This window comes from Diplotaxodon limnothrissa, linkage group LG3 (genome assembly GCF_057381915.1).
Source record: "Diplotaxodon limnothrissa isolate DT_005_m linkage group LG3, D_limnothrissa_male_GT1.1, whole genome shotgun sequence".
Classification (NCBI taxonomy): Eukaryota; Metazoa; Chordata; class Actinopteri; order Cichliformes; family Cichlidae; genus Diplotaxodon; species Diplotaxodon limnothrissa.
The window spans coordinates 18,252,098-18,314,311 of record NC_140598.1 but is presented as its reverse complement, the minus strand read 5'-3'; the positions used below and the strand labels follow the sequence as shown (position 1 = coordinate 18,314,311).

At 43.9% G+C, this 62,214-nt stretch overlaps 2 protein-coding genes across 2 annotated transcripts in view; one reads left to right on the top strand and one right to left on the bottom strand.

Annotated features, from left to right (window-relative positions):
* The first annotated feature begins 9,072 nt into the window (after nt 1-9,072).
* On the top strand, nt 9,073-24,945 carry LOC146634769 (uncharacterized). Its single transcript, XM_085349956.1, has 8 exons — nt 9,073-9,103; nt 12,299-12,340; nt 12,524-12,793; nt 12,913-13,160; nt 13,226-13,418; nt 23,780-24,121; nt 24,196-24,531; nt 24,857-24,945. The coding sequence occupies exons 1-8, from the start codon at nt 9,073-9,075 to the stop codon at nt 24,943-24,945; spliced, it is 1,551 nt and encodes a 516-aa protein (XP_085206082.1).
* Nucleotides 24,946-46,635: 21,690 nt separating this feature from the next.
* Nucleotides 46,636-62,214, bottom strand: part of LOC146634768 (uncharacterized) — a 16,047-nt gene continuing 468 nt past the window's right edge. The window contains exons 2-14 of the mRNA XM_085349954.1: nt 61,443-62,214; nt 57,094-57,351; nt 56,409-56,843; nt 53,725-54,150; nt 52,850-53,308; nt 52,511-52,774; nt 52,148-52,402; nt 51,816-52,064; nt 51,427-51,684; nt 47,518-47,820; nt 47,155-47,424; nt 46,950-47,033; nt 46,636-46,827 (exon numbers count right to left, since the gene is read on the bottom strand). The exon at nt 61,443-62,214 is cut by the window's right edge and continues 110 nt beyond it. Of these exons, the coding sequence (XP_085206080.1) occupies nt 46,761-46,827; nt 46,950-47,033; nt 47,155-47,424; nt 47,518-47,820; nt 51,427-51,684; nt 51,816-52,064; nt 52,148-52,402; nt 52,511-52,774; nt 52,850-53,308; nt 53,725-54,150; nt 56,409-56,843; nt 57,094-57,351; nt 61,443-62,214 (4,100 nt within the window). The 3' untranslated portion in view covers nt 46,636-46,760. The remainder of the gene's footprint in view (nt 46,828-46,949; nt 47,034-47,154; nt 47,425-47,517; nt 47,821-51,426; nt 51,685-51,815; nt 52,065-52,147; nt 52,403-52,510; nt 52,775-52,849; nt 53,309-53,724; nt 54,151-56,408; nt 56,844-57,093; nt 57,352-61,442) is intronic.

Below are 62,214 nucleotides of genomic sequence, written 5' to 3'. Positions count from 1 at the left end.
GGGTAAAATCTTGGGTGCCAGGAGGGGGCAGCGTTCACCATCAATGAGATATCTTCCAATCACTCAGTTGTAAGGGCAGCTTTTATTGTGGAAGGTAGTGATGGTAAATTTGATTCTTTTTCCTGAATCGAGTTTGAACGAGTCAATCACCAAAGTGAATCGGGTTTTTTGAGTCACTGAGGCTACGTCCACACGTACACGGGCCAAAGCAACAGGTGGCGATATACTCCTAACAGTGTAGAAATGTTGGCCAATCAGAAGTCCTGAAATTCTCCCGGAGTCACCATTCTCCTGAATTTCTCCAGATTTTCCACCCGGACAACAAAATTGAAAAACCATATCGCAGAATTCATAGCGTGGCCGAGCCAATTCCAGTTTCCAGATACTTAGTTTTAATATTACTCTTATTTCTCTTTCTGGGTCGCAAAATTTTTTTTTACCATGTCTTCAGGTGAGAATGTAGCTGTGTAAACTTCAAATATCTGAGCCGACCGACACATCGTCTTCAAACCCCCGCGGTCTTTCGCTACTTGGGTTAAACATGATATATAAGTCACTTTGATAACTTAAAAATGTTATTGTTTGGCTTTTTCAGTGTTTTATTTGTTCGTGAGTAAATCGGTTTGGCTGAGATTAAAGTTATTAGATTAGATTAAATTAAACTTTATTAATCCCTCAGGAGGGTTACTCCGGGGTTTTCACACAGCTCAATAAACGTCAAACAGGAAATGATTAAACAGAAGAGTGAGACGGTTGAGAGTTTACATCAGAATCAGAATCAGAATCAGAATCAGAATCAGAATGGGTTTATTGCCAGATGTTGAGGTTTACAACATTAGGAATTTGCTGCGGTGCTTCAGTGCAAACAATAAGAATTAAAGTGCTATGTAGAAAGAAAGATATGTGCATGAGATATATACATGAGAATAAGAATTAAGAGTGCTACGTAGAAAGATATATACATGAGTGCAGGTGGTGATCAGTGCCAGACATGAAATGATGCAGTGACACAGCGTAGGGTCATGTGTTAGTGGCGGGGACAGTCATGTGGTTATTGTTCATGTGTCCAACAGCAGAGGGGAAGAAACTGTTCTTGTGGCGAGAGGTTCTGGTGCGAATGGACCGGAGCCTCCTGCCTGAGGGGAGCAGGTCAAACAGACTGTGTCCAGGGTGAGAAGGGTCAGCTGAGATCCGGGCTGCACGCCGCAGTGTCCTGGAGGTGTACAGGTCCTGCAGAGATGGGAGTCTGCAGCCAATCACCTTCTCAGCAGAGCGCACAACACGCTGCAGTCTCTGTTTGTCCCTGATAGTGGCTCCAGCGTACCACACGGTGATGGAGGAGGTGAGGATGGACTCGATGATTGCAGTGTAGAACTGCATCATCGTCCGTGTTGGCAGGTTGAATTTCTTCAGCTGCCTCAGGAAGTACATCCTCTGCTGGGCTTTCTTGATGACGGAGGTGATGGTGGGCTCCCACTTCAGGTCCTGGGTGATGGTGGTACCCAGGAAGCGGAATGAGTCCACAGAGGTGATGGGGGTGTCAGTCAGGATGATGGGGGGGAGTGGGGCTGTGTGCTTCCTGAAGTCCACAATAATCTCCACTGTCTTCTGGGCATTCAGCACCAGGTTGTTGTGGCTGCACCAGGACACCAGACGTTCAACCTCCCTCCTGTAGGCAGACTCATCCCCGTCAGAGATGAGCCCAATGACGGTGGTGTCATCTGCGAACGTGCCCGGTTATATTTTAGAGAGCAAGGAGCAGACGGCAGAGTTTCACTCCACTGACGGAGCTCGTGACGTACTACCTGGCTTTCTTTAGACCACGAAGGCCGGGTCCTCAGGTGGAAGCAGCCTCTGAATTTGGACACCCCCGCTGTTTCCGTGTCGGCCATTGAAAACGGTGACATTTAACGTATTTTATCCGATAAATAAACACTGTAAAATGTATTTACCCCCCAACAGCCCTTTTGAATGTCTCCCTAGTATGGCCACAACACCTCACTCTTGGAGCACTTTTTCCCACATGTATCCCAAACCACGTCTGTGGAGGTAAAATACACTGACTCACATGACAATTTTCCGCACATGACTCCGATTACGCTCAGCCATTGTTGTGAGTGCGCACGCCAAAGCGCTGCGAGACATTTATACAGCCGTATTTCACACATGACTATGAAAGGCGAAAGAGGAAGTAGTTCCTTTGAATGTAGACAATCCGAATGTTATAGTTTCTTTCCACTGTGTTCCTGTTAATGATAAACTACAAATTTACTCAAAATTACTAAAATATCGATATTTTAATGTGAGAATCGATTCTAGAACATAAATGATTGGTATCGGAGGAATCGATATTTCAGGATCGATCTGCACATCACTACCTCGGTGGGAAATAGTAAACAAAGCTGGGGCATAGAAGCAGAACTGAGTCGTATGTGTGGAGGGACAGTAACTGTGTGTATATGTAAGCATTTAAACACTGCAGAGAGTACAAGTAACAGTAACAGTATTGTAGAAATTCATTTCACCGAAACAATAACGTAACAATAACAATAATGTAACAATAACAGTGTGACGTCAAAAAAGGCGCCCACCTTTGACGCTGCGTTTTCTTCGTTTTCCTCATGCAAAAACGAGTTGCGAGTTTTCGAAAATATCCACCCTGTCATGGTCCTGAGTCTGAGGACTCAGTGTTTTGTGTTTCCTTATGCTTTTGTTCATTCCGAGTGTGTATTCTGTTGTGATTTTGCCATTTGTTAGGCTTCTGTTCTTTGCCTGCCTGCTCCCACTTCTCTGTCTGTCCACGGTGTTATTGTGTCTGCTCATGAGTCTGCCTGTCAAGTTCAGTGTCCTGTCTGGTTCTCTGTGTCTGTTAGTTTCCTGTTTTATTCTGAAAGTTCATGTCTCATGTCAGTGTTCAGTTTTACCTCTCCCCTATCTCGTTAGCCTAATTGTTCCCAGCTGTGTCTCCCTCCTGTGGCCCACTCCCTGATTACTCCCCGTGTATTTAAGCCCTGTGTTTTCCTGTGCTCTCTGTCGCGTCCTCTGTTAGGTGGAGGGGAGGATCCAAGTGCAGGACTCGAACACAGAATTGTGAATCAAAACCACAGCTTTATTGCTGACATGAGAAATGAACGTGAAGTGCCATGAAAACAGAAACCAATAACACACAGGCATAAACTGAGGGTGAACAGACATTAACGACACGACACTGACATAAAGACACACTGGGCTTAAATACACTGAGGGAGTCATCAAGGAATTAGAGACAGAAGGGGGACACAGCTGGGAGGAATAAGACCTAACGAGACAGGGAGAGCGAAGCCGGAACACTGACATCAGACAGGAACAAGAACCTTCAAAGTAAAACAGGAAACAAAACACACTTTACTAAGACACAGACTAGACAGAAACAGACCTGACACTGACCAAAGTCTACTAAATGATAATCATAATCACAACAGTATCAGATCATAAATCATAATATAGAAAAACATCAAGATAACTAAAACACCAAAAGAAAATCCATGATGCAAAAGTACCAAAACATAATGAACTCAAAATACTGGGTCCAACGGACCCAGAACCGTGACATTAACTCCATGTCTGTCTGCATCATTCTGTGTAACCCGGTGTTCAGTCTGCGTCTCTCCGCCATCTTTCATTGTGTATTTTGTTCCTCCTCCCGTGCGTGTTTGGCTTAAGTTGAGTTCTTTAGTTTTCCCCAGTTTAGTTTGGTTTTCTCCCCGCTCTGCTCTTCCTGTTTTTGTCACCTTATCACCTCTGTAAATAAACATTCACTCGCACCCCAGTCAGTGCCTGCATCTTGGATCCTTTTCTCAATTCACCACATGACTGCTGTGCAGCCGTGACACACCCTGGCAGGCATTTTTAGAAATCTCCGTTTTCAGTGACCGAAAAGGCCGTTTACGTGTGGACGAAAGGTGCAAACGCATAGAAAAATCTGCGTTTTCAAAAATACCCGGGTACGTGTGGACGTAGCCTAAGTCAGTTGACCAGAGAGTGCAAAAAATTTACTTTTTTCACTCAAACTTAATTTGTTTCTTTTTAATGTATATCCTACTACTAAGATGAGTGATTGAAAAAGAAAAACAACTATTTTTAGTGAGCAAAAAATTTTCTAAAAGGAACATTTATTTTATTTCTTTTTATTTGTATTTTATTAGTATTTTCCTCAAATGTGTCAAATATATATTTTCTCATCTAAATGTCCACTGAGCTGTGAGCCAGGGGGCGGTAAAGCGCCTTAACATTGGTTGCCAACCAAGAAAAAGAAGAAGAAGCTGTGAGCCAGGAGGGAGGGGATTGGTGAGTCCTGAGTGATTCATTCGTGCTGTGATTAGTAGCTCAAATGTGCTGTTAGCATGTTAGCTGAGCGATGCTACTGTGAACCGAGGAGCTATTGTCTTGATGTGAGCTTCTACTCAAGGTTTTTTCTTCCAGTTCAGAGCAGAAATGTTTTTGTTCAGAAACTGTTTTTTTTCTTCCCACAATTTTAATTATAAGCAAGATATATTTCTACTAATGAAATTAGTTTGCTAATAGAAATAGGGATGAGTCAGTGAGTCAGTTGGGCTTGTGAATCATGATTCACGAGTCAGTAAAGTGATTCTCGAGTATTAAACGATTCGTTCATGATTTGCGCATCACTAGGGCCTCCTGTCAGAGAGGTGCAACTTCCTGTTGAGTTTCCTGGGAGGAGGGTGAGGTCAGCAGCAGTGAGGAGCTCTAAAACGGGAATGTGAGGATGAAGATGGGACTGCTGTCTGTGATCCTCCTGCACAGGAAGAAGAGCTTCCTGTCTGTGATCGTCACACACTGAGGATGCAGATCTAAGGCTTTAAGTGGGATTGTTGCTTTGGGGTTCTAACCGAGATCAGAGTGTGTGTGTGCATAGACTTCAACATACTATACGTTTCCAGCCTCTAAAGTCTGTTAGAGTGCTACAAACTGTCCACTATAAAAAAAAGGGCTGTGGTGAAGCAAACCATAAAGCTCCTAACACACGTCCCCCAAACCCTGCAACAGGCAAGCAGCGATCAGTGATCAGCATATTTGAATTTTATTTTTCAGCTATCAGACTGCTTTAGGTCAAAGTTGTAGGTAGACAAAGGCTCAAAATGAAAAATAAGCACACATTTAACACAATTACCTTCAGTTATTATGACAGTGCAATCTTTCAGAGTTTACTTCTTTTCCGATTACACCATTTGTGGATATTTCTGGCAATATGGGACAGCTGGTCATATTTGCTCAGTCCAGCACACAACTAAAACTTGCAGGATACCGGCCGGAGTTCAACACCTGTGGTGTAGATGGACCATTACTCAAAAACCCACATTTTGAAAAGCTTTCAATATATGAAGGAAAAATATCCCAGCATGTTTCAAAACTTTGGATCGTGAAACTTAAAAAACAATGCTGTGGTCACCAAGTCTGACAAAAAGCAAACGGACGATGCAGCTCGGTCTGTTTGACCAGTGGTTCCCAAACTTTCTTTGCTGGACCCCCCTTTGTTTTACAAGAAAAATGTTTGTGCCCCCCCCACGCACGAACACATCCTCCAACCACACACACCCATATTTTGCTCAATTGCGGTTTATTTCACACCTCAAACATTTAGTAAACAATTAAGTAAATACAAGTAACCTGCAATAAATTACAGGTAGTAAGAAAATAAACTACTAACTCTTTTATGCTACGTCCGCACCTACACGGGTATTTTTGAAAACGCTGCTGTTTCGTCCACACGTAAACGGCGTTTCAAATCACCGAAAACTGAGATTTTTTAAAACTGAGATTTTTTAAAATTCCTTTTTTCCGTTTACGTGTGGACGAGGAATACAGAGTTCGTCACGCAACGTCAAAGATATGAGTCCTTTTTTTCACGTCACGCTGTGCGCCACGTTATTGTTTACGTGAGATGAATTGCTGAATGGCAGATAAACAGTATTTTGTCTCTATCTTCAGAAGTGTTGGGACTAATGCGTTATTAAGTAACGCGTTACAGTAACTACGTTATTATTGTGGTAACGAGCACGGTAACTAATTATTATACCAAAATCAGGAACGCGTTAGTCGTTACTGGGATTTAGATAGGATCGTTACTCGTTACTTCGTGTGGTGGCTATCGCGGAGCTTCCACAGATTCAGTAACATTAGCAAGTGGTGGAGGCAGCAGGTGGATGAAGGAAAAGGGAGGCAGGAGGAGAGACCCGAAGCGGCCGCCGGTCCAAGTGTGAACTGAACTTCAGGTAAGAAGTTATGACCTGCAGTCCATCTGGGTCAGATATAAACCAAGTTTAGGTGGAGTTTATTTTCGTTATGCTGACTTTTTCGTACTGCGTGCTAGCTAGCATGACGGAGTGTCTATACAGCTGGGTGGGTGCTATGTTACTGATGTTGAACTTTATTTTGTTCATAAGGTTAGTTAGTAGAGTTGCCAACCGTCCCGTAAAAAACGGAATCGTCTCGTATTCAGAGAAAATATTACGCGTTTCTTATTGAGGTGAAAAGGAACAGTTTGTCCCGAACTTCAGCTACAATGAAAAAGACACAAAGCTGGAGTTATTCTGTCTTTCCTGCACAGCTGCCTCTTCTTCTCTCATTCTCTCACCCTCCCTCTCCTGTTTCTACTTCAATCATGAAACTGATCAATGATCAGCTGATCTGCTTTTCTCTCTTGTTTGTTTATCGCCCACTTTGCGCCAGAAAGAGGAAACCAGCAGATGTCACGTTAAACAACAGCAGCACGTTTGATCAGCTGTTGTTAGAATTTATTTAATATTAATTTCTAGTATCAGCTGATGTTTGCTGGAGCCACAGCTGTAAAGCTGCTGGTCATGATGTCGGTTTGGATATGTGGTGAGAGGGAAACATGAAGATGAAACCAGGAGATGTCCTTACTGAATCATCAGAGCTGAACAGGTGATAGAGAAACAGGTTTACCTTTTAGGTGACATGAATGAGTTGAAGGGAAGTTATGAACTGTTTCTGAGAGACAAATAACACCAGGATCCTTTTTTAGGTAGCTGACAGCTGGTAACTGTGCAGGGGCGGATCTAGCAAAGTGTTGCCAGGGGGCCAGGAAGGGCTCTATTCAAATTCCCCAGGACGATTTTTTTGTCCCAGTCCAGCCCTGTATGCAGCTCATCTGCAGTCTGGTGTTACCAACATCTTCCTACTCAGAATATGTTTGAAAACATATTCAGCGATGCTTCATCTCCTGCTTTGCATTTGTGTAGGCAGCCGTGCTAGCAGTGTCCAAGCGTTTGTTTATTGGTTTTGTTTTTTCCCCCCTTTGGGAAGGTCTGGTCTAGCACAACCCCTCACTGGAATGAGACAATTCTACAACAACAGGAAAAGCAAGACGCAAGTCACCAGAGCTCTTTTTGTTACTTGTGCACGAGGGAGAGAACTCTGTGTGTCCTCCAGTGTCTCTGTCTGTCAGTCCAAACCTTCAGCAGGTCTTCAGAGGATCTTCTTCAGTGTCTCTGAGTTGTGTTGATGATGGACAGACAGCTGATGGATGGACAGTGAAGAGGACCAGAGGAGGACTCACTGAGGACTGTGGAGCAGCTGCAGGCTTTGGGAGGGTTCATGGTTCCTCCTGTGTTCTGGATCGCTCCGTCTCCTCTGGGGGAAGTTACTTCTGTGAGAACTCATCTGGACAGCAGAGCGATGAAGTGTCCATCAGTGTTTCAGGTACAGACAGTCAGCTGTTCCAGCTGTGTCTCCGTTATCATTAACTCTGTCTCTGCATCACTGTTTCAGTGTCTGTTCCTCAGATAAAGGGCTGGTCCAGGAGATCCCTGCAGTGAGGACAGGCGATGATGTGGTTCTGCCTTGCAGACGGGTGCATGGGGACATCATCACAGCTCATTTCTTCATTAATGGAAGTCATGCCGATGGACGACCTCGTCCTTAATTCTTCTTCATTCTGTCTTTTTTTTTCAGACATGACAGATGTGACCGTGTATGTATTACACAGTTTCTCTGCTTTAGTGATAAAATGGTAAAATGGTAAATGGCCTGTATTTATATAGCGCTTTACTAGTCCCTAAGGACCCCAAAGCGCTTTACATATCCAGTCATCCACCCATTCACACACACATTCACTATTAACTATTAAAGTTTCTCACCACAAACATTCCTGTCTGAGTCTTTGTCCAAATGAACTCTGCCTGCTAAGAGTTTCCATCCATAATTCCATAATTGTCTTTGTAAGTTGTAAGCTGTTCCCTGTTAATGAGTTTCATTGAGGTTTATTTGTTATTTTGGGGAAAATGATGTCTGAAATCACATTTAAAAAATTACACTTAGCACCTAGCATCAATCAATATTACAGTAGATAAGATATCTATTAACACTCACTGTATGAACCTTTCTATTTCACGCTACCCTTTCAACATCACGGCTCACACCTCCAAAAGCGCTTAATCATGGCTTGTTTTTGTTGTGTTTGGTGGTTGTAGATAATGGTTTCTATGAGCTTTTAGCTGAGATTCAGAGGTTTCTGTGGAACTTTTATTTCTGACCTGTGTTATAACTGATTAAACGTGATCTCCCCCTTTTGCCCCCGGTACCAGGGGTGTGGAGCTTAACAGGATTCAATAATTCATCCCTGAAGTTAAACTCTTACACGTCAAACACAAAGCTGATGTCACGATCGAGACAGTGAATCCGTTTAATTGTCAAGGAACTCAAAGCATTAGCACCATCTTGCATAACAATGTAAATGACCTAATTAAGCCTAATGACACAATGACATTAAATAAATGGCATCATAAGGTTATGTGAGGCAGCAAAATTTTACCCCAACCCACACAAACATATTAAAAATAGATAATAAAGGGAAACAGTGTAGCTGCACTTTGTGTTAAATCTCTTACAGAAACTCAAACGACATCTCAGCTGCTTTAAAGCATACATGACTTTAAACATCTGTCACAGCAGCAGGTTTGGTCAGTGACGCTGGAGGTGTGAACAGGGAAGTGTCAGCTGTCGCTGAAGTCCTTGTTCTGTCGCACTTCAGTCGGTCGTCATCCAGACAGCATGAAGACTGCATGTGTCTGTCTGCTCCTCGGTGAGTCCATCACACACTTCCTACTCTCAGCTCTAACCAGTGTTGGGAAGGTTACTTTTAAAATGTATTCCACTACAGATTACAGAATACATGCCCAAAAATGTATTTTGTAATGTATTCAGAAAACATTACTCAATTCAGAATACTCTGGATAACTTAATATATTATCATGCTTCCTAAAACTACATGAATGTACTATTGCTGTGTGATATATTACTATTACTGAAGGCTACTCGCCATATCAATACAAACTAGATTTTTAAATCTTAATATACATGAGTAACAGTAGGTGGACATTAGGTAAGGCTGCACTTTTTGCAGCGATCTTGTATAGAAAACTATTCAGCGGCAGGTCCGCGGCTCGAGCCGTATTAAAGGGACCTCTGGTTAATACGTCGGGTTCGTGTCAGGCTCGTAGCTGAAAACTAGCTTTACTTTGTTGTCTGGGTCAACTTTGCAAGCGAGAGACAGAGAGGTAGAGTCTTAATAGTTCAATTACAACTGGGGTCGTCAGGCACTCTTTGGTTATTATTATATTTACATGCTTCATACATGATATACCTGTAACACTCTCTCAATTGCCTCCATATAATTTTTTGAATAATAATTTTTACAAATATTTCTTCACATCATTTATGCGGGCCGCAAGTAGAGGTGACATGGACCGTGAGATTGAGACACAGACATTTGAGCCTCTTAATGCATGTTTTGTTTGAGTTTCCACCGGCGTGAAATAACCACAAATAGAGAGGGGACAGCCTAACATATGAAACAGGAAAAGAACGATGTGTAGTCCATTTATTTCAACAAAGTAACTGTATTCTGAAAACCACCTTTTTAAACGATAACTGTAACAGAATACAGTTACTCACATTTCCCAGTAACTAATTACTGATTACTTCCCCCCAAAAGTAATCCCGTTACTTTACTGATTACTTATTTTCAAAAGTAATTAATTACTTAGTTACTTTTTAAAAACACGATTTACAACCTGAATAGGTGATAAAGTGATACATCTTTCAGCCCAATTCTACTTTTTCTGTATAATCCATCATACAAAATGTAATCAAATGGAAAAGTCTCTTTTTTTTAACTTGTTTTATCAGTTATATGCAACATTCTCTGCCTGGAAGAAATTTATTTAACATTTAAACCTATTTTCTGCACATTCCAGCACATAAAATAAAATAGGTTTTTGTGTTTACACTCACTCTTTCAAATACATGCAAGTGAAACACAGCAGAAAATAAATAAAAATTAAAGACTCAGCGGTCCTGTTGCTCTATTTTCACCTGTAAAGCAGGAGTGGGGTAGGCGGAGGTTTACCCTGGTGCAGGTGTGCCGCGGCGGTCAGTGGAAGAATCCACGAGATTCTCTGTGAATTGGTAGCGCACTCCCGGTGCTTGCTTGGAGGTTTAGGAGGGCGGGGGGGGGGGGTTTGCTGTAAAAAGAAGTTTTCTTCCCACGCACAACGGACACTAACGTTTTTGTCACTTTTTATGGAATCAAACTCAAAGTAAGGTCAGTACTTCCACATAGGGATGGGTATCATTTAGGTTTTATCCTATACCAGTACAAAACCGTTCCTTTTCAAATGGTGCCGGTGCTTAAACGGTACTCAAACCGGTGCTTAAAGAATGGAGAACACAAACTTTGTCCAAAAACCTCTCATGTTCAGCTGTTTTTTTTCGTAAAAAGATAACAATGTTAGCCTTTTCTGCAGCTATAGGGTATATATGGTATCACTCTTGGCTGGAAGCAGTGATTAAACAATGGAAAAAACACAAACTTTGTCCAAAAACCTCTCATGTTCAGCTGTTTTTCACTTTTTCTTTGGTCATTTTAGCCTTTTTGGCCAAGGTGAAGGGAGTATCTGCCATCATCATCTGCCATGGGTTTTTCTCTGTACCTATGAAGCGCCTTGAGGCAACTTTTGTTGTGATTTGGCGCTATATAAAAAATTAAAAGTGAATTGAATTGAAAATTGAATTTAGGCCCACAATACTTTATAGTTTTGCTTCATCTCATTGAGGTTTGCATCATTCATTCTAAGGAGCTTGGAAAGAAAAGCATCTAGACTTCTTTAAGTTTCTTGAAGAGGTTTCATCCGAGAAGCTTCTTCTGTTTTAGGGTCAAATGGTGGAGAGTCCCAGATTTAAGCCCCGAGGGAGTGTCCCCCCTCAACGGGGACAATTGATCCCTGTTGATCCTCTACCTAATCACATGAGCCAAGGTGTGAAAATGGGTGTAGGTCACAATCAGCCAAGATTTCACGTGAATTCATTGTCAAACCTGGCTCCACCCTATCATGTGATTTCCTGAGGTCAGATGGCTCAGATGGCCCAGGATGTGAGTGGGCGTTAAGGATTCTGGGAAAGGATCTCAACACTGGATTATAGATAGCAGACAGTTGCTGTGGCTTTTTTCACTCCTCTTTAAAACCATCTATCTTCTCTGTCCAAAATGTGAACTTTGGCATCCACACACAGTGACCTTTGCCCCTTAGATGCAGCTAGACCGCCGAGTCTTGTCCCATCTATGTTGTGCCATGAATCTGAATCTGCCCAAATAGCAAAATTGGTATGGCCCCGTACTGGCCCACACAATGTGCTTACACATGGCCCACATACTGCAAAGAATGACGGCCCTTCAATGGCCCAGATCTGGTTTGCCAGAGGTGGCCCACACATGGGCCAGCACAAAGCCAGTTGATTCTGGCCCCAGATGTCAGCCTAATTTGTATCTTAATCACCTTAATGTGCCAGAACATTATAATGCAAAAGAAACACGACAAAACTCTGTTCAGACAGTGAATGGACTGATTCCTATATAGCACTTTTCTACTCTCCCAGATTACTCAAAGTGCTCTATACAATAGCAGACCCCCCAAAATCACTACCTTTATAGTTCTCTGTGTCCATAAGGCACCAAAAGACTGGTGCCTGCTCTGAGGTGGAGGTGATTTTGCAACGTTAGGCGTTCAGTCTCTCTTTCCAGCAGTAATGTATCAGTTTTGCATCCAGTTTTATTTAGTAGCTTCTAACAACTTTCAGACGGTTAGTGAATGGAGCAGTTTCACTATTATACGTTTTTGATGTTAGTTCACAGTATTTGATGAGGCTATATTCTCAGGAATTATAGTAATTCCCACACAGTGACCTCTGACCTTTACTGACCTTTGTCCTCCTGTTACAGGTGTGTGTGTGCTGCTGCTGTCTGCACCGACTGTTTCTGCAGGTGAGTTGATGAAATGAAAACAATCAGTGAGACTCCAACAAGAACACAAATACATTTACTCTGTGTGTGTGTGTGTGCGCGTGTGTGCGTGTGTGTGCGTGTGTGTGTGTGTGTGTGTGTGTGTGCGCGTGTGTGTGTGTGTGTGTGTGTGTGTGTGTGTGTGTGTGTGTGTGTGTCCTCCAGTGTCTCTGTCTGTCAGTCCAAACCTTCAGCAGGTCTTCAGAGGATCTTCTTCAGTGTCTCTGAGTTGTGTTGATGATGGACAGACAGCTGATGGATGGACAGTGAAGAGGACCAGAGGAGGACCCACTGAGGACTGTAGAGCAGCTGGAGGCTTTGGGAGGGTTCATGGTTCCTCCTGTGTTCTGGATCGCTCCGTCTCCTCTGGGGGAAGTTACTTCTGTGAGAACTCATCTGGACAGCAGAGCGATGAAGTGTCCATCAGTGTTTCAGGTACAGACAGTCAGCTGTTCCAGCTGTGTCTCTGTGCAGATGTTTCCAGAGGTTGGATGTAAAATTCCTGTTTTTCCAAAGACGTTGTGTCATGCTCTGTTTGTGTTTCTGTTGGTTAGATAAACATGTGATCCTGGAGATTCCTGCACTTCCTGTGAGGACAGGAAGTAACATGACCTTGCGTTGCAGACAGAGGAATGGTGGCACAGTCAGAGCTTATTTCTTCATTAATGGAAGTCATGTTGGGTCTGAATCTAAATCGGAGCTCATCATCACAAATGTCCAGCAGTCTGATGAAGGTCTCTACTCATGTTCTACTGACACATTTGGAGAATCTCATCAGAGCTTTCTGCGGGTCAGAGGTCAGAACACTGACATCACTTTTGTTTTAATGACCTGCTGACCTGACAATGAACTGACTGAACCATCTTCATCCTCACCACAGCCTGCACCTCTCCTGTTAACTCTCCCGATACTTCTGCATGTCCGTGTACTGGCACAGCATCGCCTCCTCTCTCCTCCTCCTCCTCCTCCTCCATCGTTGCCATGATAGCCGGTCTGGTTTCTGTGATTCTTCTGGTTCTAGTTCTGCTTGGAGCTCTGCTCCTCTATAGGAAATTAAAAGGTATAAAGTCTTTTAGATTTAACAGTTTGCAGTCAGATCAGTGTGGATCATATAAGAGTCTACAAGAGTGCAGCAGTGTCACATTCCTAAACCGTCCTCTGAAAGGCAGTGGGAAACCATTTTAACAGTGCTTCAGATGCTTTGCGATAATAATAATAACAACAACAACAACAACAACAATAATAATAATAATAATAATAATAATAATAATAACAATAATAAAAATAAAAATGATGTGAGAGCTGTTTCTCCTCTACCGTCATGATCAGTGCCCGGGCCTATAAAAGGGTTCACTCTGTTAAGTTGTTAGAGTTTAAACCAGTGCAGGACCAGAGTACTGTTTAGTTTACTTGCTCTTGTACTTTAAGAATTAAGTGATTATTTAATTAATCTTTAGCTGAGTGTTAATGTCCACTCTGGGCTCTACAATATATTTTGCATTAGAGTTTAAACAAGTAAGACCTGTGTGGTTTCATCTGCTTCTGACATACTTTATAATGTGAAAGTTTATGAGCTCTCATCTCTGTCAACAGGAAGCAGCCCATGTGTAAACTTCATATCCTGTGGTCTACATACCTTATATGTACCTGTGTCTGTGACAGGATGTGGTGTTTATGCTGCTACTCTTTGTGTTTGATGCTTGGTCAGCTCAGCATGAAAGCATTAAATTAAACATAACCTCATCCAACCAACACATTTTACAGGCATGTGTTACTGACTGACCTCCCAATAAAAAATAATCATAATAATCATTTTCATCATTATCATCATCATCATAATTAACAGGATGAAACCTTGAGCAGAACCTGGAGCCCAGATCTGCTGTATAACTGCAGTATAACTAAGGAAGGATTTGAAGTGCTCTAATAGGGTCATATGGTACTATAAGGTCACAAAGGACTTCAAACGAACAGTTTATTCACTAGAATATGTTTTTGTTTCCTGCTTCATTTATCAGGACTCATCTCCTCTTTCAGATGTCACTTATGCTGATGTCTCCTTCACACAGGACAGGTGTGTGTCACCAAAACACCAAACAACACCAACACCAAAACAACCCACCCACACACCATCCTTTATAGTTTCAGTCAACACACAATTTCTCACTGTGTGTGTGTGTGTGTGTGTGTGTGTGTGTGTGTGTGTGTGTGTGTGTGTGTGTGTGTGTCCAGACAAACATCCTGCTGATCCATTGAATGCCCACTTGGACGTAAGGTCTTACCCTTCAGGTAAACTTGAGCAAAAACTGATGATGATGGTGGTGATTCAGTGTTCACCTTCACATCTACCTGATATTATTCCCTCATATTTCTGTCCCCAGGGTGTGCTCAGGTCAGTTATAGTCAGGTGGTCTTTAAAAAAAAGAAGAAATCTGATGGGTTGACAGGTAACCTTGACAACAACTCCTGAAATAAAACGCCATCAGCAAACTCAAAATAACCACCTCAACCTGACATTACATGTTCTGTTTGAGCTTGTAGGGGGAGGTAGAGACAGCTTCTGTGCTCACTGACATTAAACACAAAATGTTAGTTCTGCTGGATCAGTTCAATTTATTTTATTTTAGCTGTGAACATTAACCATCTGAGCTTACAAGTGTAAGGGCAAGTGGAAATGTGGTCCCAAATCTTAAATTGCACAAAGTCAGTGCAAATCCAAAAAAGGAAGCAGGAAGCGAGGGCGACCCAAAAGTTGGACATCTCAAAGGATGAGGAGAGGAAGATCAGAGATGCACAGCTCCCACCGCCAATCAGGATCTCGCCTGGACAACAACATATGACAACTCCATCACCCCCAACCGGGTGGACCTGAGTCTGGTTCTGCTTAAAAGCTCTTCCTGTTAAATGGGAGTTTTTCCTTCCCACTGTCACCAAAGCCCTTGCTGATAGCGGGTCGTAAGATTCTCTGTATGTAATATTGTAGGTTCTACCTCACCTGGAGGTGACTGTTGTTGTGATTTGGTGCTGTATAAATAAAACTGAATTGAACAGGAGAGGATCAGGGTTCCTGAGTGCACAGGAACACTCAGCTGATCTGTGCGTCACGTATGTTTTACAGCACCGGCCTCCAAACGTTTGGTACCAGGCCACGAGAGTTGAGGCTCGGGTGGGAAATTTATGGTTTTCAGGGCCTTTATCGTTACATTTTTAAATGTTTTTATCATTAACTCGGTTTCCCTGGGTCCGCGTGTTATGAATAAGTCCTCTTTTTTTGTCACTGGTTTTATTTTGTTGTATTTATCCACAACACCTAGAGGCCTGTTACCTAAGGTGACCATGAGTGGTAACAGGATGCAGAGAGAGAGCAGACATTGTGGGCTGGAGAAACATGATGGAATAAAACACAAGCAGGGAAACAAGGCACCAGAACTCACACAGCTATATAAACACAGACACAAAGACAGAGGGCAACAACGCGGGGAAATCTAATAAACAAATCTAAACAGAGTAATCTAGGTTATCTAGAATTAGCTCCACACTGACAAAGTGGACCTAAAACATAAGTAATAATACAAAATGACACAAGAAAATTCAAAACACTCAAATGACCCAGGAACGTGACAGCTTCCTGTTACAACAGAAGTTACTAGTAGATGTTGAGCACAAGTCTGAATCAGTCTTAACAGCAGTTTTTCTTTTTTCTTTTAGTGAATTAATTAGAAAATTACACTTTTACTTCACATTTTCTGGTCGAGGTTTATTCATTAGTACCCTGAGATGAAGTTTATTTCTACAGCACCTTTGGAGACAAGCATCAAGTTCATCGCAATAAACTACGATTACAGAGCTCAGTGGCGGTCCTAGTCTGTTTGGTGCCCCGGGCGAACACTCCCTCTACACACACATTAACCAGGTAAAATACATATTTAGGCAGAATTTTGAAAATATCTTTTTTCATTTTTTAGCAGAATAGTGCATTTTTTCCAATTCTGTTTTAAAAGTCAGGTCAAGGCTCCAAAAGCCCAAAGGCGATATAAGGGTGGCAGCTCACAACAGTTTTTGTTTGCTGGATCATTGTAGTTCAGCTGGGTGTCTTTCCTTTTGTTATATTTCTTTAAGAGTTCAAAATGTGTTAATTACATAAATTAAATGAAATTTTCGCTGTAGCACTTCATGGATTTCATAAGCAGCACACCTTAGTTGTTCACACAAAGCATAAAAGTAAAAAAAAATAATATATAGTGTTATCTTCATTTTAGATGTCAAAAAGTATTTGCGGCTCCCAGTGTTTTCTTTTGCGTGGAAACCGGCTCCAAACGGCTCTTTCTGTGTTAAAGGTTGCAGACCCCTGTTCCACACCTTAGTTCACAGATTCACTTTGTCTTGGGTTTATTTCTGGGATTTCACACAACCCAGGATTCAGATCATGAATACATAATGGGCTTGGATTTACAGCATTATGAATAAAATGTGGTCTAATTGGAAGAAGCAGGGCCCCCCTCCCCTTTCCACGGGTTGTGTGTGAGACTTTAAATCATCAGACTGTAAATTATAAATTTTAAATTGTTATTGATCCCTTTACCCCGAGTCCTAAAGTGTATATTTATTTTCTTACTTGTGCAAATTCCCTGCTGACTCGGCCTCAGGATGTCTAGAGGGAAGAATCAAGCGCACCCAAATGAGCGCATCAGTGATCATGTGCGCATCACGCAGAAGGAGAGTGAGAGACGAAAAGCAGCAGCAGAGGATGGCAGTGGTGTCGCAGTTTGTGTGATTCCGTGTGCATTAGTGAGAATCCCCCGCCGCCCCGCCCTCTCCTCCCTGTGCCGCAAGCAGCAGGCGCACCTCGCAAACGGAGGGCGCCCTTACTCCCAGCAAATGGGCGATAGAAAACCGATCGGTGCCTGTGCCATTCCCAATATGGCTGGCTGATGTCGGGGCAGCATGAATACGAGCATTTTTTTTATTTTTCATTTTTTTGCCGAGGCCCGTGATGCCGCCCCCCACCACGATGCCGCCCCGGGCAACCGCCCGTGTCGCCCGTATCAAAAACCGCTACTGACAGAGCTTTACAAACTACAAACACTTTACATTACAATTGTGATACACAATGTAACTGTAATGTAATTTACAATGTAATTGTAAAATACAATGTAACAATTGCAAACTACGACACAGAGCGATTTAAAAAAAAGAATAATAGAGAGAATAAAAATAGAGCTTTTACTGAGCTCCTGCTGTCACTGACTGCAGCACTTTTCCCTCGGATGGAATAAGGAAGTCTCTGAATACGTCTCTATGAGCTTTGTCTTTGAAGGTTGAAACCGAAAGTAAAACTTTCTTGTACAGCTGGAAAGTTAGAGGTTTTGGGTGTCGGGTGGAGCAGAGTTGGTTTTCGTCTCTGCCAGGAGGATGAAGAGCCTCGTGTCCTTCCTGCTGCTCGTGCACAGTAAGAACTTTGAACCCGTGTATAGTTGGGCTGCCGTCAGCCACAGGGGGATGTTTTCAGTATTTACCGGTCCCTGCTTCAAATAAGTGAATAACAGAATGCTGGATGAGCCACACTCAGTCACAGCTCAGTCTGGACACCGGAAACAAAGCTCCCCACAGGAGTTTCCGCACCGGAAGTAGCATATGCTAACGTGCAAATAGTCTATAGGCAGAATGCTACCAGTATAGCTCTAAAGAATGTAGCATCATAGGCAGTGTAGTCCGTGCTGCAGGGAGAATGGACTGTCATACTCGTTATGTGTCTGTGAGCGAGGGAGGGAGAAAAAGGAAAAGTACGAGTTGTCATCGAGCAGAAACGGGAGCTGGAAGCATGTAAATATAATAACAACCACTGCAGCCAAGAAGAGTGCCTGACGAGCCCAGCTGTAAGTAAGCTATTAAGACTCGTAGGGCTGCTCAATTAATCGAATTTTAATCACGATTACGATCTGGGCTTTCAACGATCATTAAAAATGACTGAGCCAATTATTAGCCCCTCCCTCGTGCTTTACTCTCGCGCTGCTCCATGTGGCAAATCGAGCGCACCTCTCTGCATTTCGAACACGCACCACAACAATTAAGAGGACCCAAGGGAAGCTCGGAAAGCTCGGAAAGCTAAGCAGAAGTTATTTGGAGAGGAGAGTGACTGCCGTTGGTTGAAAAGAGAGGTAAAAAAAACAAACTTCAGTGGTGTGGAAACATTATGGGTTCGCGGAGTCAGACGTGGATCAAGTAGACATAGTGGTCGTGTCCAAATTCATGGGCTGCATCCTCCTGAGGCCGCATTTGTAGACCGATTACGTCACAGCGACGCGCCGAAGGCTGTCCAAATTCGTAGACTCCTCCGAATGCAGCCGACAAATGCGTCCTCCTTTTCCCCGAATTTGAAGGATGGGTCGGGTGTGTCCTTTGTGGCCTACCATATCCCAGAATTCATAGCGCGGCCCAGCCAAACTCCAGTTTCTAACAATGGCGGCCGCTACTAAGTTTTAAAATTACTCATACTAATCTTTCTGGCTCACAAAATAAACTTTTAACATATTTTCAGGCGAGGAAGTAGCTGTGTAAACATCAAATATCTGCTCGGTTTATCAAGATATCGCATATTTGCAAAAGTGCTTCGATGTTTTCAGAGACATCTGCTACCCACCAGCTCGATAGCTAGCCGGGAGCTCGAGGGTTACTGATGCGGCCGAGAGAACGGCACAACTCCCGGCACATCATTTTCAGATCACCGCGGACTTTCGCTGCTCGGGTTAAACGTAAAATATAAGTCACTTAGACAACCTAAAAATGTTATTGTTGGGCTTTTTTTCAGTGTTTTGTTTGTTCGTGAGTAAATCGGTTTGGCTGAGATTAAAGTTATTAGATTAGATAAAATAAAACTTTATTAATCCCCCGGGTGGGTTTATCGAGGAAAACATCTTATTTTACTGTCACTATATATCATTCATAAAGCACCGTCATTATTTCATCGTTACTTCATTAGTCTGTATTACTTATCTTCAGTTTATCATGTATCATTTATCGTTTATTTCAGAGCACGTAGGATAAAACCCATTCTAGATGTAATACTCTATTATGAAAAAACCACCAGTTTCGCTGTGGGTCCAGTCAGGCCGCAGTAAAAAGTCATATGAGGACACGGTGAACTTTTGTTGGCTTGGACCTACACTCACAAAACTACACAACATATCACACACTTTTTTTTCTCTAAAGTAGCAGCTGATGTCTATATAAGGAGAACTTTTGGAGTGAGGGGAACTTCCTGAGTTCTGAGAACTGACTGATACTTATCATGTGACTTGACGTCATCATTGCAATAAAAACCTTGTGAAGAGATTGTTCGAGGGAGATCAGCTCTTAAAGGCTTGTGATGCTCATCTTCCCCATATGTACATATGTATAATAAAAATCACTATTTTGACATCTACTGAGGACCATGCAGTCGTTTGTCTCCTCCTCAATAACTCGAACCTTGACAGGTTCCTCCTTGGTTTTTACACAGCTGACTAAACGTGAAACAGAAAACTGATTAAACAGAAGTGTGAGACAGTCGAGAATTTACGCCAGTGTCCTGTTATATTTTAGATAGCAAGGATCAGACGGCTGAGTTTATTAAACTCCACCAAGACAGCGGTGACGCTAATCAGAAGGCTAGACCGTCCAATTTCACGGCCGTTTACTTCCGGCCTACCCGACCTTCTGAGGACCCGGCCCACGTAGACCGCGAAGGCCGGGTCCTCAGGAGGATGCAGCCCATGAATTTGGACACGACCGCCGTGTAAACTTTGCTACGGTGTCATAGCTGCACCACAGAGCAACACTGCAAAGTTCACTAAACATAGATGTTTAGATTTTTCATTTATTTTTTATATTGCAAACATTTGCACTGTTATCAGTATTTGCACACTGTTTTATATTATTTTTTAAAGTCATTATTCAATACATTGTTATTGTTAACCCTTTAAATCCCTGTAGAACCGGAACCGTAAGCTAGCGCAATAATTTTTTTGCATATGAAACCGGAGGAGTTGTACTTACATCTTATGCCATCAGCTTGTCCTAGGTCACGGTTTCCTTCCACATAAAGCTTTGCAAAAATTGCATTAAAAGCGCTTGCAGGAACAAAAATATAATATTCCAGAAACAGGCTTTGCCGATCCGATCAGCTGTTCGTAACACTTCCCACATTGAAAAAGACGTCAAGACGAACTATCGCATGTCCGCCATTTCCTGTTCGAAACCGGAAGTGACGTCATTTTTCGCGGAAAATGTAGTTTTTTACTTGTAGGCCTTAAAAGCCTATACTGGTGTTTTTATAAGTCATTTTTGCCTTTTCTGAATAGTTTCTGGGATGCTTAGAACTCGAATTGCACTGCTGGAAATAGTTTATTTTGATGCACATGCTGTTTTCTTTGCAAATTTGCATCATAGGATTGTTTTTTGTTTTTCCTGCAGTATATAAAAATTGCTGTATCTCCAAAATAAAACTATGAAGACACTCAAAATAAATTTCCTGTGGTGGGAAACTATTTTTTGCAACTTTTTTGTATTTAAAGTTTTGAGGGATAAACCTCTTAAATTTCTCCAAGTAGAAATATATGTAAAAAAACAAAAACGATTTTTTTGTAGTTTATTGCACTTTTTGCAATTAATGTAATTACTATGGACTTAATGCATACATATTATTAAAATATGGGCTATAACAGTTGTATTGATATATAGCAACTTTATATGCTCCCAAAAATGGCACTACAGCATGTAAAAAAAATAATATAAGCTCTGGCGGATTTGGTTCTATGGTAGGTCTTAAAGGGTTAAATAAATATCGTCAAATAATCGAGATCTCAATTTCAGTGAAAATAATCGTGATTATCATTTTTGCCATAATCGAGCAGCCCTAAAGACTCGACTGTACACTGTGTTCGTGTTTTCCTCCAAAAACAATAAGCTCCATTGCAGCAGCCTTTCAACTCCTCTCCCTGTCTCTCGCTAGCAAACTTGACCCAGACAACAAAGTAAAGCTATTTTTCGGCTACGAGCCCGACACGAACCCAACGTATTAGCCAGAGGTCCCTTTACTACGGTTCTGAGCCGCGGACCTTCAGTAATAGTAATAAATCACACAGCAATAGTACATTCACGTAGTTGTAAACAGCATGATAATATATTAAGTAATCCAAAGTATTCAGAATACTCTGATTGAGTAACGTAACGGAATACGTTACAGAATACATTTCGGGGTATGTATTCTGTATTCTGTAATGGAATACATTTTAAAAGTAACCTTCCCAACACTGTTTATAGTAAATCCCAAAAAGTTGATTCTGTTCATCTGGATGTCACATTTTCAGTGGGAGAAACATTTCATTGTGTGTGCTCAGCCCGTGTGAGGTTTATGTGTGTATAGATGTGTGTATTACTTTGTGTGCCTCCGACTGAGTGTGAAAGAAACTCATCCCAACACCTTCCTACCAAGTCCAAGGTGTTCTGGTTGTGGTGTTTAGAGCTGCCTACCAGTGGGTTCAGGATCGAAGCCAAAAACTTTGATCTTTCAGTTTCAGTACTGAGTAAAAAAATGTGTGGTTTATTTTAATCAATGGGTTTGAAAAGCAAGGGCTGAAATTTCTTTGAGTTTCTCTGTAAGCACTCATTTAAATCCTGCTGTTAAAGGTATTTTACTATTTATTTGAATTTTTCTAAACATCTGCTAGGGCAAACTCACCTGCAGCTAGAGTATCATTGAGAGAGTAAAGAGCTGGTCCAGTTTCAGTGACCTAGAAGAAAACCACATTGTTCTTCCTCTATCCAAAGTACGACTAACGGATGGACTCTCCCTTCCAGCACCCTGGCACAGACTTTCCCAGGGAGGGTGAGGAGTGTGATCCTCCTATAGCTGGAACACACCCTCAGGTCCCCCTTCTTAAGCTCCTAAGACCCGAACAACAAATTACCAGATTTCTTTTTACCTGATTTTTGTTTCTAAGAAAATGAGAGCCACATATGAGGATATTTGTTTAAAATTTCAATAGAACAGTAACAGTATAATGTCCTCGTAAGTGGATATCAGGGGTATGTAGAGCAAGATTTAGTATTTTGGTCTAAATAACCCAAAATGTGATTTCCAAATATGTGGATGCCAGGTCCTAGGAGGTTAACCATCTTAAAGCCAACCAGACTCTGCTTCTTGGAGTGGAGTCCTGCTGACTCCAACTGCACACAAGGCCCATGACAGAATCCCAACAAGACAGTTTTTTTTCCATGGCTTCTCTGAACCCTTCCCACATCCTAGTTTTTCCTTCAGCTACCACCCAAGCCACGTTCTGCTTAGCCTGTTGGTACTCATCAGCTGCCTCCTAATTCCCACAGGGAAACAGAGCCCGATAGGACTCTTTCTTCTGCCTGATGTCTCAGTCAGAATGCTGTAGGTGATGGGAGTTGAAGATCTTAGAGACCAGGACTTGTGCCAGGTATTCCCAGAGAAACCTTGCTATATATTTAGGTGCGCCAGGTCTCCAATGCATACAGCGTCCAAGACATTCGGCTTCAGATTGATCATCAATCACATGCATACACATGCTTACAAGTGCACACACATACACACATAGTGCCTTGTCTTTTGTAACCATAGGGGGGTTTTACAATGGGAGGTGCTTGTGTGTACTGTAACTGTTTTCAATAAAAGGCGGTAAGTTGAGTCGAGGTCGTCTGTGGTTGGATTCAGTGCTTTCCTGAGACACCAAGCGGGCCTCCCTTGGTAGCAAGTAAAAGATGTTCGTCTTGTTTGTCGTTAATGACAATAAGTTTCTTAACCAGCGGGGCCTGTGGAAGCGCAGACCCAACATCTGTAGTGTCTGTTTGTCTATTCTGGCAAGTACATTGAAAGTAAAGCAAAAGATGGAGTACTTGTATATGTATACACATAAAGGGCCAACAAATGTGCCTGTGTGAACATTCACATTAAATAAATATTGTACCTGGAACTGCTTATATCCCTCATACACGCTCCTACAGGCTTTGGGGGTTTCCGATGATGCACTAAACAAATTTTTTTCATGCCCATATTTCACTCCCTGTATGTTCATACGCCACTAGTTCATGTCCTGAACTTTGTCTTCTCTCTGCTGCAGTTTGTTATTTGTCCTGTTTGTTATGTGTGGTCTCTCTGATCTTCTTCCTCTACCCCCTCACCACCCAAAAGATGGCTACACCTCCTTGATCCTGTTTCTATTGGAAGTATCTTCTTTTAAAATGAATGAGATTACCTGATCAGTGTGGTTCTCTCTTTGGTATTTTAGAGTTATTTTCATTGTAAAGCACTCGGATATACTTTTGTCGGGATCTGACACTACATAAATCAAACTGATATGAATTAACTGCAGCACATAACTTCTGCCTGTCTGTACAACTTGTTTCTCCTTTCTTCAGTCTACGAGCTTCAGACAGTGGAGGTGACACCGGGGGTGAAGCCTGTTCTGCTTCCCTTCAAAACCACAGCTGACCTGCCTGAGGACGTCAGAGTGGAGTGGAGACGTTCAGACCTTGAAGATGTGAAGGTCCTTGTTTATGAGAACAGCCAAAAAAAGCATGAAGAGCAACACCAGGACTATCAAGGCCGCCCTGAGATGAATGAAGAGCTACTGAGAACCGGAGACCTCAGTCTGACCCTGAAAGACCTCCGACCTACTGACAGTGGAGTCTACACCTGCACCGTCTACAAAAATGATGGAGCCATCCTGAAACAGAAAGTAGTGATACTCACTATCAGAGGTCAGTAAACTCATCTGAGGTCAGTAAATGTATAACTTGTGTCTGTATTTACAGCTCATGTTGTATTTTATCAGGCTACAAGGTGGAAATAGTTGAAGTAACAAAGGGGAAGAAGTCTGTGCTGCTACCCTTTAAAACCACTCTTGATCTACCCGATGATGTCACAGTCGAGTGGAGGCGTGGTGATTCCAGAGACACAGTCCACACCTATCAGCACGGCCAAAACCTGCTAGAAGAACAGGGACAGGATTATAGAGGTCGCACAGAGATGAATGAAGAGCCACTGAGGACTGGAGACCTCAGTCTGACCCTGAAAGACCCCCAAAACACCCACAGTGGTTTCTACATGTGCACAGTCTCCCAGGGTGAAGACATCCTGACACAGAAAATTGTGATGCTTACTGTCAGAGGTCAGTGAATGTAGCTTCCTCCACCCACTGCTCTTTTAGTTGAGGAACTGCTGTGAAAACATCAAGTGTCCATTTTTGTTGAGTGTCAGATGCCAAATAGATTCACTTAATACAGTCATTCTGAAACAATATTTAAATGTTAACTATTATTTTATGGTTCGTCTTTGTCTTGAAATGAGGAAAGGTTCCCATAGTTTTCTTTGATATCACTGAGTAATGGTTGCAGTCCTGATTCCGATGTTTCAAATATTCTTGATAACTCGCACCAGAGATTGAAGACAAGTTAAATGAGACTCTGAATCAATGTTGTCTGTTTCCTCTGCAGGAAAACATGGTGCAAGCTTTACAGAGCAGTTTCAAGGCTTCAGAAATAAGAGAAAACCCATGACTGATGGACCTTCTCCCACTGTGTAAAGTCCTCTTCCTCTTCTTGTTGTTGTCTGTTGTAAAGTTGGTGTGAAATGTAAAGACTGGAGCTGGACCATTTATAATGAATCTTTAACTCAGCGCACATCCTGCAGGTTTAAATCCAATATTTGCTAAAACCTCAGCTCACATCAGAACCTGAATCATTCATCCTTCTTTCAGTCTTCTTTACTGATCAAGTTTGTTTTATTTATATTAAATATCTAAGTGTAATCATGTGACTCATTATTTGGAACTTGGTGTCAAACTGGAAATACCAATGTTACATATGTTGATCTTTCGCTTGCTTCTTCCTGGCTGACTGTTCTGTCTTCTCTGGACCAGGATTCATGAATCTATTCCACTCACTACTAAAGAAGCAAGTTAAATGGAGGAGAAGAGCTGGCAGGTAGGTCATTGTGCACAGCCGTCCTTCTCACAAATGTTTGATTCAAATTACATGCAGATCTGTGTTTGATCCAGTGTGTATCTCTGACTGACTGTTCTCTCACACCTTTGGAAAAGGACAATCTTTCGGATTACCTTTATATTGGGGCCACTTAGTTTTCCCTGTATACTCCTCTTTGGTTCCACTTTTAGAAAACATAATCTCGGATGGACACCTGCTCATTCTCTGCAGCTGGATCCTTCACTTCCTGTCTGACAGACGCCGAGTGGTCAGACTGGGCAGCATCACCTCATCCCCCATCACACTGAACACTGGTGCTCCACAGGGGTGTGTACTGAGCCCTCTCCTGTACTCACTCTACACCTACGACTGCACAGCCACTAACAACTCCAACATCATTGTGAAGTATGTGGACAACACCACAGTGGTGGGTCTTATCACCAACAGTGATGAGACGGCTTACAGGGAGGAGGTCACTGTTGCCGAGACAACCATCTTACCCTCAACATCGCAAAGACAAAGGAGTTGATAGTGGACTTCCGGAGGTGCAGAGAAGTACACACCCCCATCACCATCAACGAAGCTGCTGTGGAGAGAGTGAGCAGCTTCCGTTTCCTGGGTGTACATCTGGAAGACGATCTCACATAGTCAGTACACACAAACAAAACAGTCTCCTTCTTTCTCAGGAGACTGAAAAGATTTGGCGTAAGCCCCCATATCCTCAGGACCTTCTACCGCTGTGCCACTGAGAGCATCCTCACTGGATGCATCGCCACCTGGTATGGCAACAGCACTGCTTACAACTGCAAAGCTCATCAAAGAGTAGTGCGGTGTGCTGAACGGATAATTGGAGGTGAGCTTCCCTCCCTCCAGGACATCTACAGGTCGACATTCGTGTAATTGTCGATTTCGACACTATGCATATTCAGTAATGCACATACACTCTTATATTTTTACATGTATTTATCCATTCATATATTTTGCTTTGTTCTTATGTTTTTGTATTTTGCACACCTGTTGCTTGTGAAGCTTGCACACAAGAATTTCACTCTCATGTGCTGTTCCAGTGTACCAGTAATGGGATGTGACAATAAAAGTGATTTGATTTGATTAGAAGTTTAAAGACGGTCTGTCTTTCAAGCTTTGAGAGTTCCTAGTGCATACATCTGACACGTTGTCTTTGGATTTTCTTTATTGATTGTCTGGGTCAGCTGCTACAACTACTCAGGTTCATGAGCATGTGGATGCCGAGGGTCCGGGCTGATGCAAAAATGTTTATGTACCCCCTCTGCTGAGTTCTCCTGATACAATTTACTTTCTCTAGTAAAATTAGGTCTGAGACTTCATTAATGATAAAGTTAAAGCTCTGATAGATTGTTGCAGTAGCGACCCAAGCTCATTAAGCAGACCAACTTGTGTTATTACAGACCTAATAGCCTGTTGTCTTACTGACCATGAAAGCAACCCTGGGTAAGATATTGATCCTGAGATATTGTTTTGGTCTCAAGTGGTCTCGATGACCGACCTTGTCAGGTACCCTTCATGTCCCTTTTGGAGCTAAAAAGAGGTCAGGCTAGCTTTCCTGCTTGTCAATACAAATGAACATGTGTAGACCATCAGTGTGCTCACAGACATGCTCCAGTGTGAGGGGAGTTCATTGATCAAGTCTGCACCTGGGCCCTGTTTCAGGAAGCCGGTTTGGAAAACTCAGAGTGAAAAACGATACGCAGGGTTGAGTAACCCCGAACTGTCCAACTCGGAATATTCCGTTTCAGAAAGGCTGATAACAATTAGTTCAGTCAACGCGGAGTTGCTTTAACCCCAAGTGAAGCGCGCGGACGAGGATACATAAAGCCCTGATAAGCGGAGCACAGATTAAGCGAGTCACCATGGAGACGGAGGGAAAGAAGGCGCGGTCAATGTATCTTACAGTGCTTGAGGCCGAAATTCTGATGGCAGCATATGCCGATAACATGCAAATTCCGCGGAAAAAAGTAACACAGCCACAGCTGCAAAAGACAGGGAGCATGCATGGCAAAACATAGCCGACACAGTCAATGCGTGAGTGTTAATATAAACATTGATCTAGGGATTTCCACCCATTTAACACGTTATTTTATCAAATGTTATTTTATTTGTTATTTTATACATTTTATTTCGTGATGTGATGTGAGCGCAGGTGCAACCCAACAGGCCCCAAACGTGCCTGGCAGCAAGTAAAAATGAAATATAAAAATATAGTCCAAACAGGTAAGGTGTAATTGTATTATGAGCCATAGTGCTTGATCTGTGTGTCCCATGTAAATCAATTGCAGTTAGAGGCTACATTAATTTTCTTTCTGTAAGCACTTATTGAAATTATCTGAGCACATTACAAGTACATATTTGCTTACTCTGTATGCTCAAATGTGGCCCGTTATAGCCAACAGAAAAAAAGCGGAGGCCCGAAAAACAGGTGGGGGTCCTCCACCACTCACAGAGGCTGAGCAGTTGGCCCTCAGCCAAAACAGTGGGCGCCCTGTGGCCGAAGGCATCTCTGCGGGGACATCCTCTGAGGCAATAACCCCGCAAGACACAAGTGCCTACATAGGGGGTAAATCCAAAATAATACATGATGTGCGTACATCCTTTCTTCACAGTCACCTTCGCAGTGCTGCTCATTCATTTGATAAACTCTTTACCATAATGGATTATTTTGTAGTGAAGTTATTTTCCGACTGATTTTGCCTTCCCTCAGCCTTGGTTGTCTTTGAGAGCATAATGACAATGAAGTGTAAGGTGCTTGGTATGTTTGTTAATTGCCATTTGGTCCCTTGTAAGTTATAAGTGACCTGTATAAACCTCATATTCTATCAGTTGATGGTGATGGTGTACTGCATCTGGTGCAGCCTCCTGTTGAGCCAGACCAACATGCAGTTGTGAGTAATACTCCACAGATTATATGAGTTTACAGTAGAACAGCAATGTTGTTTATTTCTTTACTACAGGAAAATAATGAAGAAACATTGACAGCTGTTACAGAGGAGGAAGCAACAGAGACACTTTATGAGGTTTACATCTTTTAATACTTTGTGTACAGGAAATACAGGCGACCAATAAAGCCAGTTGAACAAAAAATCAGTTTATTCTTCTTTCAACATGTTGAGGTGATGGGTCAAAAGAAATGATTGTGACATATGGTGTCTCTGACTGCGCTTCCATCTTGTATGTCCGTGGGAGGGTCAGGATGTTCATGGTTTGGATCACTGCTGATGTTTGGTTCAGAAGGACAGTGTTCTCCTCTAATTGTGGCAATGTTGTGAAGAATCACACATGCCACAATAATGTCACATGCCCTTTCTGGGGTGACCCTGAGTCTTTGCAGGCACTGGAACCGGGCCTTAAGCATTCCGATAGTCATTTCAATTCTGGCTCTTGTCCTGCAATTAGCCAGATTATATCGCTGCTGTGGGCCCGGTTCAGGGTCAGGGTAAGGGGTAAGCAAATAGGGTAAACATGGATACCCCCTATCACCAAGCAAGTAGCCAGTGAACTCTCCTAAGACAGAAGGATACACTTCAGTTCAAATGTCCCTGAAGCAATTGGTCTTTATATATTTTAAGGTATTCTCAACTCACCATGTCCAAATTTTGTGCTCAGTGTACATTCACGGAATATTTGTGAGTCATGGACAGAGCCTGGCCACTTGGCTTCCACATTTGTGATAATGTTGGCAGCATCACATATGATCTTCACAGTGCAGAGAACACAAATTAGCATCCATTACTATAAGGAAATAATTTGTTAGTTTGACATGCTACAGGGAACTATGTACCTGCACATTAATGCTGTGGAAAGACTTCCTGTTCACATAGTCTCCTTCATTTACTGGAGGAGCAATGACTGGAATGTGAGTGCCATCTGTACAGCCAATCACGCCTGGGAACCCTGAAAATAAATGTAAAATTTAAGTAGTAGTCCAAGTATCACCACATCATGAATTAAGTTTTGTTCATCCTGATACCTGCAATTTTGTGGAATCCCTCTTTGATGAATCTTGTGGGTCTGTGACCGGGGAACACCACAGACGAGTACAGGAGATGTTTCAGTGCAACTGTAACATTCCTGACTGCCCGACAGACGGTAGCCTTGGAAACGTGCTCAGCGTCACCAATATTATACAGAAAGCTCCCGTTTGCAAAAAACCGAAGTGCAATACAAATAATATGTAATGAACTGAGAGCATGTCCGCGATGTGTCACATGCGTAATATATGGCCTGAGGATGTTATCCAAATAACTTATAGATTGTGCTGAAAAACGGTAACGTTCGCACAGGAAATCATCAGGAAATGATAAAATGTCCAAACGCGCTCTGATCACTCTCTCCCGGCGGAGAGCTCTGCGGAGAATTTGGGCTTCACGATCTACTGGCTCTTCAAGGAAGGGACACGCCATGTCTGACACTTCCTACAGTCAGGTTTCCGACAAAGGGGCGGAGACAGTCAGGGTTAGTTGTAGTAAACCTGCTAGGGGGCAGGTTAGCTTCACGGAGTGTGTCGTCATAGTGACTCACTGAGGCTTCATCTGAACTCGCTTTGTGAAACCGAAAACCCAGAGTTTTCGTTAACTCAGGGTATACTTACTCAGTTTTTCCACTAAACCGGCTTCCTGAAACAGGGCCCTGGAGGAAAAGTGTCTCCTCTTTATTACACTGTGACTTGTAAGAGACATTTTTACATTCTTATACCTGTTGTTGTCTCCATCCATCCATCCATTCGCTTCCGCTTATCCTTTTCAGGGTCGCGGGGGGCGCTGGAGCCTATCCCAGCTGTCATAAGGCGAGAGGCGGGGTACACCCTGGACAGGTCGCCAGTCTGTCGCAGGGCTAACACACAAGGACAGACAACCATTCACACTCACATTCATTCACGCATTCACACCTAGTGGCAATTTGGATTATCCAATTAACCTATCCCCACAAGCTGCATGTCTTTGGACGGTGGGAGGAAGCCGGAGTACCCGGAGGGAACCCACGCAAACACGGGGAGAACATGCAAACTCCACACAGAAAGACCCCGGCCTGATGTTGGAATTGAACTCAGGACCTTCTTGCTGTGCGGCAACAGTGCTAACCACCGTGCCACCGTGCTGCCCTCTGTTGTTGTCTGTGAAGTAAATATACAAAGCAGTTCACGATGCAGTTTAAAGTAACCTGTGTAAAAGTGACTTTGTTGTCTGGCTTCTGAAGATGGTCCAGTTTATACAATACAGATACGTTAGATTAGCTCTCTTTGTATTTAATGTTTTAATTTATTTTCATGAATTTATTTAATTAAAAAGGAGAGACTTTAGAGAAATCCCCCCCCCCGTCAAAAGTTGGCTATCAATCCAGTCCATATGCTCTGGCACAGGCCCTGCCCACTGATCACCCGGCAGTGCATGAACTTGACTTTTATTTTCATCTTTCTGCACATTCACAGTTCCAGCTCATGTTTGTACTGCAGGTTATCAGAAATGACCATTAATGCTGAAGCAATGAAGATGTGACAATAACCGATAGTGAAACTGAGACACTGACCAGAGAAGTTCAGGATTCTGGTCAGACCAGAGACACAAAAACACAAAAATAAAAACAAATAGTGGATTTGTATGATCTCTGTAACTAGTTTTATGGATTATCCTTATGGCCCTTTTTTGTAATATCAAGATTGATGATAGCGAACATTTGTAAGTATTGCCCCAAACCTCTGCACAGTAATTCAAATACGGTGCAGTCAGGGAACAATAGAGAATGTGGAGTGATTTGTGGTCCAGAATGTGTTTTACTTTACTCAAGATTGAGACACTTCTTGAAATTTTGTTATGTATATGATTTATATGAGACTTCCAGTTTAATTTATCATCTATAATCACACCAAGAAACTTATGTTCAAGTACTCTTTCAATTTCCACACCATCTAAATGAATATGCACTTGTGCATTTCTAAGGGAATTCCCAAATAAGATAATTTTAGTTTTACTTAGATTTAGCGATAGTTTGTTCCTGTTAAACCATTTTTTAATTTTGCACATTTCTGAAGTAATTGTATCCAGCAGCTCCTTTAGATTCCCCCCAGAACAAAAAACATTTGTGTGATTTGCAAATAATACTAATTTTAATATATCAGATGCCTTACAAATATCATTTATATAAATAAAAAATAATTTTGGACCCAGTACAGAGCCTTGTGGAACACCACAAGCAATGTCCAAGCATGATGAGGAATGGACACCCAGCTTCACAAATTGTTTCCTGTCACTGAAATAATTTTTCACCCATTGCAGTACAACCCCCCTGATCCCATACCGTTCCAGTTTATTAATTAATATGTCATGATTGATTGTGTCGAATGCTTTCTTGAGATCCAGAAATACTCCAGCTGCATACTGTTTCTGATCTATAGCATTTGTAATCTCCTCAATTGATTCGATTAATGCCAGAGATGTTGATCTTTTTGATCTGTATCCATATTGACTGTCAGAGAGTAATTTATATTTATCTAAGAATTTGTCTAATCGTTTATTAAACAGGTTTTCTAGGATTTTGGAGAATTGTGGTAGTAAAGAAACAGGCCTGTAATTTGTGAAGTGGCGTCTATCCCCGGTTTTATACAGCGGCACAACTTTAGCTATTTTCATTTTGTTTGGCACTTTTCCCGTCTGAAATGATAAGTTGCAAATATATGTTAGAGGTCCTACAATTCCTTCAATGACCTTCTTGACGATTTTCATGTCAATATCATGACAATCAGTAGATGTTTTATATTTACACATGTGTACAATGTCAATTATTTCTTTTTCCTCCACTGGTGTGAGGAACATTGAGTTAGGGTTCCTATCAATCAGGTTTTCACTTGTATCGGTTACAGTCCACTGATGACAGTGACTCAGGAATTTGTTCTGCCAGTTTTGGTCCAATATTTACAAAATAATGATTAAAGCTGTTGACCTTATCAGCAGTGTTTTCCATAATATTTCCATTGTCGATAAAGTATTGTGGATAACTTTGTTGTCCAGAATTATTTTTAATGATACCGTTTAAAACATCCCATATTCCCTTCATATTATGTTTATTGTTGTTCAATATTTTACTATAATACTCCTTTCTACATACACGTATAATATTGGTCAACTTATTTTTGTATTTTTTATATTTATTTTCAGCATCTTTTGTTCTTTGTTTTAGGTATTCCCTATAGAGTGTATTTTTCTTTTTACATGCATTTTGTAAACCCTTAGTGATCCATGGTCTATCTGAATATTTGTGCTTTCTGTTGTATTTTATTGTTGGACAGTTTTTATCATACAATTCTTAAAAATATGCCATATGCAATATCAGTATCAGTTTCTTTGTACACATTGTCCCAGTCCTGATTTAATAGATCGTTCTTAAATGCATTCATAGTTTCTTCTGTCCTTACACGTCTGTATCTCAGTTGTTCTTCATGCTGATTTCTCTTATAATTGGTGTCATAAACTGCAAAAACTGGTAGGTGATCACTGATGTCATTAATTAATATTCCGCTCACAATGTTGTTTTCCATATTGTTAGTGAAAATTTTGTCAAGTAAGGTGGCACAATGTGGTGTAATTCTGCTAGGCCTGGTTATTTTAGGAATACAGCTAAATACAGCTAATTATTACATTTTTCTCTTTTTCCTTATAAATTTCAATTGTTATACATTGTAATAAATTATCAATTACAGTTGTCATACTTTCTACCACCTTGTAATTTAGGTTTTTATCCACATACACAGCTACTCCCCCTCCACTCTTGTTCCTTCTATTTACAAAATTCACTTCTATCCCTCCAGTCCAAAGTCCAGTCCTTTCTCCGCATTGATCCATGTTTCAGAAATGGCACACATGAATCAATGCTTGCCATTAATATATATGCTTGCAGAAGGAAGGTCATGACATTTCATACATTGGAATAAATGTCTTCATTTTGATATTTTATAATGTAAAAGAGCACATGTCACATATCATTGTGTGACATTTATCATTATCATCGTTTATTTATAAATAAGAGCTTAATAAAGACACGGCACGCTTAATTTCTTAGGCATGAAGATAGAGCGACCTTTATCCAGAAGTGACAATTATGCTTGTGGCTAAACCATTCTAAACAGACTTCCAAAATCTTAGAGTGCATGATGCTTTGTCAGTAAAGGGTGACTTATTACACAGAGTTTATTACACAGGTGTGCCCTTGTTTAATGAACCATCTGTTGGGGTTCATGGATTTGACACCTTAGCATTGTGAAAGCGGGTGTACATGCTTCTGGCTGAGCACAAGATTTCTGCTTTAAACTTCAAATTTCACTTCTAAATGAAATTCAAAATGTTTTTGTAAATATGTCTAATTTGACTTCTAAGGCGCACACACACACACACACACACACACACACACACACACACACACACACACACACAGAGAGAGAAAAAGAGGATAGTTTACTACACATCATAAAACACAATCATTAATCTTTAATGCTCCTACGCTATCTTTCTGTTCTGACTTTAGAGATTTCACTAGCTCTGCTAACAGTCAGCATGCAGAGTGCACCCAGGGGGTTACGTTAACCGGTTTGTTTACATATTCCACTCTCCGTGTTCCACATGTTGGATTCACAGATTCTCATTTTCACCGAACGATCGTCTCTTTCCGCCTGGTCTTGTGTCTCTGTGCTTCTGCAACATAAAGAACGAGCTGACATTTTTCTCACGAAACCAGCGATCAGCTCAACAGACCCTCAGTTTACCTGCATGCATCCTCCAACTCATCTGTCAGCTGTTTAACACCTGCTGCTAATTCAAGAAACACGCCCACGTTACCTGGTGATAGTCACAGTTTAACTGGGCAGCCGGTGCTTGATATAAAGCAATGTCAGCGCATTTTTCTGCACAAGATAAGTAAATATAGTGTTTTCCCAGAGCGCAGAGCTGCTGCAGCTTGTTTCCTTACAGAGCACTTTATAGGCGAACCAGCTTCATCAGCTGCTGATGTCCAATCACCGGCACACAGCTTTGAACCTCAGCTGAGTTTTAGCTCTCAGTGGTTAAACGCTGGACTTCATTCACTCAGGTTCTGTCTGTCGGGTCACGTTTACTTCGCTGTTTTATTTACAACTGAGCAAATCGGTTTGGCTGAGGTTAAAGTTATGTGAAACCGGGAAGGAAAAAGGAAATGAGAAAACAAAAAAAAATTCAAAGTGGAATCCCAGACTAAAACACAAACATATGAGACCAACTAACCCAACCCTGGGGGACAAGCAAAAAGTCCAATATTCAAAGTTTCAGGAGGCAGACCCAGATGACAGCAGTACAAGAGTTCACACGGTTCAGGTGGCCGACCAGGAGGCCAACGGTTCAGTAGTCCATAGTTCAAGGGTTCAGGGGGCCAGCCACGAGTCCAACGGTGGCGATGGAGCAGATCAGGAGGCCAACAACGTGGAAAATGGCAGTGGCGAAGCAGGCATGGCTGACCACACCTGGAGAGCCTGGCTGGCTGCCGGCGGCGACTTGGGTATGTACGAAGACGGTCAGGGGGCTTGGCTGGCGGCTGGCGGCGGCGTGGGCACGTACAAAGACCGTCGGGCGGCTTGGCTGGCGGCCGGCGGCGATGTGGGCGCGTACGAAGACCGTCGGGCGGCTTGGCTGGCGGCCGGCTTGGCTGGCGGGCGGCGGCGACGTGGGCGCGTACGAAGACCGTCGGGCGGCTTGGCTGGCGGCCGGCGGCGTGAACAAGAATTGGCTGGTGGTCGATGGCGTGGACGATAATCCTTGGATGGTTTGGTTGGTTTCCGTCGACAGGCTGTCCTGACAGGCTCCAGAAACAGCCGTGCTGGACCTGGACGTGGCTTGGCAGGTGGAAGGAGACCAGGCTGAGGCGTGGCAGGCACAGGCGAGGCGTTGTCCTCCGGCTGGGTCGCGTCGAGACCAGACGAGGCGTCGTCCTCCGGCTGAGGCGTGGCAGGGCCAGAAGCCGAGGCTGGACCAGGCATGGCAGAAGCAGTGGCATGGGCTGGACCAGACGAGGATGAAGACTCAGATGAAGCTGGACCAGGCAACGGCGTGGGCGGAGACACGGAGGCCGCAGCTGGCGTGGATGAAGACACGGCTGCTGCAAACGTGGATGAGGCTGCTGGTGGAGCAGCTGGTGGCTGAACGGGCCCCTCGGACCCTCCAGCGGAGACAGGAGGCTGAACGGGCCCCTCGGACCCTCCAGCGGAGACAGGAGGCTGAACGGGCTCGCCAGAACCCCCAGCGGATGAGGCATGAGGCTGGACGGGCTCCTCGGGCCCTCCAGCTGACGTGGCATGAGGCTGGACGGGCTCCTCAGGCCCTCCAGTTGACGAGGCATGAGGCTGGTGCGGTTCTCCTGAACCCCCAGCTGACGAGGAAGGTTGCTGGATGGGCTCCTTGGGCCCTCCAGCTGACGTGGCATGGGGCTGGATGGGCTCCTCGGGCCCTCCAGCTGACGTGGCATGGGGCTGGACGGGCTCCTCGGGCCCTCCAGCGGACACTGGAAAAGGCTGCACAAACTGCAACTCAGCCCCTGGCTCCAACCTGGCCTGGATTACAGTCCCACAGCGGCTTAGCTGAGCCTGATGGCTAGCATTTCCAGTGCAAACAGTCTTATAATTTTGGCTTCTTGGAAGCATAGTTCGTGGCATGATCATCGTACAGAGAAGCTAGATAATTTTGCAAAGGGATAAGATGGTCCGTGGAAGACTTGGCCGAAACATTCTCAGTCTTAGTAACTTCAAAATCATAAACAGTCTTTTTATAGCCGGGCCCATGAACTGGTAAGGCAGTGTTACTTTTAATATTCACCTTAGAAAAAACATGAGGAGCCAAAATATAGTCACTCACTTCAAACCTTTGTGAGGTACGTTGACGACGTGAACGCCGCTTTTTTCTAGAAGCAGTTGTGACTGAAGCAGGGCTAATTGTGGGGTCTGGCTCCTCATCCTCTGACCACAACCTCGCCAGAAATGAGGCTGGAGATATGAAGTCTGAATGAGACTGTGAGGGTGAGTGACTAATCCGTGATGGCGAAGAGGAAACTGGCGAGCTGGGGGGCAGTGCCGGCACCGAAGGGAGGGGCACTGTGGCAAACCACAGCGAGCCGACACGGACACACTCAGGTTCTAGAGGCAGTGGTGGAGACGACTGGTTGTGGGGTTGCTGTGACTGGTAGGCGCTGGAAGCCATTACATGACTCGACAGATCCTGGGCCTGCAGCATCTCCTTTATCCTTGTAAAAGCATCAACTATGGCAGGTGAGTCTGGGAGCTGGAGGAGGCGGGGATCCCTCTTCATAATAGCCTCAGCGACGTTTACCATTACAAGCTTGCTCTTCAAATCGGGTGCTGTGAGGACGCGGTTGAGGATTGCTTGGATCCGAGCCATCTCCTCCAGACACTCAGTGAGAGCTGAGTCTGCTGGGTCCATGACTGGTCAGATCGTTCTGTCACAATCAGCAGGGCTGACTGTGTGTAGAGTGAAGGGTGGACCCAAATGCAGACGGAAACAAAATGTGAAACATGACTTGAATAACAGAAAACGAGCCATTTATTGAGGCTGGCAAAATAGCTGTAAAGAAAAGGCAAAATGCAAGGCTAACAATAAACTAAACTGGGTGAGCTAAATTAACTTAAAAACCTACAACAGGAATATGGACTTGACATGAGGAAACTTGACGCAACTTCTTGGCTTGCAAACAAAGCAGACAATCTGACAATGACATACTGAAAACACAGGACTTAATACACAGGAGGTGATTAGTAGGGGTGCAACGATACACAAAATTCACGGTTCGATTCGGTTCGATACTTTGGTGTCACGGTTCGATATTTTTTCGATACAAAAAAAATGTTCATGCCTTTTTAATTTGTCATTTATTAAAATTATAAATATATATTTTAACTCAAAAGTACAGTTTTTAAATTTAACCCTAACCCTTGTGCGTGTTTTTTATTTTGACAGCGAATGCGCACCTGCGGACCACTTATGTGCACCCCTGGTTATTTAGCTCATCATATTGCAGCCACAGAAATTCTTTTGTCCATGAAACCATAAAGCTGCACTTTCTTTTTGCCTTATAGTCTCATTTGTCATAACTTCTCCGTTTTGCGGTAAGCTTTTCTTTGGCTGTCACTTCTTCACCCTGACCTGTCTTATTTGGCTCAGCAGAACTGAAATATATATCTGTCTGTGAAGGTTCTCAGTCATCCAGGTCATCGTAGTCAAATATATATCCTGCTGCTTTTACACACGCACTCACATAACGCTCAGCGATTCTCTGCGCGATCAACCTCTCATATGTTTAAGCTTGCTGCGGGAGATTTCACTTGTCATGTTTGCATAGTAAGCTAACGATTAATAAGACGATGTCAGAGGAATTGGTGCGCAAATTATCATCACTCACAGATCAGTGCTGTCGCTCTCTATACACAGTTCGCACGATTGCAAAGTGAAAGCAAAAAAACAAGCGCAAATTCAAACGCGATTTCAATATGTCACATATTGACAGTGGCTCACCGATGCCAATGACATAATTACCCAGCTACATTTCTGAAAGAATGCAAAAGCATTGACATATATTTTTCCTTCCTACAATAGCCCGACGGGCAGGGAAGAGATAGATTTTGGTAGCCCGACTGAAAAAATCGCTAACCCCGGGACGTCGGGCTATATTCTCAGCAGCATATTAAACAGCTGTCTAAATGACTCGGCTAAAGTTAGTAGCATGCTTGCTTGTTTGTGTCTGCTTCCACTTGTCTTTGCACTAGGATGATGTCGGCGTAAATGTGCAGTCATATTCATTGTGTTCCCACTAGTGCTTTCAGGTTAATCTCGTTGAAATGACCTTAACGCCACAACACGGCAAATCTCCGTTAACCAGCTACCGCCAATCGCCCCGTGCATGGGGCTAGACAGCCAACACGTTAACGAGCTAACTGCGCTAACACACTAGTTCCCACCCATGTAATTGAGCATTGCGTGGCACATCCAACATACTGTTTTACTTTAGTCCATGACTCGCTTACCTTCAGGGTCATACGTCACATGAAAACCAAAATAATTCCAAACGCCAGATCTGAATGAGGGTGGGGGAGGTCCATGTTGCAAGGAGAGCTTAACTTCTGTCTCGCTAGCTTGCCCTGCTCTCTTCCTTCTGACGATGCTGTCTGTGTTGAGCGCTCAGTGGATCTGCGCTCGACAGTGCAGTCTAGGTGGAGTAGTCGAACGCAGATTCACTGAGCGCTCAACACAGACAGCATCGTCAGAAGGAAAGTTGATAAAATAAATTACAAATTTTGTATTGTTCGATACATATGCGTACCGAACCGAAAGCACTGTATCGAACGGTTCAATATCGATACGAATATCGTTGCACCCCTAGTGATTAGGGGAAGTGGGAACACATGGAGGAACAGCTGACTGACATGAACCTAATGACAGGACAGGGGAAGTGAAACTAAATACAATGAACAAAGAACACACGACTCCTTCAAAATAAAACAGAAAACACTGAAACTAGACATGACAACACAAGCTTAACAGACCTAACACGTGATGAATGATACAAGAACTCAAACATAGAAACCAAGGAAACAATAAATAATAACTGCCTTTCCTTAACTAAAGCTAAATAGGAATGACACAAACTAATCACATATCTAAAATGAGACAAATACAAAATGAACTCAGAGCACTGGGTCAGAGACCCAGCCTGTGACATTATGTTTCATAACTGCATAGTTTTACAGACGTTTAATGGTTCACTGGCACATGTGTTAGACTGAACTATTCATTTTTCTTTATCTGGTGTGTTTTGGATTTAACAGTGAATTTTGAGATTAAACTGACTTTTAAAATGTTTTATACAAAGAGGAAAGAGAAGGCGCATTTCCACCGAGAGGAGCAGTTTGCAACAGCATGTTCATCATGAAGTCTGCAACGTGCACAGAAATATTATATCGTCTGTTTTTTTTAATAGTTATTCAACTGTATTCTAAGCACCAGCTGTCTGTTAGAATGTGATTTTTTTCTCTCTCTCTTTTTTTTTTTGCTTTTTCGGTCATGTTATGTTTACCTGTCAAAGGCTTGTTACAAACTATGAAACACATCGTGCAGACTTCTGGATGTTAGAAGAAAACTAATACTGCTCATGAAGGAGACTAAAGGCAGGAAGGTGTCCTTTAAAACTAAACATGTTAATAGGACCTCCCTATTTATATCATAGTTTATGATATAGCACGTGTATTTCAGTAATAGCCTGCTGATTTCAGTGTAGTGGTGAACAGTCGCACAGCTCACATAGGCGTTATCTGTGATACTCCTTAACTATAATTTATCCAAGTTAACTTCAGTTAACCATTCAGACGGTTCTTTTGCAATGAAAAACATAAACACCCATGCTGCCGGTAGGTTTCCTCAGTGCCAGCTGTTAACATTATAGCTGATTATGCGGTAACCATGGTAACCACGGACTCTGAGCGGCTGGATCGACGGAGGTCAGACAACAATTTTACATGTATGATCTTAAAACAGGACACAGCCACTATACGTGCTGGCCTCATATCAAATGTGAAGGCAGACTGAGTCTATGTTTGACGTTTTTTATATCTAATCTTCCTCTCAAACATTTAAACAGCAGCGAGTCTGCAGCTGAGGGAACACAAACTCAGGTTTGCTCGTTTCTTGGATTCATTTGGTGATTTATTAAATGTATAACTGTTATTCTAATCTGCTGCTGGGTCTCTTACACTTTTCTTTATGCTGTATATTTTCACGTCTCTGGAATAGTTGGCAGTTAGATAGTCAGCTGGGAAACTTTGTGTTAACTCATGGAGCTGAGGATATCGTGGATATGCTGACCTCGCTCCGTGGTGTACAGGGCCGTTTACTCTCATGATTAATATTCACAATAAAAATATTAGCCGAACATCATGAAGTCTATATGTTTTTCATAGTGTCGAACAACCTTTGTACAGTTAAAGCCAGCAGTTACTACATGACAGAAACACCAACGTTATCTCTTTTATGCGTTTATACACAGGTCACGCTGATTACTGAACAAAAACCCAAAAATCAGATGTTAAACAGATTTATTTGCTCTCTGTCCTCCTTAAACATGTTTTTAATGTTAGTTATAATTCAGAATTGGTGACTGAAACACGTAGGACACATAAGAACATCAGGAAATAAAACACCGATAAATATAACCTCAGTAAAAGAAGTCAGCGGGGGTTACTACAGCTGTGTACCGGGGCCTGCGCTTTGTCAGGGGTAATAACAGCTCGATTGCTTGCGAGGCGAGCGGGTCTATCCACGCTTTGCCGTGAGACTGGGCAGACATCTCCGAAATCATCAAAGCACTTTTGCAAAGAGGCTGTATCTTGACAAACCGACCAGGCACATGAAGATTAAACCGCTACATGCTCGGCTAAAAAAACATTAAAACGGTATTTGGTGACACACAAACAGGGTTTTTCAAAGTTCAGTTCTGTTAGCTTCCACATGCCGGTTGTTGTGTGCTAGAAACAATGGCCACCAGGCCAAAGCAATGGTTTTGACTCGATCAGCGTTAACCCCACCCCCTGAGTTTGATGGGTGAGGCTGACAGATAAAATTAATCCAAGATGAGAGCCAGGCGCCAGGACTGCCAAAATGAAATAAATAAATATATCATTAAATAATTAATTAAATGTGTCAATAATTAATTAAATGTGAAATACATGAATAATTAATTAAATGTGTCAATAATTAATTACATGTGTCATAACTATCTATTTAATTAATTAATTCCAATTTTAATTAATTATTGCCACATTTGATTAAATATTTAATGGTGTATTTAATTAATTCATTATGGCGTGCTTAGGGCGTCGGGGGGTTCCCCGGAGGCATCTTCCTTGGGGGGCTCAACCCGGGGTAGCGGTCATGTCCGGTTGGGGGCTCTTTTCTGACTGTTTCCTCGTGGCTGCGTGCAGCGGGGCTAGGGGAGGGTCTGTGCTGACGGACGTGGGTTACTGACCTGGTAGCCTGGCTGCAGCTGGGTGGGTCCGGGATGGGCATGAGGTTCTGGGGGCGCTCCGTCTCTGGGCTGGGGCCCTGGTCGGGCCTCGGGGCCTTGGGTCCTGGTTTGTGTGTTGCCGGGGTTGTGGGCGGGTGGGTGCATGGGGGCCCATCCCTGGCGCATGGTGCCGCCGGTGTGTCGAGCCACCTGGGGGGCTCTTCAACTGGTGGGGGAGATTGTCACACCTTGCAGGAGCTTTCCTCTCCTCAGGAACTCTCTGCTGGAGGGGGAGATACAGGAGAGGTGGAGGAAGATCTCAGCCTGGGCGTCTATTGTCTCATGTAATCTGGAAGATGAGTGGATGGGGGGGTGGGTGCAGTTTTCTCTGTGGTGGGGTTGGGTGAACTGTCCCGGGCTCTGTGGGGCCGGGAGGCGCTGCTGCACTGGGCCCCGGTCTGGATGGGCCTGGGCCCCCTTTCCCTGGCGGGTCACGGAGTATGGGAGTGCCTACTGGGGTCAGCGGGGGAGCTGGCCCCAGGGAGGGGTCACCTGCCCCTCCCTTCCTTCCCTCCCCATCTCCAGCTGCCTCCCTCTTCCCGCTCCACCACAACCACCCACACATGCAGGGCCTTGGAGTAGGGGTATGTCACCAGGGTGCAGAGGAAGCTACCCCCCCCCCCCCCCCCCGTCCCGTTCTGGCTGCCTCTGCCTCAATTTTATCTCACAACTTAGACATTCACATTACTCACACTCTCATTACACATACATATAGGATCTTGGGGGTGGGCACGATACACGGAATCCAAATTACCATCAGGGTGTACACCTCACCCCTGGCGTCGTTGCCCACCTCTCAATTTTAAATACACGTAGACATTGAGGGCTAGCAGGAGGGACTATGCGCTTACCTGCTGCTCTCTGGCAGGTAGCTCCATGCCCTCCTGGGTTTTAAATGCACCTTAGAACACACATGCATCAACACTACAATGAGCGGGTGGAGGGAGGTTTGGAGTCTTCTCTCACCACCGTTCTCTGCGGCCTGCTGGAGCGGAGGGGCTAGGAGGAGTTGGCCGTCCGACTGCGGTCTGGGGTGTGGGGCCTCCCTGCTGCTACGGAGTCGGGGTGGTCTGTCTCTCCCCACCGCAGGGAAAAGGGTAACACCACCTGGGTCTGGGTGCAGTTCCCCCCTCCAGGGGCAAGGGTACCTAGACCCGGTTCGTAGAGTACGCTTGGGGAGTGTGATCGTGTATACAGCGTCTTTTTATGTCTGTCTCCACATCGGTTGAGTGTGGAGTAAGTGCATATGGGAGCATGAGGGTGGGAATGGATGTTTGTATCTGTGTGTGCCTGTATGTCTGTGTCTATATGTCAGGTTGGGTATCAGACGCCACCTCTCTGGGGACATCTCAGGCCCTCCAAGGTTTAATAATAATAATAATAATAATGGATTGGATTTATATAGCACTTTTTAAGGCACCCAAAGCGCTTTACAATACCACTATTCATTCACTCTCACATTCATACACTGGTGGAGGCAGCTACAGTTGTAGCCACAGCTGCCCTGGGGCAGACTGACAGAAGCGAGGCTGCCATATCGCGCCATCGGCCCCTCTGGCCAACACCAGTAGGCGGTAGGTGAAGTGTCTTGCCCAGGGACACAACGACCAGGACAGAGAGCCCAGGGATCGAACCAGCGACCTTCCGGTTACAGATGCGATTCCCAACCCCCTGAGCCACGGTCGCCCACGTTTGGAGGCCTATCTCCACCCACCACCACTTCCCCTGCCAGTGACGGACTCCCTCAGGTGTCGGTGCGTTGGTGGTTCTTTGTATCTGGGGGTGGGCGTCCGGGTACACACCGGCTCACTCCTTGGCGGCCGCTTATTGGGGCTCACTCGGGCCACTTCGGAGGTGGGGTGCTCCCGGCCTGGGGCTCGGTCACTCGGGCACAGCTGGCTGCCGGCGGAGCTCACGGGCGCGTCACTGCAACTCCCCCTGGCTTCTGCTCCGCGGCTGCTGAATGAGCCCTCATCTGGGACTCTCCTCAGCTCTTACTGGGACAGTGGCGCGGCTGCCCCTCTGTTGGTCTTCCTTGGTCTCTTGTGTTCTGGGGGCCTCTGGATGTCTGGAGTTTTGATCTCCTCCATACCTGCTTGATACCATAGAGGACAGGGCTGTGGCCCCCCACACTCCCTAGCAGATCATTACATGGAGAAACCTTTGGAATGCAAGCATGCTGATCCACACAGGTATGCACACAGGTGTACACATGGGTATTCACAGACGCGGGCTACAGCTTTCTTGGCTGCTGCCTCAAAGCACACTGTGCGCTGTCTATCTTGCGTGCTGCACAATATCGTTTATTATTTAGTAACTATTGATATTTACTGCTAGCTAGTTTATTGTGATGGTGCTGTATTTATTATGTTGCTCTTTGTTGTTTGCTTTCTCTTCTGTTTTTTTTTCTCCATACAGGTGACCCAGGTGTTTTTTTTTTTGTTTGTTTGTTTTTTTCTCTCTTCCCCCCCTTCTCACCGTCTCTTCTCCCCTTTGGTTTTCTTTCTCTCCCTCTCTTTCTTTCATTCTTTCCCCCTGTCCTATCCCACAGTCATGTCTGTCCCGTTTGCAACTGAAAATAAAATAAATTCATAATTATAATAAAGGTCAATCAAATGGACCAATATGGCAAGGCCATGATGATCCACTTGGTAAAATAAATCCGCTTGGCATCTTTCTTGGCCTTAAGACAACAATTCTGATGGCTATAGATCCAAACGGGACAAAAAAAAAAAAAAAAAATTTATTCATTATGGCAGTCCTGGCGTTCCATAGTCTGAGAGATAGGCGGTAAACCAGGTAAGTGGGCTATGACTAATACCAATGGAAGCTAACCTGTTCAGGAGAATATTGTGAGAAATGGTATCAAACGCCACACTAAGATCAAGAAGGATAAGAATGGATAGGAGACCAGAATCACCTGCCATCAGAGGGCCATTAGTAATTCTTAACAGAGCAGTTTCTGTGTTATGATTGGGGCGGAAACCAGATTGAAATTGTTCATAGAGATTATGGTCATTGAGATGTAAATGAAGCTGGGCGGCGACAACTTTTTCAAGAATTTTTGAAATAAAGGGGAGATTTGATATAGGGCGAAGATTATCAAAGTTATTGGGGTCTGCACCTGTCATGAACTGGCTGTGTGGAGGCAGATGAGGACCCAAACGCAAAACTCACGGAGACAAAAATCTGAACTCAAAATCACTGCTTTATTGCAGGCTTCACAAAGAAACAGAACTAAACTGGGAATGCTAATTGAGGACCGAGGGAACACAGAAAAGCACACAGGTTCGGGAAGGAGACATAGACGACGCGACCCTGAACTGAGGGAGACATGCACATAAATACACAGAGGGTGACACAGATAATCATAATGCCTCCGGTGAATTATCGCGAGACCTCCGCCCCTCCCCGAGATGCGAGGTTGACAAGTGTAAACAAACTCAGATGGAGTGGAGTAGTTGAGAGAAACAAAGTCATTAGGCTTGTTTCAGTCAAACAAAGAAAGTCCAACTTGCGATCACAGAGGAGATGTCCCTTACCAGTGAGAGAGCGGATGTTTAATAGACCGAAGTTGATGCTGGAGTTACCATGCCTGACAGTCATAGGGCGAGATGCAGGGTACACCTCAGACAGGTCGCCAGTCTGTCGCAGGGCTAACACAAAGGTTAATTTAAAAATCGAAATTGCCCATAGGTGTGAATGCGGGAGTGAATGTGAGTCTGTTCCTATCCCCACAGGTCTTATATTCTAAGGTAAAGACTGTACAATAATACAGTGACTCATAATTAAATGCAGAGTGTATAAGCACATGGTGAGTGAAAAAGAAACACCCAGTGGATAATAGTAATTTCTTAGCAGTCAACATCTATTGCAGCATAACTAAGGGAGGATTCAGGGTCACCTGGTCCAGCCCTAACTATATGCTTTAGCAAAAAGGAAAGTTTTAAGCCTAATCTTAAAAGTAGAGATAGTGTCTGTCTCCTGAATCCTAACAGGAAGCCAATGGAAATAAAATAAAATAAATTCATAATTATAATAAAGGTCAATCAAATGGACCAATATGGCAAGGCCATGATGATCCACTTGGTAAAATAAATCCGCTTGGCATCTTTCTTGGCCTTAAGACAACAATTCTGATGGCTATAGATCCAAACGGGACACAAAAAAAAATGTTGCTTAAGACAACAATTCTGAAATAATAAAAAATAAAGGGGGTAGAAAACTGGGCGACACTTGATGGTTTAAACATGCGAGAAGCAGTAGGAGGACACAAGTAGTGATGTTACAGGGAAAAGAAGTTTCAAACAATACAGGCAAATGATCAGGAAAGACGACATCATAAATTTGAAGATTATAAACAGGTAAACCATGAGACAAAACCAGAGTGTGTCCATGTTTATGAGTGGGACCAGTGACAGACTGCAACACATTAAAAGCATCAAGTAGGTTTAAAAAGTCCTTTGCCAGTGGTTTAGTAGGACAACACACATGAATATCACCCAGGATTAAACTTTGTCCTACTTTGTCATTATTTCAGCCAAGAAGTCAGAGAAGTCATGAACAAAGTTGCTGTTATATTTAGGTGGACGGTAGATCAGCGCACAGAGAACAGGATGACCAGGCTCAAACATATTCAGGTCAAAACTGGAGAAAGTGACAGGTGACAGTTGGCGAAAAGTATTTCTGTAAACTGTGGCCACTCCTCCACCTCGGCCCGTAGTCCTCGGTGAGTTAAAATACGAACAGTTTGGCGGTGACAGTTCTGAGAAAGCGCTTAACTCACCGTCACTTAGCCAGGTTTCTGTCACACAGAGGAAATCAACATGAACGTTTTATTTGCTAACGACCGAGCGTTAACAAGGGCGATCCTGGTAGGGTCCATCAGACCGGTGACAGCCATCCAGGGAACCGGTTTCAGTGGCCACAGATTCTGCGGATTCACTGCAGCGAAGACGAGGTGAGAGAAGGCGGGGACGCTGGATCTCCTCAGCCGAGCCGACCACAGGTGCCGATAGATACTTACTTAAATTAAATTTAAATTATATCAAATTGTTTAGTATGAAGCAATTGTGAGAGTTTTTACTGAGACCATAAAACTACATCTCCCTGATGATGACGACCATGATGATAATGACAACCAGGAGGATGATGATGATGACGATGGTGATGATGGCGAGTGCTTCACCAGATCTCAAACTGCGTGTGCTCCTTGAAGGCTGCTCTGATGATGATGATGACGACCATGATGATAATGATGACCAGGAGGATGATGATAATGACGATGGTGATGATGGCGAGCGCTTCACCAGATCTCAAACTGCGTGTGCTCCTTGAAGGCTGCTCTGTGCACGATGTTGTTGCTGAAGAGTCTAGAAAGAGACCAAAGCAGAGAGCAGACGTCACTCACACAGAACAACATGAATCCACGTGAGCTCAGGCTGTGAATGATTCCTCTCAGAGTCTGAGAAGAAACTCCTTCATGTTGGCTCACCGCACACAGTGGATGGAGGGGTTGATGGAGAGCAGCTGCAGTAACACATCGGTCGAAGCATCAGTGATCTGATTGTGACTCAGACTGTAACACAAACACAACATGTGGCTCTAACTGATCGCTGCACATTATATTACTGTAGTGTGTGTGAACAGGCTGATGGTTGTTGGTGCCTCCCACAGGAGGATCAGTGTGTGACACTCACTCTAGGACTTGGACTTTGTGCAGATGTGTGATGAGAGGGAGCAGCAGCTGGTCAGTGAGCTGACAGTGACTGAGGTCCAGCTCTGTCAGCCCTTCACACGAGTCCAGCATCTGGACCAAAGCCCCGCAGACCCTCTGATCCAGCGTGCTGTGACTGAGATCCAGCTCTCCACCCAGGGCTGTACACAGGGACACCGCCCGCCTCACTGCGTCCCTCTCACTGTTCACAGGAACCAGAGACAGCAGCTGGAGGAGGACAGTGTTACTGACTCTAAACAGGACAAACAGAGAAACTGTCAGGATGCATCAACACCAGCGTGAACAAGGTTCTCTCTGGTTCAGACTCTTCGGTGGTCTTTCCCACCTGAGGCGGACCCTGCGGAGGACAGGAAACAGCAGGTCCAGCACGCTGTCCTCCACCTCACAGTCTCGCAGGTCCAGCTGTGTGTCCCGGCTGCCCTGTGTCAGGATGGTGGAGACGGCCCTGCTGTCATCAGCAGTCAGACTCAGAGGCTCAGTCTGATCCTCCTCCGGTAGCTCCACACAGGAGGAGCAGGACAGATCCAAGCTGTGCTGCAGAGTCCTCAGCAGGCCTGACGCTGCCTCCTGCTGGACGTCACAGGCAGCACAGCAGTGGATGAACCTCAGCAGCTGGTTCCTGTCAACACTGGAAAGAAACGCATGGAGACAGAAAATCTCAAATGATAGATGCTGCAAACAAACTGCTGGCTTCAATAAAATGTGTTGATCTTTAAAACTAAAGGATTTTAAGAACAGCATCTATGAACTAGCAGCAGACACATTATTGTAATTAGATGTTGGATTTATGCACAGCACTCATGTTATTAAGACAAAGTCACACTGAGCCCAGTTTCCCTGCTTGGGCTGATTGTGCAGGTGGATGTTAACAGATAACAGCTTTAAATGAATAAGGACTCTGTTCATCTGGTAACTCGTTGTTCATAATTTACTGCATTTATCAGATTAAAAGCATCATTTGTCAGCAGTGATGAAGAGTAAATGTCTCCTTTGTGTCCAGGAAGCCACAGAAACACAGCATGTAGCAGATTATTTTAATGGGTCCAGTTCAAATGTGTCTGCAGACAAACTTGTGATTTCCAGCCTTCAGCTTGTTGTTCGAGCAGCTGATAAAAGTAGCCCAGGAGGTGTAATGACAACACTTGATAATAACTATAATTAATACAATTAAATTGTTAATTCGACCAATTTTAATTCACTAAGATTAAAATGACAATAACGCTGATGATACCATTTGGTAAAACCACAAATGAGACACACAAATCAGAAGCAACAAGTCAGAGGCTGCAGTTTGGGAAACACTGAAGATCACCAGAAATGTTTGGGCCTCATTTGTAAACTTCACCAAAATTATTTCCAATAATATATTTTTAAAGGTGAAGGGAGCCACCAGGCTGAAGAAGGAGTCCTATCGGGCTTGGTTAGCCTGTGGGACTCCGGAGGCAGCCGACAGGTATCGACAGGCCAAGTGGAATGCGGCTCGGGCAGTGGCTGAAGCAAAAACTCGGGTGTGGGAGGAGTTCGGAGAGGCCATGGAAAAAGACTTTCGGACTGCCTTGAAGAGATTCTGGCAAACCGTCAGGCGTCTCAGGGGGGGAAAGCGGTGCTCTACCTGCACTGTGTATAGTGCTGGCGGAGCGCTGCTGACGTCGACTGAGAAAATTGTCAGGCGGCGGAAGGAATACTTCGAGGACCTCCTTAATCCCACTGACACGTCTTCCAAGGAGGAAGCAGAGTCTGGGGATGAGGGGAATGACCCGCCAATTTCCGGGGGCGAGGTCACTGAGGCAGTTAAACAACTCCTTGGTGGCAGAGCCCCTGGTGTTGATGAGGTCCGCCCCGAGTTCCTGAAGGCTCTGGACGTTGTAGGGCTGTCCTGGTTGACACGCCTCTGCAATGTTGCGTGGAGATCAGGGGCAGTACCTGTGGACTGGCAGACCGGGGTGGTGGTCCCCATCTTTAAGAAGGGGGACCGGAGGGTGTGTTCCAACTACAGGGGGATCACACTCCTCAGCCTCCCTGGGAAAGTCTATGCCAGGGTGCTGGAAAGGAGAGTTCGTCCGCTAGTCGAACCTCGGATACAGGAGGAACAATGCGGTTTTCGTCCTGGTCGCGGAACACTGGACCAGCTCTTTATCCTCTCGAGGATACTTGAGGGTGCATGGGAGTTTGCCCAACCAGTCTGCATGTGTTTTGTGGACTTGGAGAAGGCATTCGACCGTGTCCCTCGGGGTGTCCTGTGGGAGGTGTTGCGGGAGTATGGGGTGTCTGGCCCATTGCTACGGGCCATTTGATCCCTATACAACCGTTGCAAGAGCTTGGTTCGCATTGCCGGCAATAACTCGGACTCGTTCCCGGTGGGTGATGGGCTCCGCCAGGGCTGCCGTTTGTCTCCGGTTCTGTTCATAATTTTTATGGACAGGATTTCTAGGCGCAGCCAAGTGGCGGAGGGCTTTCGCTTTGGTGGCCTCAGAATCTCATCTCTGATTTTTGCGGATGATGTGGTTCTGTTGGCTTCATCGGGTGAGGGCCTCCAGCTCACACTGGAACGGTTCGCAGCCGAGTGTGAAGCAGCGGGAATGAGGATCAGCACCTCCAAATCTGAGGCCATGGTTCTCAGCCGGAAATGGGTGGAGTGCCCACTCCGGGTCGGGGATGAGTTCCTGCCCCAAGTGGAGGAGTTCAAGTATCTCGGGGTTTTGTTCGCGAGTGATGGGAGAAGGGAGCCGGAGATCGACAGACGGATTGGGGCTGCAGCTGCAGTAATGCGGACGCTGCACCGGTCCGTCGTGGGGAAGAGGGAGCTGAGTGTAAAAGCGAAGCTCTCAATTTACCGGTCGATCTACGTCCCTACCCTCACCTATGGCCACGAGCTGTGGGTAGTGACCGAAAGAACGAGATCGCGGATACAAGCGGCAGAAATGAGCTTCCTCCGAAGGGTGGCTGGCCTCTCCCTTAGAGATAGGGTGAGAAGTTCGGCCATCCGGGAGGGGCTCAGAGTAGAGCCGCTGCTGCTCCACATCGAAAGGAGCCAGCTGAGGTGGTTCGGGCATCCGACAAGGATGCCCCCTGGGCGCCTCCTGGGTGAGGTGTTCCAGGCATGTCCCACCAGGAGGAGGCCCCGGGGCAGACCCAGGACACGCTGGAGAGATTATATCTCTCGGCTGGCCTGGGAACGCCTTGGTATTCCCCCGGATAAGCTGGAGGAGGTGGCTGGGGAGAGGGAAGTCTGGGCCTCTTTGCTTAGGCTGCTGCCCCCGCGACCCGGCCTCGGATAAAGCGGATGAAGATGGATGGATGGATGGATGGATATATTTTTAAACAATTATCTGTATAATTAATGAGAAATTGCAAAGCTGACATTTGTAAACTTTGTAAATAATTCATGAATATTGTGTGACATCTAAAAACAGGACGGCTAATGCTAAGCTGCAGTGTGTTCAGCGATAAGTCGGCCCTTGGGTGTAAATAAAAAAAACAAAAAAACTTTTGATTAGTCTGAATTTCTTTGTTGTTTAGTAAAGTTTGTGTTGGATTAAAATACAACAAACGGCTCTCACTGTTGCCATGACAGCGGGCTAATGCTAAAGAAAAGCGTGTGTGAATCTCTGAGACTAAACAACAGTCGGGGGCGGGGCATCTGTGATGAAACCCTCGATGATAAGCAGTGAAATAAACATCTGGTCATCATTAAAGAACACATACCATAGTGAGAACATGTTGTTTGTGTCATCAGAGTGTAATTATCGTCTCTTTCCAACTATGATATATAAGATATGAAGCTTCACCACATTGTTGTTCGTACATGTCGCCACTATGAGCACCACTATCAGCGGCTCTGGAATTCTTTTCCAGGAAAACTGAACTCAAAGCCGTCTTCAAACCAGCTTACTGTCTGTAAACATCAACATGAACCAGTTACTGTTTGATCCTGTTTACTGTTCCGTGTTTGCTACGGTGACCCTGGGTTGTTAGACAGGCGCCCACTAATAAAATGTGTTGTTATTATTGTTGCTGTTGTTGTTATTATTACTGCTCTACCTTTAAATGATGTTCACTCTGCCTGCTGTTTGAAACTTTCCTTGTAGTTTCTTGTTCAACTGTTCATGTAATCTGTTCCACACTAACAGTAAAATGTTAGCTTGTTTTTGAAGCAATGTCATTATGTTACAATAAAGTGTGTTGTTCAGCAATCACACAGTGCAGCACAGAGAAACGAGCTCTAATATCGGACCTGAGACGAGAAACGCTGTCCAGCATGAGGAGGATGGACTCTACTCCCCCTGCTGGTATGGAGGTCCACAGCAGGTTCAGTCTGACTCCGTCTCCGTGTCTGAGGATGAAGATCAGAGCAGCACAGTCCACTGAGTCCAGCTGTCTGCAGCTCAGGCTGATCACATGACCGAGTGACCTCAGCAAACTGGGAACAGCGTGACTGTCGTGAGCTCTGTAGAGCTCTCTGATGGAGCTCATCACAAAGCTGGGACTGGGCCTGAAAACAAAGAGTTTATTTCCAACTTTGTTTAAAGGATCCATGAAGTGCTGATTAAAGATGAGACAGCATTTCAAATCCTCCTGATTAATCAGCAGAAACTGTGTAAAAGATCAAACCACATTCAGCACCTTTTAAACACAATCCTGTCCAGAAAGGGAAGCAGACGTGTGGTCTCCTCCTGTAAGAACAGGCTCTTCCTCAGGTCCACAGTGATGGTCGGAGCCGACGGCTGCTGCAGCAGATAGTGAAGCAGCTCCCAGCTCAGGCAGCAGGAGGTCAGGTCTCCACCAACCTTACTCAAGAAGGACAACGTCAAGTCCTTGTCCTGGGTTTCATGGAGGAGAGACAGAAGCTGCTGGAAGCTCTCTTCACTCAGTCTGCAGAGATCATCAATATAAAATAAGCTTTGAAGTAAAAATCGACATTTTATTTGTCCTGTGATGTTCAGAAAGACATTTACTTGACTGTCAGAGGACCATGATGGAGCAGCAGTGCAATGAGACCCTGAGCAGGGATGCAGGTCTCAGTCAGGTCTAACCGTCCGACTGTCCAGTATCTCAGCAGGGAAGCCAAACTACTGACAGCCCTCAACAATACTCTGTGTGATGGTCGGGCTTTCTTAGGCACAAGAGAAAGCTCTTCAACAGCCAGCCGACGGGCCGCTCTGCCTCTTCTTACCCACTGAGACAGCAGCAAGGACATGTCGATGGAAAGCCTGAAGAACGAAGAGACGAAAGAGCAGAAATGATGAACACCAAGAACTAAAGATTCACATAGAAATGATGTTAGAAGAGCAGGAGAGAGTCATGGTTTCACTTCCTGCCTCAGACTGTGTAGTTGTGTTGTGTGTCTGAAGAGCAGAGCGCCTCCTCTGGCAGACATCTTGCTGGGTGTGAGGATGAGATCCACTTTAGAGCCGCACAGTTTGAGAACTCTCCCCACAGACCAGCAGCTTTTCCTGTGTAACGCTCCTGTTAGCAGCAGCTGGAAGCCCAGCAGCTGCAGCAGAGACTCCAGCTGCTGGGCCTCCTCTCTGGATCTTACAGACATGGATGTGCACACACTCTGGAAGAACTCTGGATCACAGCTGGAACACAGCGAAGATGGGATCAGAGAACATGCTGGAAACGTTCTGCAAATGAAATCATCACGACTTATTTACCTGAGCTGTGAGATAAAAGGCAGACACTGCAGCAAACGCCTCACTTCACTCTCTTCATGTGAGCAGTCTCTCAGCTCCACTTGTTTCTTCTCTGGTTGGAGTTTCAGCAGCTCCAGGAGGATGGAGGTCTTTCTCTCTGAGAGCTTCATGATCCAGACTGCAGGAGCTGACTGGAAAACTGGCTGTAATGATGGAAGGACACTCAGACCTGTTTCAGTCTCACAGTCCTTCACATGGGAGCACAGATCCAACAGGAAGTCACTCTGATACTGCTTCAGATCATCATCATCATCCTCCATGTGTCTCTCATGAAGAGGGAATGTCTGATATGTGCACACTGATGCTAACAGCTCCAGGATCTTCTCTCCTGTCTGCTGCTCTCTCTCTGCTGCTGCACAGAACAGACTCACAAAGATCCTGACTGCTTCATCAGGATCTGAACACCCATCATATGCAACACTGGAACAATAAGAAGGAAACATTTAGAGATGATTTGATGTGAACTGCATAAAAACAGCCACACACTGCTGATGGACTCCATCTGGTCCATGTTTCCTGTACATAATGACGCTCCATGTTAAATATAACATAAACGAGGGAAACATATCATCTCAGTTGCAGCACATAACTAATTTATTAATCCTCATAAAAACAAGAAAACACAAATATTTTAGAAATTTGTCAAAATTCCACTTTTAGAAGCTTCTTTAAATCAAGAAGAGACGGTAAAAACTTTACTTTAAGATTAAATGAATAGAAAAGTTGTTTTCTGCTTTCTTTGTAAAGTAACTATATACTATGTGTATACTGCATGTGGTGAACGCATGTTCTCCATCAAAACTCTTCACTAAGCTTCTGAATACAATCTGACTTACCTGAGCTGTGAGATAAAAGGCAGACACTGCAGCAAACTCCTCACTTCACTCTCTTCATGTGAGCAGCCTCTCAGCTCCACTTGTTTCTTCTCTGGTTGGAGTTTCAGCAGCTCCAGGAGGATGGAGGTCTTTCTCTCTGAGAGGTTTATGGACCAGACTGCAGGAGCTGACTGGAAAACTGACTGTAATGATGGAAGGACACTCACACCTGTTTTAGTCTCACAGTCCTTCACATGGGAGTACAGATCCAACAGGAAGTTAATCTGATAATCATCATCATCCATGTGTCTCTCATGAAGAGGGAATGTTTGATATGTGCACACTGATGCTAACAGCTCCAGGATCTTCTCTCCTGTCTGCTGCTCTCTCTCTGCTGCTGCACAGAACAGACTCACAAAGATCCTGACTGCTTCATGATGAAGTGACCTCAAAGGAAGAACACTGTAACTGTCACGGTCCTGGGTCTCCTGACCCAGCGTTTTTAGTTCTTTGTGATTTTTGTATTATTGTACTTGTGTGTGATTTATTCTATGGCTTCTAGTTTTGATCCCTTGCCCTTCATGCCTCTCTGTGTCCCCTCTGTTCTGTGTAATTGTGTGTCTTTGCATGTTTGAGTTTCTTGTTTTCTGTCACCCTGCATTGTGCATTATGTTCTCATGGTTGGTTTTTTGTTACTCTCTCTAGTCTAGTCTCTTGTGTTCCCAGCTGAGTATTTCCCTGTGTATTTTGGTTCTTAGACCTCTGCCTTATGGTTTATGTCTCTGTATTTCTTAGTTGCTGTCTCCACTGTGTCAAGTTCGCGTCTCTGTGTGATACTTCCTGTTTTACTTTGATGGTCCGTGTCTCATGTGAATGCGTCCTGCTTTGCTTGTCTCGTCAGTCCTGATTTCTCCCAGCTGTGCCCTCCTTCTGTGTCTCATTCCCCTCGTTACTTCCCAGTGTATTTAAACCCTGTATTTCTCTGAGTCAGTGTCGCGTCGTCCCTCATGCTGTGTGGATCTCCCTGTGTGTCTCTCTGTGAGTTTTCCAAGTTCCCAGTTTAGATTAGTTTGTATGTTTTTTCCCTGCCAGCAAATAAAGCTGAGTTTTGAGTTCACCTCCCTGAGTCTGTGAGTCCTGCACTTTGGGTCCAACTCCTGCCTGCCGCACAGCGATTCATGACAGTAACAATAAGAAGGAAACATTCAGAGATGATTTGATGTGAGCTGCATAAAAACAGCCACACACTGCTGATGGACTCCATCTTGTATATAATGAAAGTCCATTTAAAGCCATCTTCCATCAGAGCAGCTGAACAGTGTTCTTAGACAGTTACTGACTCACAACACAAACACTCAGCCTGTGTGTGAAATCACTGCGTTCTGAACTGTAACTGTTATTTTGTTCGCTGTCTGACTTTAGAGAGTCAAACACTAAACATCAACAATACAGAAACACACAGAGGGGAACAACAACATCTACAACAGCAGCTTCACCTGCTGCTCACATCACACACCTCTCTGCTGTCTGACATCTTCATCTGCTCACTATAGAGCTGCTACCACCATCATCATCATCATGCTCAGTAAAACAAAGTCAGAGATAAAGTCCAGCTTCATGTAACTCATTCATTTACTGAGTTACGTCACTGAAGGACTCGTTGAGTTTGCTTTCATGCTGTTTCCATGGCGATGATGGATTCAGGTGTAAAGGATGTTTCTGGCATGTGTGCACTCCAACACTCTGCAGCAGGAGCTCAGTCACATGATCCTATCAAATATAAATCTAACCTTTCTGATGAGAACTGTCAGGTTTTGTATTGTTGATTGTCATTTATGCTTAGAAATATCTACTTATATATGATTAGAGTTTTGTAATTAGTTGTAGATTGGTAGAAGTTTGATCCTTAATAGTCTGCAAACTTTGTGTGCACACCTACATCCTGGGAGTATGGGAGAGGTCGTACATTTTCTTATTGTTTTATGGCAGGATAAACGTGGCTGTGTCTGTTTTAGGCTAAGTGCCTTTGGTTTAGATGAACTGCAGGACCAGCAGGTTTAGGGAAGTCATTTATGGAGTCACACTCTGACCCCACACACACACACACACACACGCACACGCACACGTTACTCTTTGTTTGTATGTAGACGTCGTATGTTAATGAACCTATGCATATTCATGTGACCTCAATAAAAGAGCAGTGTTACGGGGGAACGGTCGAGAGCAACTGGGGTCAAGCGAAGGAACGCCGTTTGTCCGGTTCTCTCCCGTGCACGAGGAACATGAAGAACTTTGCCTACTTCGTGTCTTGCTTGCTGTGTAATTATATTGTCCTCAACGTTCCAGCGAATAGGTTCAAGCTACAAACCTATCAAGAACGTCTTTATTCTAGATCCTGATAAGCATTAAAAGTCGTCTGATATTTATAGAAAATATGAAACTTCATAGCAACAAACAGCTGAACACGTCAGTGAAACACAGGGATGGACTGAGAACGTTTCCCTCTGAAATATGACAGAGTCTGAATACATTTATAACATGATCCATGTAGATGAGGTCAAACATATGATGCTGATGACAAACAGGCAGCACAAGACAAAATCATCACTTTACAATTCATGGAGCTTCAAATATTTCCATCAGTTATTTTCACAGCAAATCTTCTCTTACAGATATTTGACTCATGTGAAGAGCATGTTATTTACCTGAGCTGTGAGATAAAAGGCAGACACTGCAGCAAACTCCTCACTTCACTCTCTTCATGTGAGCAGCCTGTCAGCTCCACTTGTTTCTTCTCTGGTTGGAGTTTCAGCAGCTCCAGGAGGATGGAGGTCTTTCTCTCTGAGAGGTCTATGGACCAGACTGCAGGAGCTGACTGGAAAACTGGCTGTAATGATGGAAGGACACTCAGACCTGTTTTAGTCTCACAGTCCTTCACATGGGAGCACAGATCCAACAGGAAGTCACTCTGATATTTGTCATTGTAATGAGAATGAAGAGGGAATGTCTGATAAGAGCAGACTGATGATAGCATGTTGAGGATCTTCTCTCCTGTCCTCTGTTCTCTCTCTGCTGCTACAATGAAGAGATTCACCAACAACTCAGTTTGATCTGAGAGATTTCCTGATGACTGACAGAAACTGGAAGAAAGAAAAGGAAACACGATGTGATGATTTGATCTGAGCACAACAAACAGAAACAAGCAGCACTGATACCGTCCTAGATATGTCTCAGATAAATATCTCCAGCATTAAAAGTACATTAAAGACATAAGGTCAGTACTACAGTTGGTTCAATTATTTCTATAAAGTAACTCAACTGGATTTTAAACCACAATTGAAGATCACATGAAAACATTGAGTGTTTAATAAGTAAAACCAAAGAGCATACCTGAGTGAGTGGATGTGGGGTAAATGGTGTAAGAGGAACGAGCTCGCACTTTGACAGACTCTGTGATCACAGTGAAGGCAGACTTTCACCTTCCTCTTCCTCTTCTGCAGGACTCTCACAGCTCCGTCATACAGTTGTGTTTCACTGTTGACTGGGAGGTGCAGCTGATTCTCAGTGAAGTCAAGTAAACTCACGTAATCCACGTCCCCATCAGTCAGAAGAGAAATGGTCCACAGCTGGCGTGACAAGGAGTCACTCCTACAGTTGGAAGGTTGGTAGAGAACTTCATTAGTTCACATGTAATCAGCTGCTGAGAACAAAGTCTATTTGTGTAGATTCATGCTGAAACTGAAGAACCTTGTTCGCCTTTTTTCATGCAAAACTCCTAATTTGTGCAAAGCTGCCAGAGGCTTAAGAGGATTGACTCTGCATACGATATAAACCAGAGACGGGTGAGCTGATGTGAGTTTGCAGCCTTCAAGGTTTAGAAAGTAAATCTTAAACAAGTGTAAAATGTACATTCAAAATACGAACAGATATAGTCAGCAGAGTCACCGCAGTTTGAACAGGATGTAAGAATCATTCTGTCTACAGAAATAACACCATATAAGACACATGTGGAGCTTCAAATGTTAGAGATCCTGCAGCTGGCTTTTGGGGCTGTGCAGGGCTCTCTCTTCTGGAAGATGATTGAATAAAAAGAAATATAAAATGTTTTGACCACTATGAGTCAGATTTTCTCTGTTCTATCATGGGGACAAAAGAATCGGGGTTTAATACCAATTTACCTCTTGTAGCAGTTTTTATCTCTGGTTATAAGGACAACTTTACCCTCCTAGGATGTGGCGTCCACATATGGGGACATCACATTTTGGTTGCCTAGTAGGGCTGCCACGATTAGTCGACTAGTCACGATTACGTCGACTATCAAAATCATCGACGACTGATTTAATAGTCGACACGTCGTTTGAAGGTTTGTAAGATCGCAAAAGACACAGGAATAAGTAGTAGGATTTAAGAGTGTAATAACGGACTGAAACAGAAGAGGGCAGCACTGCATGTACAAGGATGCCAGCTGCCGTTAAACCCCGAAGAAGAAGAAGCTGTGTCCCAGAATTCATAGCACGGCCCAGCTCAGTTTCCAACAATGGCGGCAGCCACTTAGTTTTAATATTACTCTTATTATTCTTTCTGGGTCACAAAATAAATGTTTAACATATTTTCAGGCGAGAATGTAGCTGTGTAAACCTCAAATATCTGCTCAGTTTATCAAGACACCACATATTTTCAAAAGCGCTCCGACGTTTTCGGAGACGTCTGTTACCCACCAGCTCGATAGCTAGCCGGGGGCTAGGCTCACTAGAGCCGTGAGAACACCGGACTCCCAGCAAATCGTTTTCAAACCCACCGCCTACTCAGGTTAAACATGATATATAAGTCACTTAGATAATTTAAAAATGTTATTGTTTGGCATTTTTTTAGTATCTTATTTGTTCCTGAGTAAATCGGTTTGGCTGAGATTAAAGTTATAGTTTTTACACAGCTGAATAAAGGTCAAGCAGACAGCTGATCATCAGAAGTGTGAGATGCTCGAGAATTTACTCCGGTGTCCTGTTATAGTTTAGATAGCAAGGAGTTTATTAAACTTCACCGAAACAATCTGCAAACTTCATTGAAATTTAACAAACTATCATCTTGTCTTTATTTTTAGTTTGCACAGACCTTAAACACTTAAAGCTGTAAGCTAATGATAGTTATATAAGAGCAGATGCTGCTGGTGCAATAAGCTGTACGTTTTACGTCCAGTGGATGATGATCTGATTAGTCAACTATCAAAATAATCGTTTGTGGCAGCCCTATTGCCTAGACAACAATACTAAGTTTTGCTCTTTCAAATGAACCACGTCGCTCAAAGGGGCACAATTGTTGTTTCTCATTTTGTTTTTGTACTCAGGAAAAATGCTGCTGTGTTCAGACACCAAATAAAGAGTTTTGTACATCATTACTCAATTGTGACTGTATAGTGTTCTACTATAAAGTCACAAGAGCAAAAAGAAATGTAAAATGCATGAAAGAGTTCAGGTGTTAGGAGGTTAATGGACTGATCATTGCTGACGTGTTAGGGTCTTGCTGTTTGGTTAGAAACTAAAAAACAAAGATACTTCTCTTAAATCTTAAAGGTTTTGACTCACTGTCAGCTTGTTTGTTGTGTTCAGGAGATGAGCTAATATTTACACTGAACAAAAATATAAACGCAACACCTTTGTTACTGCTCCCATTCCCCATGGGATGGACGTAGAGACCTAAAATTCATTCCAGATACACAATATAACCATCCCTCCCAAACAGTGGTCACAAATCAGTCCAAATGTGTGGTAGTGGGCACATCTGCCATATTGAGATAATCCATCCCACCTCACAGGTGTGCCACATCAGGATGCTGATCTGACATCATGAGTAGTGCACAGGTGTACCTCAGACTGCCCACAACAAAAGGCCACCCTGGAATGTGCAGTTTTTTGCGCTATTGGGGGTCTGGGGACCCAGAACCGGTCAGTATCTGGTGTGACCACCATTTGCCTCATGCAGTGCAACACATCGTCGCATGGAGTCTATCAGATTGTCAATTGTGGCCTGTGGAATGTTGGTCCACTCCACTTCAATGGCTGTGCGTGGTTGTTGGATATTCGTGGGAACTGGTACACGCTGTCGTATACGCCGGTCAAGCACATCCCGAACATGCTCAATGGGTGACATGTCCGGTGATTATGCTGGCCATGCAAGAACTGGGACATTCTCAGCTGCCATCTGCCCTGAACAATGTGAACCATGATTCATCCGTGAAGCGCACACCTCTCCAACGTGCCAGACGCCATCGAATGTGAGCATTTGCCCACACAAGTCTGTTACGGCGACGAGCTGGAGTCAGGTCAAGACCCCGATGAGGATGACGGGCATGCAGTTGAGCGTCCCCGAGACGGTTTCTGACAGTTTGTGCAGAAATTGTTTGGTTGTGCAAACCAATTGTTCCAGCAGCTGTCTGGGTGGCTGGTCTCAGACGATCTTGGAGGTGAACCTGCTGGATGTGGAGGTCCTGGGCTGGTGTGGTTACACGAGGTCTGCGGTTGTGAGGCCGGTTGGATGTGCTGCCATATTCTCTGAAACGCCTGTGGAGACGGCTTATGGTTGAGAAATGAACATTCAATGCACGGGCGACAGATCTGGTTGACATTCCTGCTGTCAGCATGCCAGTTGCACGCTCCCTCATTGCTTGTGGCATCTGTGGCATTTTGCTGTGAGACAAAACTGCACATTCCAGGGTGGCCTTTTGTTGTGGGCAGTCTGAGGTACACCTGTGCACTACTCATGATGTCAGATCAGCATCCTGATGTGGCACACCTGTGAGGTGGGATGGATTATCTCAATATGGCAGATGTGCCCACTACCACACATTTGGACTGATTTGTGACCACTGTTTGGGAGGGATGGTTATATTGTGTATCTGGAATGAATTTTAGGTCTCTACGTCCATCCCATGGGGAATGGGAGCAGTAACAAAGGTGTTGCGTTTATATTTTTGTTCAGTGTATAATTGATTGTACTTTAATGAGAAAACTGTATTGAACTAGCAGACTAACAACATCAAAATTTATCTAAACACATTTTTGTAGAGGAAATCCTTATATTTATGTTTATATGTGAACTAGAGGGTGAGGCATTTTGACTTAGTGGATTTTAACTGAACACAAGGTAACAAAGGCAGTATGTTTCTCATTGGAGAATAAAAGCTATACGTGTCTGCCTGATAACTCAGGAGTAACAGCTACAAATGAACACAGCATTAATCTGGGAGATAGGTCTGTTACTCTAACCTTACTTTGGGTTGTCTTTAGCACTGCTCATGGCCTCTGATCGTGAAATTAACTTCACAATAATTATGAGACCATGGGTCAGTGTGATGCAGTGGTGCTAGTTTACAAGTTAAATGTGCTTCAGCTGAGACTGAAAATGTCTTAAATAAGTAATAAAATCTCTCATTCAAATGACAAACGTCCAGGTAAAAGTTAGTTAGCTTTCTGGGATCCCCTCACCTGGATTATTGTATATGCATCAAGACTAAAGAATAATGTTACCAAATACCTAAAGACTACGTACAAACTTTCTGCTGTCTACAACTCACTGGAAACATGATGAAACAAAGCTGAAACAAATCCTTCTCACTACTATGTTTTCATTTTTCACTTTAAGAAAAACACATACTGCTCTAAATCACTGAATGCTTTACATTTAAAATATTAAAAACAGATGTACAGAACCCTTTAACTTCAGATCTAAATGTTCTCACTTACCTTTGAAGTTTGCTGAGGCATCCCAGCAAAGGCCTCATTCCCTGTTTTGATACTGTTGTATCCTCCAGGTTCAGCTCTATTTTCCTCTCCTGACTCTGGCTGATTACATAGGCCAGAACACAACACTGCTGAGGATCAAGAGTCTCTCCACTCGCATCAATACAGTAGTCCAGTTTATCCAGGAGGCAGAGGCAGGCATCAGGTGACTGAGACTCATAGAGGCATTGACATAAGAACATTAAGTCCACTTCACAGTCTTCACTGTCACTGCAACCTACAAAGGTGGTCACCAAGTGTTTGAAGAACCAGTCAGACGTGTCTCTGAGCTGCTGAGGAGGAAGGAGAACTTCTAACAAATCAGTGTTCTTCTCATTCAACAGTCCACACAGGAAAGGGACCAAGTGTTTCATGTGTTTGCTGCCCTGAACCAGACACTTCTGTAGAACACATCTGGTCTTCTCTGGATCCTTTAAGACCCACAGAGCTGCAAAAAACTCCTGAACCGTGTAGTGGAGAAAGGCACACAAGGGTTTCTTTACAGTTGGGCTGATTTGAATTACATTCCTGCTCAAAATGGCCAAATTAGCACAGCTGTCTAGCTTGGGCAGTGATGTTAGGCTCACATTTTTTCCTTCTGTTGCACAAAAAGCTGCCTGAGATAAAGACAGTATTGCATCCCATTTAGTACTTTCATTTTCAGGTGTCTTGGAAACATTCCTCTGATTGCAGAAATGGAGGATATTGAGGTATATTTCAGTAACTGTGCAGGGAT

Bases quoted from the DNA above. Each gene is read 5' to 3' on its own strand.
- LOC146634769 (XM_085349956.1), top strand. From the start codon at position 9,073: ATGAAGACTGCATGTGTCTGTCTGCTCCTCG. The intron at 12,341-12,523 runs GTGAGTTGATGA...TGTGTCCTCCAG, and splicing joins TGCACCGACTGTTTCTGCAG to TGTCTCTGTCTGTCAGTCCA. The intron at 13,161-13,225 runs AACACTGACATC...TGAACCATCTTC, and splicing joins TTCTGCGGGTCAGAGGTCAG to ATCCTCACCACAGCCTGCAC.